Below are 72,089 nucleotides of genomic sequence, written 5' to 3'. Positions count from 1 at the left end.
GTGGTACAGCGCCCGTACGTCTTCCAACCTCAATGGCCTGTACCTGGGTGCAAGTCAGACCAGTGAAACCGGAATAACGTGGTATTATTGGAGGAGGACATGGCGCTCTATGAAAAAAACGGAGATGAAGATTCGTCCGAACCAGTTTTAAGATAAAAACACTTTCGCCAAGAACATGAGTATTTTGGATTCCAAGTTTCAAATTGGTTATGATGTGATTTAAATCCGAATTAATTCATGTAGCACAATTTTAAATGAAAATTTAAGTTAATATTAAAGAGGTGTTATACAGGTGTTATACTGGTTGTTAAAATTGCGTGTATCATTTCACAAAACTGTTCTCCTAGGACTTATAAGATAATTAGAAGAGGTAAGACGTCCATATTTAAACATTTTAAAGGATTTCGACTTGTTTTAATAGCGTCATTCAAAATCGCGCTGTTTGAGATCTTGTATTTTTTTAATCATTCCCAATGTTATATTGTCTACTTTTAGAAAGTTCCCATTTACCTTCAGATGAAATCGTATCAAGTCATACTATTAAATCTGGGGCTGTCGTGATAGAATGTTACAAGTTCTGCAAAAACGAACCGAAATGTGTTGGATTCAACTACAGAAACACGAAAGACGTCCTGAACTGTCAGCTGACCAACATCACTGGAAAAAGAGATCACGCGACGTTGAAAGGAGAATGGATACTAATGGAAGATGTTGAAGCGGTATGTATGTGTGAATAAAATTTTTACAGCTGCAAAATTATTGCTCAAACCAGACGGAGATTAAACGATTACCAATTGACCTATTCACAATATGGCGCTGTACAATACGTCATTCACAGTCGCGGCTGATAAACAAAAGTTAATTTGCGAACTGTTTATAACGAGTGATCCATAGCTTAATAAATAAAATGCTATCGCCCTGAGATTTTCCGTTTTTCGGTATAACCTAGATTAAACCTTATTATTATATGACTAGTGTTTGTTTTTGTAAATCCTGCAATTTGATTGGCTGCTGACGAGGCGGGATTTTCCCATATTGCCCACGGGCAATACGCTCAATTTTTATTGCCTTCGGGAAAAACAACAGCAATTCGAAATGAATTATTATTCGTGTTTATGGTTTTCCCAAATTAAGTCATATAATAACTAACTTACTGACTTCGATTGTTCGGTCTGTACGGTAAAATATCAAACCTCGGTCGTGCCGTATTGACCTCGCTATCGCTCGGTCAATACGGCACGACCTCGGTTTGATATTTTACCGTACAGACCTCACTCTCAGTCAGTAAGTTCTTAGTATTCTTAAGTTGGGAGATCTCTTTCATAACTGTTGGCTCCAAATCGGTAATTTCATTGCTTTTCAGGCATGTTTTAAACCGTCAAAAAGATCACTATCCGGTGGATAACGCTATATCCGATTTTCGTTCATTCAGATAATTCGTCTCTATAGTATAATATATAAATCAGGCGATTATTGCACATTCGGCCCATACCGTAGCCACAGAGCAAATAGCGAGGTTACGATTATGCTATTACCACCGCTACTTTTCCAGTAACCTAAACAAAACAAATCAAACGAGAATTTTATCAGATTAACCAATCACGAGCATAATAGGTCAATCTTTGGTGAGCGGTAGTGGTCTTGGATAATAATAATTAGGAGAATCCGAAAACATTTGGCAACAAAATCACAACTCAGCTGATGCACTTGAAGCCCACACGTCGGTTAGTTCTTGTCATGCGTACTCATTTTGCGCATACTTCATCTAAACATTTCTGAAATCATTTTTATCAGGCGAAGAATGATAAGGAAGAGAGGCGAAAAAATGTGGATTCAGGTATGCCGCATCATCAATTGATACATTCATAGAGATGAATTCAAACACAAAAAGCCATTTTCGCAACCTGTATAAACTGACTGTTAGGAACATATACTGACAATAAAATCAAAATATGAACGCGTGATTATTACTTAAGACGTTATTATTCGGAGTTCGCTAGGTCAAATAACCATATTTTCAGAAATTGTTGGTTGGCACTGGTTTCTGTTCCATGTAACCACGTATGAACAAGATGAATGAAGTGACATTTAAAAGTAATTGTTATTTTTAAATATTCCACTATATTTTTCTTTAATATTTATAGCTACCAGCTGCGCCCAGCATTATAATCTGGGGGCGAGGAAAGATGGTGTTTATACCATTCATCCTGATGGCCTGGGATCGTTCCAAGTCTTGTGTAATATGAGCATGGACGGGGGAGGCTGGACCGTGTTTCAAAGAAGACAAGATGGAAGTCAAAATTTCTACTTTGGATGGTCAGACTATGAAAAAGGCTTTGGTAATTTGAGTGGCGAGTTCTGGTTGGGCCTTGACAAAATACATCGTTTGTCCAAATTTGCCCAAAATGTTCTAAGAATTGATTTGATGGATTTCAAAGGCACTGAACGTTACGCTAAATATGGGACGTTTAGTGTGGCCGATAAATCAGACAAATACAGATTGAATATTGGCAGTTATTCAGGTAATTCACTCTTTAGGATTTTCCGCAGTTGAAACATAGCCACGCGTGAATTAAAAGGTGGCTGTACTGAAGTTTTTTTCTGCGTTGAACAATCATTTGACGAATGTTTTGTTTCTAAAAACTCTTTCTTTATTCTGTCGCTCAATTACATCGTCATTTCCTTTTTCTACCTGCCTAATGTTTGGACGCCACGGGTTTATCTGGTGTGTCACACTTCCCCACAGCCATCTCACTTGCCTGTCTAAGGCGAGAACACCTGAGTTTTTTATTTGAAAGCTTGTCCAAGATAAATATTAATTTTTTTTAAATGTCACGCATTGAGTCATGCATGTTCTTACCGCCAACGTCTTGTTTACTCTTCACGTTATGTATACGACTTTCAGAGTGTATACCTATTATTTCCCTGAAATTTTAACCTGTTTTCAGAGCTTTGCTAAAACATGCAATGTTCTCGCAAGATACTTAAGAAAAGATATTAGATATCTAGTCTTCTTTCCAAAAAAGTCAATTGGGAAAAAATATTGAACTGAACATATAAATTTTTGTTTATTTTCATAAAAGGTGACGCAGGCGATTCTCTTGCTTATCACAATGAAATGCATTTCACTACCAAGGATAGGGACAATGATGTTTGGGAGAATAAAAATTGCGCCACAAGGCGCAAAGGAGCTTGGTGGTACAAAGGTTGTCAGCGTGCCAACCTCAATGGCCTGTACCTGGGTGCAGGTGAAAAAAACAAAACCGGAATATTATGGAGGGAGTGGCAGTACTACTCGTTGAAAAAAGCGGAGATGAAAATTTGTCCTAAGATTTTTGCACCATAATTGAGACACGATGAAACGTTTCTTTCGTGCATTGATATTTGAGTGAAAGAAAATATTTTGACCTGGATTTAGTTCTGTGCAACAGTTAGAAGCAAAATTTAAAATGAGCTGGGAACGGCGAAGTCAATTGAATTAGTTTCGCAGTTAATAAAACGTTACAATGATGTCCGTTTGTCTATAATCAATCGGTTTCACATATTTTTTTTTCATTAAAAATTGTCACTATAGGATGCATGTGTGGTTTAGACGAATTGTTTTCTAGACTAAAATCTAAGATTGGGGCTTTTTAGCAGAGTTTCAGTGAAAAAATAGTTTTGCTGTATACTTAGCGCTCAGTAATTTACACTATGTAATATCATAATATAACATTTATAGTACACGCATGCTGATTGGTCGAAAAGCGTGTTTTTAAAAAAAAGAAGGGAAATTGCATATTCCACGCAGTGGAAAATATACGGCCTTGATATTGGGTATAGGATGCAAAAATCTGTTTATGGTAGTTCTGTGTCTTAATTCGAAAAAGCTGCAAAGATATATTAAAGATACCATGCAGCATAGATATAAGATGTAAGCCTGACTTCAGAGGTCGTATTCCTCATTTCATAAATAGCTCTCGGGACCCAGATTAATACGTATACGATTTTTGAAAGTCCAGATTATCATTTAATAATATTTTCTTCTTATCGTTTTTCACTACGCTAACAACTTGCTGTTTTAGCGCGCTGAACATGTCAGTTTGCTTTAAACTGCTGACAATCGCAGGCCTGATCTCACGAATCTCATTTGTTTCACCTGAAATTAAGGTCAGGTGATTTCAATGACAATTCTTGCTATTGCATCATTGTTAACATTTATTTAGTTTACTAAGTCTTAACTATGACATTAATTCAGTTATTCAGGTAAAACACACCCTGCTTGGTGTGTTATTTACCATACACATAATTATGAAAGTTCAAAATTATACCATATTTCATCAACATGCGCCTTTTTATAGCTAATAACACCAGCACTAGGGGCCAGTTGTGTAAAAGACTATAGTTAACTTTTAACAGTAGTTGAAGAGAGAATTGACCAACCAGAGTCGTGTATTTCTGGGTTAACTAGGATTTAACTATGCAAATGCATTTAAAGAGTTTGATACAACCGGCCAAGTTTTGATTTTACCATATTTATGCCTGGTTTTCGTTTTAATTGTTGTTTTGATAAAACTGTCAGGTTGCAAGAACCATGTAGGCAAAAACAACTGAGCGCCTGTGTGGTATTTTCAGGGCACAAAAAATACATGATTGAATTTTTCAAATTTAACAAGGTAATTACACCTGAAAGTTATTCCACCTTTTGTCAGTAACGATGTTGAACTTCATTTGTTAATTAAACGACTCGCAGGCGACTCCCTCGCTTATCAGAGCCAGATGCAGTTCACTACCAAGGATAGTGACAATGATATTGATAGTGATAATTGTGCTACGAAGTACGAAGGAGCTTAGTGGTACAAGACCTGTTATTCTTCCAACCTCAATGGCCTGTACCTGGGTGCAGGTCAGACTGACGGACCGGAATAAACTCTGGTTGTGTTGGTCAAGTTGGCACTATTTTTCAATGAAAAAAACGAAGATGAAAATTCGTCCAAGCCAGTTTTGAACTTAAGAGCCAGTTTTGACATAATTATACTTACTGGCATGAACATAAGTTTGAAGATTTTTTCTGCATCCTAATGAACATAACAAAATAAAGTTATTTTCGGTTGGTTATTATGCGATTTTAGTCCGTCAAAAATATGCCCCAATGCCCGAACTAATTAATATTGTTAGACTATTATAATTAATGCAATTAGGATATAAAGCAGTAATTAATGTTGAAGACATATCGGACGTTTGCACGAAACAGTTGAACAACTTGTTTTTTGAATCCAAATTATAGTAAGGTAATTTATCCCCGATTGGTTATTCTGTGATTTATGTAAAATATGCTCCAATGCCGGAATTCATTCATTAATGGTACGCTTTTTATTTAATTAATTAATGTATAAGTTTATTTATACTAATTAATAAATATTGCATATGATATGTTACACGTTTGAAATTGCAAAAATTTTCAGCGGATTGCAATTAAGCACGTTGAAATAGTTTGTCTTACTTTCCCGTCACAAATCTGACAAACAAGGTTAGTTTAAAAGTTTCAATCCATATATAGTTTGCACTATAACCCCATTTGTGGCATGCCACGCAACGTCTAATTCACGAACGAAACCCGAAAATCGCTGTGTGGATATACCTTCTCGAGAATCTCGAGAATAAATTAGCTCAAAAAATGTAGAAAATCAGAGAAAACGTATTATATTCTACCACTGAATGTACGATCCAAAATTTCACTTTCTTATACTAACGCAGTTCAAAACAGCAAGTACTCTCAGCAGAAACGGGGAATAAGTTAAAGGCAAGCTGCGATAAGGTGCGTATAAAGAAGCAACGTTTCTAAGACAGTTTAAATTTGAATAAAGCAAACTCGCTAGGTACAGCAGCATGCAATCGATCTCGTATGTTACTTGTGTTTATACTTGATTATCGTTTTTACTGTATAGCAAAATGTATGGATGTAAATACTGATGAGATTGCTTTACAGAACGGTTTTTAGAAACATCCCAATTAAACTGTTCATGAGTCTAATTTTTTTTTTATATAAATATGTTTATATAAAAAAAAAAAAAATGTATGGATGTAAATACTGATGAGATTGCTTTACAGAACGGTTTTTAGAAACATTCCAATTAAACTGTTCATGAGTCTACTGCATGTCATCACTCCAAACCATGAATTGAAATGCAATTTAACGAAACTTTATATCGCGAGTCATGCAGAGATCGATTCGTAAACATCAAGAATCAATTTAATCGGCTTCAAACAATCGTTTAGTTCGCATACGAGTCGCTTAGCTGATCGCGTTCATTTTTATCTGGAAACTTAATTGTCATTCTTTAGTTTGATATCAGGTAAGATTATATATTACTGATATTAACATGGCATGGAAATTAAAAACTGCTATACAGCGTTGCAGTGTTAGGGTTTTCTGTACAACAAAGAACATCTGTGTATTTATATAACGCAAAAGGTTTGTTCTAGAGCGTTCTTGCTTTATTCAGATATACGGTAAAATCTGGTCATAAAACGTCAAAAATTAATCTATAAAAATGCTGTTCGTGCTTATACAAAGCATAAAAAGCAGGTTGAAACGTTTCCAACTTTCATTAAGTATATGTATTTACTTTTCGCACTTAAATCAACTTGCAACTGCTAGACCAGTTATAAGAACGATAAGTATGCATTCTCCAACAGCCCCACTTAGTTGACTCTAAGTCCCAACTCGGCCATTGAATCCGTATTCGATATGCATTTTTCATTCCAATTTCCCGTTCCCGCGAATTTGCATGATACAGTATATTATTAGTTTTGAGTCATATAGCCATAATTTCAGCCGGAAATATAAGATAGCCTTTAGATAGGGTTTATTTCAGAAATGCCATTATGATTGTGCAATGGCGGAGTGTCGAAAAATATAATACATGATCTGTCCTACTCATATAAACAAAACAAAGCGACAATTCCAAGTGCATTGCGAAATCCTGTACAGCGTTATGTATCTTGTGGCTCTTGCACAGAGTTGAAAAAACGAAGGCTCTTGCCACTCTTCTAATATTGAGTCGGGCGCAAAAAATATATATTCTAAAGCTTATGGTAATATTGCGTCTAATCTCAGCTATACCCGCGAACCTTCAGAGTCAGACATTTCAATCATTCCATAAATACGAGATCCAGGCTAATAAACGGGACCGATTTTAATAAGTTAGTAAGCCTCGATCATCATATTTCTTTCCAGTCATGTATTTCACATAGGCAAACAACTCTCTGTTTTAACGCGCTGAACATGTTTCGCTTCAAACTGCTGGTAATCAATGTCCTGATCACGTGGAACTCATTTGTCTCTCCTGAAATTAAGGTCGGATGATTTCAATGTTAATTCTTGTTATGATTCACTTTATCGTATTCTCAATTTCATTGGTTAATTTACCTGCAGTTAACCGTGCAAATAATACTCTGAGAATGAGCATTTGTTAAAAACGTTCCTCAACTCCAAATAATACTCTGAACATGCGCATTGGCTTCAATTTTGTAAACAGCAATAGCGACTCGCTTTGCTGGACTTTTGGAAAATGAGTTCTATTGCTTACTTGAAAAAAACGTGGACAATACCAAAAGATAAGTGAATGATAAAACAATTATTGAACTCCGTTCTCGCAAAATTCGTGATTTGTCGGTGGCTCGGAGAATATTTGGATCTGCTCGCCGCCGAGAAATCACGATATTTTGCTCGACCTCGTCCAATGATTAATTATTATCGCCTCATTATAGATTATCTCTAGTATCGTTCAAGCTAAATTAAAATGAATTTGTTGATGTATCTTGACAGATTGTGGACATTCAAACAGGTTATGATCCTGGCTCGTGTAGCAAGAAAGAACGTGGTTTGTTAAAATTGATCAAAGATCGTTCTAACAATGATAAACTGCTAATTTGCGTCGAACAAAATGAAGTTTATGCCTGGAAAACAACGGACGGTAACGTTTCGAGTGTAAAGTATTATAAAAGTTCGGGAATATCCTCTCAAATAATCTCTCTTTTGTGCCGTGTCTTTTTTGATCAGCCACAGAGAACATTTATTTTCATTCTAGGTTCCAGTCCATCAGGAGAATATTTCAACCCCGGCTATAACTGCACGGACATTCTGAATAAGAATTTCGAGTCTCGCGATGGTTTTTATTGGATAAATTTGAATCAAGGCGCTCCTAAAAGGGTTGGTAAATTAGTCATCTTTGAAACACCTGGAATGTTATATATATGTTATTTACCAGATTGGAGGTCCGTATAGGAAATATACGGACCGACTAAACTGGTAAATAATAGATTTATATTTTTCTTGCTGTCCGAATTTATATTCTATACGGACCGCTCGCGTAGCGAATCAGATTGCAGGAAAGGCTAAAATATGAATTCGGACCGCAAGAAAAAAAATAAAATCAATTATTTTCAAGCCTCTTCAGTCTCCTCTTAATTGCTAATTTTTACCGCAGGTTTATTGTGACATGACAACAGATGGAGGAGGATTTGCGCTGATTGGTAAACTCAACAGTTCTGTAACATTGAAAGTTCCATCCAAAAACACAACAGTTGACCCATTTGGTGAATCTCAGTGGTCCAGTGATCTCGGTGACGCTCAAGTTCTTGATTTCAGAATACAAATATCAACAACAGAGAACTTAGCCAAGACAAATGCTCACTGGTAATAAGAGCAGTAACGTATTTTCTGTCGAAAATCTAACATCAGTTTCCCTATTATTTTTGGTCACTATTCTAGCAAGAAAAAAGCGTCAAAAATATATCTTATGTTTAAAATCTGGCATTCTATATATAAGATCTCCTTCACATATTTTTATCTTGCATTCTAAATGCGCTGTTACACTATGCAACTTCTTCGCAACTTGGAATGCAATTATAATTTCGAGGAATGTTAATTTTTAAAGAGTGCATGTTCGAAACAACTTTAGATGCCTCAGGAGTTGTTGCATGGTGTAACACCTCCTTGAATGCGTGCAGTGCATGTTGTTTCCTTTTTCCCTTTAAATCATCATTCTTTTTGATTTTCAGGTCCTACAGACTGCGAAATATACGTCCTCTCAAGAATATCATGATTGTTAATCAGGGGGGGGTGTGATGCGTCATCACCAGGCATTGGTGACATCGCTTATGTCAAAGATCTCCGGACTGAGAAAATTGTAACAACAAAATTCCGTTGCTCGCAATTTGGAACACATCAACATTCTTTTCTGAAAATCGGATGGGTTGGTTTTTGAGTCAAAGTTTCTTAACTGCATGCTATAGACGTTTTAATGCATGGTTCGTTTTAATGCTTTAATGTTTCCGTGGGAAATAGAAACGAGCAAGATATTATCAAATGTACAGTATATATAGTGCTATATTGTAATTGCTATATTGCTATAAACTATATTGTAGTCTAGCTTAGTTTAAAATTGATTACGTTTTTCGTTTTTTTAATTCAAGGCGATGATGAACGAGTGCTTCAAAAAACAATGTCCTCAAGGTTTTGCCTTTCACCAAAAATTTCTAATTCAAACAGACTCGTCCGGGTCGTTCAGGTAAAATAATCTACTAAACGCTATCGCCAAAGCGTATTAACGATATCTTATAAATATCTTAAATATGAACTACTAAGCGTGCAACCAGCCAGTTTGCTTTAATTTTCATTGTATTATCTATTTATAAGTTTTGAATGGTTGGTGTAGTTAGTCGCTATTTTTAATAGGTGGAATGGTTTATGCAGTCAGGATTTGGTATCAGTCGTTCGATTAAATTATTTTTTGTTTTTCTGTTTTACTAGCTACAGTGTGGTTGGTGATACGTCTGGGATCCGTCACAATTCAACAGCATTTATTGGCTGTGACAAAGGAGTGGTAGGTCAATTTAAGTCTTGTCAGTCAAGACTCTTAGACCTAAAAAACAGCTGAAATTAACTGGACAACAACAATCCACTGGCATAGATTGATTTTATACGACAAGCGATCTCGTTTTAAATGGAATAAGGATAGTTTCGATTCCCATATTAGTGCTGCAGTTGTTTTAGTCCACCAGAAAGCACAAAAGATCTCTGCGGCACCGACTGTAAGGCAAGACCCGGCGCTAATGTGGTAAAAAATGTTTATTCATGGTTCTGGGTAAGGATATCTTCTCCAAAGAAAGTTTGGAACAAATGCATGGATTATAAAGTTTCTGAAGCGAACGGAGACGAAGTCTGGTACAAGTTGGTTAGTCAAAACGTTGTTCCTGAGAGAGTAAGCCCGACTTCTTTTGTCGTGTTTAAAAACCGCACAGTAATCTTCTCGTTAGACTTAAAGTACTCAATGTTGACCTTCTCTTTTATTATAATTATTGTTTACTTCCTTTTAGGGACGTTGCTCTACAGCCAAGCCGCATATTTACGATGGAGTAAGTAATATTATATATAAGAACTATTATTCAGTGAAGTTTTGTAAAGCCTTCCTGTGCATAGGACTTATAGAAAAGGTCTTAATAAAGGTTTTTTTCACTCTGGTTATTGAAACGATTATCATGCAAATGCTCTACCCTGGGCAAAAAATGTGGTTATAAAACAATCACAAAAATGTAAGTAAATTAGCTTGTAGGTACACTACGCAAGTATTTATTAATGCAAAGTTTTCGGTCCGTTAACCCAGGCCTTCATCAGTGCAATAAGAAAAGCATTACAGTAATAAATACTTATACGTGGTGTACCTACAAGCTAATTTACTTATTGATGTCACCATGCACTTATTTTCCATTAATGAAAGAATTTTTGATGTCACATTTTCTTTCAATTTTTTTCTTAGATTGTAGTTGTTCCTGACAATGCAACCATCAATAAAATTCCAGCGGCTCCAGGAATCTTAACGTTCCGAAAGGACAATCAAAAACTTTATCTACGATCAAGGAAAAGCTGGAATGTCATTGCAGAAGAGAAAAAGGTGCAATTATAACTCGTAGGATCAATTTTTATATTTTTAATTCCAATAATTTTAATACTTGATCAATATATACTCCGAAATTACGGCCTAGTCGTTAAGACCTTATCTGAAACAGCAATCCTATCCATTATAAAGTTTTAGTTCGTATTTTTCGTTATTCCACAATTGAGTTATCAAGGTTTCATTCTTAGCTTAACCAACTTAACGCCGCCGTTGCGAATCTTACGGATCATTTGGTCGCATTGAATCAGATTCTTGGAATTAAAGGTTCGACTTATACTAAATTTTATATGTTCCTTTCCGTCGTTCCCATAGATAAATAATATATTATATTGGCATACTGTTAATTAATTCTCTAGAAGCTTGTATTCAAACTCACGCAGCCAGTTGTACCCATTATTATAAATGTGGCATGAGACAGGATGGTGTTTATACAATAAATCCTGATGGTCTGGGATCGTTCCGAGTCTATTGTGATATGAACACAGACAGAGGAGGCTGGACCGTGTTTCAAAGAAGACAAGATGGAAGTAAAGATTTCTACCTTAAATGGTCAGACTATAAAGCAGGCTTTGGTGATCATTACGGCGAGTTCTGGTTGGGCCTTGATAAAATACGTCGTTTATCCAAATCTGGCCAAAATGTTCTAAGAGTTGATTTGATGGATTTCAATGGCGCTGAACGTCACGCTAAATATGGAACGTTTAGTGTTGCTGATGAATCAGACAAATACAGATTGAATATTGGCAGTTACTCAGGTAAATTAAACCCTGGGTTAGATTGTAACTTTTCGAAACTTGCGGTATTCGTATATACCAAAAGGTACGCAGCGACAATTTAATTTCAACAAAAATATTTGTTTATGTCAAGTTGGGTAAAAAATATAAACCACGCAGTTTATATAACGCATGTAGGAAGATTTTAAACATATTTCATAGTTGTACTCTGGTTTTCACAGCTAATATAACACCACCACTAGTTTTTGCATTGAGCATATTAATTTCTATGCATTTTAATTTTTTTTAATAATTCATTTTAATCATTTTCGTGCAGGTAATCAAGCGATTCATAAAAATCAATTATCTTGCATTCTATACCATAAGATCGATAAGTCTCTGTGCTACTTTTGGGGCACAGTGCAAGATTATTACACATTTTGTCATTACGATTTGTTAAAGTTGAACTTTATAATTATTTGTTAATGAAACGAAGGATAACTAAGAATGGCTTAAAAAAATTCTCTATTTCATATAAATATGTCTAGCAATTTGACAAAACGCTTTAACCACCAAAAAAAACATGGCCAGAAAATTGACCTAACGGTTGATAAAATTACAGACCTTCAAGATGATTTAGAGCTCCCCCGATTGACAAATGCAGCAGGTTTTCATACGCGTGAATGAACGCAATCCAATCGATACCGTGCAGATTAGCGGTTTAGAGATAAAGTAAACCAAACTGGTAAAATTGCAGGAAATGCAGGCAATTTTGGTTTGCCTCGTCGAATTCAACCTACGTCGATGAGATTTAACGGCAATGACTCAACCGCTACTGCCTACTTTGCATTTCATCATGCAAAATTTAAAAAAGTAATATTACCTTTTGATTCTTTTTTTCTATTGAGGAGTTTTATCGTATTTCTTAAAAGGTGACGCCGGTGATTCCCTTGCTTATCACAATCAAATGCAGTTCACTACCAAGGATAGCGACAATGATGCTCGAAGTTATGAGAATTGTGCTACGAGATTCAAAGGAGTTTGGTGGCACCACAGCTGTTATTATTTTAACCTCAATGGCTTGTACCTGGGTGCAGGTCAGACCAGTAACAGCGGAATAAGATGGAAGAGTTGGCACTCTTATCCCAGGAAAAAGACAGAGATGAAAATTCGTCCAAACCAGTTCTAAGAAAAGGACGAGCTTTAGCAGGGACATCATAAACATATTTACTGCCAAGAACATACAGTGTGCTGATTTTTCTATAATTGTGAACAGAAAAATGCATGCAAATAAATTTGTGATTGTTTAGTATCATTCTAGTCGCAAAAAATACTCAATTGGTATAATAACAGTATAAAAGCAGAACTAAGCCAGTGATAGTTACTAAGGAATAAGGATGCAAAAATTCAGACCTGTTTACTTGTGCTAATTTTGAGTAAGTATAGTGCTTATAAAAGCAGTAACATTCTAATTTCGGGAAGTTTAAGTGACTGCCAGGGATCATGTTATTTACTTATTTCAATACCTCAAAGTCATTTCACGCCGGCTTTTAACTCGAGTATCCGGGATCATAAAACCTTAACCAAATGAATACGTTTGAAACTTTTGACTAAAATAAAGTTTTGTAGTAGCTGAACCTTCAAAAGATGTGCTTGAAAAACAAGTCGGAGGTCTTTCTTCTCACAGTCAAAAATATTACCATACGGGCATGTACGAAATCTAAGGGGCTGCTTACATAAGCTCGTTTAACCGAGATTCAAAGAAGCGAGTGATGATTTTGACGTATTGAAATAAGTATACATATCACATGACCCTGTGATGTAATCATCTTGACAATAGCTTGCGCTTGTTTGATTTAATATAGACTTATTCCAATACCTTAATAATTATCATCATCTTACGCTTCGCTAACCGGACACATGTAAACAGGCCCTCAGTAACGTATTTCAAAATATCAATTGATGAATATTATGATCATAGACCATAGCGAGACGATTCACTCCCGCGAGGAATCTTTGTAAAACAATAAATATTATAGATAGTTTTTAAGCTTTTTATTATGCTAATATTATAGCTGTGGTTATAACATTTCTTACTAGTGACATTAAGTTCACGTATAAACAGGAGATTCTATCGTATTTAGAATAATAAGCAATAATTATAGTGACCTCATCATTAACCAGGAGGGTTAAGCCGAGTACAAATAATCCTGGACACCGTTAACAGCTAGGGTACCGGGTTACTATCGAAACCATCCTCGTCCCCAGGGCTGGGACGAGGATGTATCGAAACAGGTGAAATTTTGTAGTTGTGACGGTAGAGATTTTTAATGTCTGAGCTCTCAATAAATTTATTTAATATTCATTATTTGTAAACTTACGTTTTTATTGATCGATTTCTTTACCACGTGAGGGTATAGAATCGCCTCAATCTTTTTGTACAAACTGCGCTCTTCGAGCTCGGTCTGTTCAAAAAGACTTCGAACCGATATTTCTCGGTAAAGACCTCGCGCTCGATTAATAGGATTTTATAAATCACACGATCTTATTCAGCGTTATCGACCTTAGGCTCATTGGCATTGCTTGTTAGAAAAAAGGGAAATGCAGTTTACTTGTTCTTATCAACAACAGCATTTTGTTGAACAATTCAATGTTTTCACTATGCAGAATTCTCGTATTGACGTATTTTATACTATCATGCACTGAGTGATTTGATATTTAGCCCCCTCTTAAAATGACAGCTATTTTGATACAGGCCTACGATTCCATATAAGAATTAAAAAAGCGGTATAATCCATGACTGTAGGCCGTTTTTGTGACATCACTAGGCATTTTAAGACACTGGTCCTGACGGATTACGACCAGTGTAAAATGTTTGCCTAATAAATAAACGTTTGTCGAGCTTACGTGAAGTTTTAGACAACACGAACGGCATGAGCAATGTCAAAAGACTGGGTCAAGGATTGTGATTGGTGAAAAACAAAAACTTTACTTCCGGTCAACGTACGTGTTGTCAAAAACGTTACTTGCTTGAGTTCATTAATGTTTTATTAGATTTATTATGATAATAGAGAGGTTAAGATACCCGTAAAAGAGAGAAAAACTGATGGAAATTCATTGAACAAAATAAGGCTATCCGTACCCGTACACCGGAACCGGGGTATCTTAACCTCTCTATTTATTGACATCATAATTACCAAAAAGCTAATGCATAGAAGTACCGATTATCCATTCAGGACGACGTTTTACTCGGTCTAATTAAACTAAGAGGGGTTTAAAACGGCGCTTTCTAACTTGGAAAGTTATTTGAAGATGTGCATAGTTCATAAACAAGCAAGATAATGGTGTTTTTCCAATGGTCGACATGTCATGCATAACAGGGTTCGGCAGCGGATTGTGCTTATATGCGTCTAAAATGCTAGTAAAGCCCATCGCATAGGAGAGCTATCAGCTGAGCTAACGACCTCGCGAGGCAGTCAGCTCAGCCCGTCCGCACACGAGAGAACCTTGCCTCTCGAGACGAATTCCTCACGAAAACTATCCGCACACGAGAGAAACTTGCTGAGCTAATAGACTTGTGAGGTATTTATTTAGCTCAGTTGATAGCTCTCGTGTTTGGCGGGCTTTTAAGAGTTTGCCTGATTGCTATCAGCCAGCGCTGTTCGAAAACGCACATGTATTGCACAAGATTTGACAGCGCTTAAACACACAAGAAATCATTTGTTTGTGTCCATATTGTAGAATGAAAAATAGTGCACGGAACTTGTTCTCGCTGTCATGAAGTAATGAAATATACCTGCGAGCCTAATTTTGAGAAACGTCATAGGCAGGACTCGCAATAACAGCCACTGGCAAATCCCTCGCGGAAAGGAACGCTTTTTGTCCGTTTCAACCTAATCAAAATAACTTTCGGCTTCGCTTTTGTGAAACTAAACTATTTTTATGATATATATTTTACAAACAACTATACGCTTTAATTACTCAATTAAGTATTTATGAGTTATGACCATTTATCGCAAGAGAGAAATAATATATTAGCTTCGTTTTTATTTTATTGAAAGTGTAGGGGTACGTGGTGTAGTGAGACTATTATGTGGACTACAGAGAAAGGCGGTTGAGAAGGAGGATTTAAGATCAAAATGGTTTGTCCCATATTTTTGCTTCAGATATTTTTATGTACCTTACAACAGGTATGGTTTAAACCCGCCGCACACGAGAGCTATTAGCTGAGCTAAAGACCTTGTGTAGCTGTTAACTCATGGATTTCAGGCTGAGCTAACTGCTAACTGTGCTACGCGAAATCGTTAGCACAGTTGATAGCTCTTGTTTGCTGCGGGCTTAATGTCAAAAGTGCATTAGTCGATAAGTGCATTATTCAACAACGAGTATGACATCGCAATAAAAATAATAAAATATTCAACGTCTAGTCGTTGATATATAAAAGTAACAGAATAAAATTTTCCCCACGTCATGTGTACTGCAGTAATGCACAGCGGACGCTACAGCTTTCAGAAGACAAAAATGTTGCGGCCTTCTCCTGCTACTCGTGCGTGATTTTGTCTTTTTTTTCTTTACCGCGCAAGACATCAAACCAGAAATTATTACTGCACACATGCGCTTGCTCATTACAATGAATAGAGTATAAACATATTCATAAGTAGCATAATTACGCCCAAGACCTGCTGACTTATAACCTGCTTTGTTGATTGCATCTAAGCGTCATTTAAGCGACTGCTTGTCGAAGAAAGCACAGTTGACGACCTCGTGAAATCATGTTTAAAGAAATAACCTTGATCTTACTGACAATCAAAATTTCACGTATCTCTTCACAGAAATGTTCTTCCGAGATTTTTACTACTATTAGAAACGGTAATATCTCGGTTGCTTTTTCCTAGTTAAAACGAATCGGGTTACTAGGGTTGATGAACTTTTTCCTTTGATTATTTCCTTTCCCTTACCTTAACATTTTTGCTACTTTTAGGAGGTCCGTCTTTACGTCCAGAAGATATCATATCAAATCATACCGTCAACTACGGAATTCTCCCGATAGAATGTTACGAGCTCTGCCAAAAGGAACCGAAATGTATTGGATTCAACTACAGAGACAAGATCGATGTTGTGAACTGCCAACTGACTAACATCACTGGAAAGGGAAATCACTTTGAAACAACGGAAGAAGGGGAATGGATACTAATGAACGATAATAAAGCCGTATGTATTTGCAAAGTTACTGTTTATAAAGAGCTTGTGTGGAGAGAAAATATATAGCGGATAAGTCGTAAATTAAACCTTTAACTTAGGCAACAACAAAAAACTCATCCAGACGACGAACGTCTAGCTAAACTTTCATGTTTTACTCGTCATACGTACTCCAGCGTACTTCATGCAATAATTTCCAAAGGTCTCTTCACACCAATCGAATTTTGTTGGATCATTTTCCCTTCTGATGGATGTTTTACAGTCTGGTAATTGTCTTGCATATGGGCAGCAAAGCACTGAAGCTAACGCAGTTCTGCTTTATGAATTACTCACTATATTCCATACCTCAGAGGTTAATTGGATACAAAATAATTGGATTATGCGAACAGACCCTAAAATCATTCTCTTTTAGGAAAGAAACGAGGACGAGAAGAGCAAAAATGACACTTCAGGTATTCTCAAGGAAGGACAATTGCAGTAAAACTTTCCTTAACTTCCTCCCCTTAGCCTCTTACGCACGCATTATCATACGTTATTATTTATTTAAACTAATTCACAGCCTTTTAATCCCTAACAGCCCATGCATGTGTGGAACCGTCATGTCTAACGAACGACGTCATAGCATCAAATAAGCGATGCTTTACGCTGTCGCGTTCTTTGTACATTCGTACACGCACGTAAAACTTAAAATCATTAATTTTTTAAGTGATACTTATGACATCAACGATTGAATCTATAAATGCATATAATAGGGTTGGATTCTGTTGAAGATTTGGCGTGTTTTTTCTGCAATAAAAATAATTATATAACAACTTAGACGGTTCTTTTTATTCCAACTGTCTTACGATTTTCTACTGATTCCTTCGTAAACCGATTGTTACGTTTATAAAATATGCTGAAGTATACTGTGTTGCTCACTGTGCTGAGAATTTTCAATTTTTTATTCATATACATGCAAATTTAACTCTCTCTAAAGACTGGAACAGTCAAATAGTTTCAATTTTTCAATTGCCAACAACGTCAGTTTCCAGGAGGATATCGCATATGGATCATATTCTTTGATATTCTACAATTCTTTAGCTAGAAGCTGCGCCCATCTGTACGGTTTAGGAGTGAGAAAAGATGGTGTTTATACCATCAATCCTGACGGCCTGGGACCGTTCCAAGTCAGATGTAATATGAGCATAGACGGTGGAGGCTGGACCGTGTTTCAAAGAAGACAAGATGGAAGTCAAGATTTCTACCTTGGATGGTCAGACTATAAAGCAGGCTTTGGTGATCTTGATGGCGAGTTCTGGTTGGGCCTTGATAAAATACATCGTTTGTGGAAATCTGGCCAAAATGTTTTAAGAGTTGATTTGATGGATTTCAATGGCGCTGAACGTCACGCTAAATATGGAACGTTTAGTGTGGCTGATGAATCAGACAAATACAGATTGAATATTGGCAGTTATTCAGGTAAATCAAACTTTGGGATAGATTTTGACATTTTTATTTAATCGTACATAATAGCAGGTTACACGAATCACGTAAATTTCAACAAAAATATTTGTTTATATCAAGTCATTTAAGAACTATATATCACGCAGTTTATATAACGCATAGGAAGATTTAAACATCATATTTCATGGTTGTACGCTGGTTTTCACAGCTAATAACACCACCACTAAATTTTGCATTGACCATATTAATTTTTTTGCATTTTGATTATTCTTAATAATTCGTTTGATTATTTTCGTCAGCAAAAAACGAGGAGGTAATCAAGCGATTCATAAAAATTAATTATCTTGCATTCTCTCTCTGTGCTACTTTTGGGGCGCGATGCGAGATTATTACACATTTTTCATTACGATTTGTTGAAGTTGAACTTTATATTTGTAATGAAACGAAGGATAACTAAGAATGGCTTAAAATGATTCTCTATTTCATATGAATATTTCTAGCAATTTCACAAAACGCTTGACAACTAAAAACAGCATAGTCAGAAAATTGACCGAGCGGTTGATAAGATTACAGACCTTCAAGATGATTTAGAGCTCCCCAGATTGACAAATGCAGCTGGTTTTCACACGCGTGAATGAACGCAATCTAATCGATACCGTGCAGATTAGCCGGTTAGAGATAAAGTAAACCAAACTGGTAAAATTGCAGGAAAGGAAGGCAATTTTGGTTTGCCTCGTCGAATTGAACCTACGCCGATGCGATTTAACGGCAATATCTTCACCCCTACTACCCTACTTTGCATTTCATCATGCAAAATTTAAAAAATAATATTATATACGTTTTGGTTTAAATTCTTTTTCGATTGGGGATTTTTTTTGTATTTCTTAAAAGGTACCACAGGTGATTCTCTTACTTATCACAATCAAATGCAGTTTACTACCAAGGATAGTGACAATGATGTTGATAGTAGTAATTGTGCTACGGCCTGGAAAGGTGCTTGGTGGTACAGGAGCTGTCATCGTTCTAACCTCAATGGCCTGTACCTGGGTGCAGGTCAAAATGATGCCAGTGGAATAAGATGGTACTATTGGCATATTTATTCATTGAAAATGACGGAGATGAAAATTCGTCCAAACCAGTTCTAAGAAAAGAACGAGTTTTAGCAGGGAAGAAACATATGCCAAGAACATATAGTGTGTTGATATTTAATTGTAAATAGAACAATGCATACAAATCAATTTGTGATTGTTTACTATCATTCTAGTCGCAAAAAATACTCTATTTATATTATAACGGTCTAATAACAGACCTAAGTTAGTGATAGTTACTAAGGATGCAAAAATTCAAACCTGTTTACATTAACTCGGTTATCCGATATTCAAAGAATTGTAGAATAACTTTGAGTAAGTAGTCTTTATAAAACCAAGTTGCAAGAATATCGTAATGTTTAGGGATGTTTAATTAAAGCGACTGCCAGAGATCATATTTTTTACTTATTTCAATGCCCTCAAAGTCATTTCACGCTAATGGTTTGATCTCGAGTATCCGGGATCATAAAACCCTAACCAAATGAATACGTTTGAAACTTTTGACTCCAATAAAGTTTTATAGTACCTGACCAATCAAAAGATGTGATTGAAAAACAACTCGGAGGTCTTCCTTTTCACAGTCAAAAATGTTACTATGCAGGCATTTACGAAATCTAAGGGGCTGCTTACATAAGCTCGGTTAACTGAGATTCAAAGAAGTTAAAATCGAAAAAGGTGAAATTTTGTAGTTGTGACGGTAGAAATTTTTAATGTCTGAGCCCTGAATAAATACATTTAATATTCATTTTTTGTAAACTTACGTTTTGATTGATCGATTTGTATACCACGCTAGGGTATAACATCGCGTCAATCTTTTTGTACAAACTACGCTCTTCGAGCTCAGTCTGTTTAAAAAGACCTATGTTTCTCGGTAAAGACCTAGCGCTTGGTTAATAAGAAGTTATTCATATAAATCATACGATCTTATTCAGTGTTTTCGACGTCAGCCGGCTCATTGGCAGTGCTTGTCAAAAAAAGAGAAAATGCAGTATACTTGCTCTTATCAACAACTGCACTTCAACAATTCAATGTTTTCACTATGTAAAATTCTCGTATTGATGCATTTTATACTATCATGCACTGAGTGATTTGATATTTAGCCCCCTCCTTAAAATGACAGCTATTTTGATACAAGCCTGTGATTCCATATAAGAATTAGCTAGGAAAGCGGTATAATCCATGAATGTAGGCCGTTTTTGTGACATCGCTGGGCATTTTAAGACACTGGTCTTGACGGATTACGACCAGTGTAAAACGTTTGCCTAATAAATAAACGTTTATCGAGCTTACATGAAGCATCAGCAATGTCAAAAGACTGGGTCAAGGATTGTGATTGGTGAAAAACAAAAACTTCACTTCCGGTTAACATACGTGTTGTCAAAAACTTTACTTGCTTCAGTTCATTAATGTTTTATTAGGTTTATTATGATAATAGAGAGGTTAAGATACCCGTAAAAGAGAGAAACACTGATGGAAATTCATTGAACAAAATAAGTCTATTCGTAACCGTACACCGGAACCGGGGTATCTTAACCTCTCTATTTATTAACATCATAATTACCAAAAAGCTAATGCATAGAAGTACCGATTATCCATTCAGGACGACGTTTTACTTACACTAATTAAACTAAGAGGGGTTTAAAACGGCGCTTTCTAACTTCGAAAGTTATTTGATGATGTGCATAGTTCATAAACAAGCACGATAATGGTGTTTTTCCAATGGTCGACATGTCATGCATAACAGGGTTCGCCAGTGGATTGTGCTTATATGCGTCTAAAATGCTAGTAAAGCCCATCTCACACGAGAGCTATCAGCTGAGCTAACGACCTCGCGAGGCAGTTAGCTCAGCCCGTCCGCACACGAGAGAACCTTGCCTCTCGAGACGAATTCCTCACAAAAACTATCGCACACGAGAGAAACTTGCTGAGCTAACAGACTTGTGAGGTATTTATTTAGCTCAGTTGATAGCTCTCGTGTTTGGCGGGCTTAAGAGCTTGCCTGATTGCTGTCAACCAGCGCTCTTCGAAAACGCATACGTATTGCGCGAGATTTGACAGCGCTTAAACACATAATATAAGAAATCATTTGCTTGTGTCCATATTGATGAATGAAAAATAATGCACGGAACTTGTTCTCGGTTGTCATGAAGTAATGAAATATACCTGCGAGCCTAATTTTGAGAAACGTCATAGGCAAGACTCGCAATAACAGCCACTGACAAATCCATCGCGGAAAGGAACGCTTTTTGTCCGTTTCAACCTAGTCAAAATAAATTTCCGCTTCGCTTTTTACAAACTAAACTATTTTTATCTTCTATATTTTACCAACAGCTATAAGCTTAATTACTCAATTAAGTATTTATGAGTTATCATTACTTTATCGCAAGAGAGAAATAATATATTAGCTTCGTTTTTATTTTATTAAAAGTGTAAAAGTACGTGGTGTAGTGAGACTATTATGTGGACTACAGAGAAAGGCGGTTCAGAAGGAGGATTTAAGATCAAAATGGTTTGTCCCATATTTTTGCTTTAGATATTTTTATGTACGTTACAACAGGTACGGTTTAAACGCGCCGCACACGAGAGCTATTAGCTGAGCTAAAGACCACGTGTGGCTGTTAGCTCATGGTTTTCGGGCTGAGCTAACTGCCTCGCGAAATCGTTAGCACAGCTGATAGCTCTTGTTTACGGCGGGCTTAATGTCAAAAGTGCATTAGTCGATAAGTGCATTATTCAACAAGAGTATGACATCGCAATAAAAATGATAAAATATTCAACGTTTAGTCGTTGATATATAAAAGTAACAGAATAAAATTTTCCGCACGTCGTGTGTTCTGCAGTAATGCACAGCGGACGCTCCAGCGTTCAGAAGACAAAAATGTTGCGGCCTTCTCCTGCTACTCGTGCATGATTTTGTCTTTTTTTTCTTTTCCCGAAAGACATCAAGCCAGAAATGATTACTGCACACATGCGCTTGCTCATTACAATAAATAGTGTATAAATATATTCATAACTAGCATAATTACGCCCAGACCTGCTGACTTATAACCTGCTTTGTTGATTGCATGTAAGCGTCATTTCAGCGAGTGCTTGTCAAAGTAAGCACAGTTGACGACCTCGTGCAATCATGTTTAAAAAAATAACCTTGATCGTACTGATAATCAAAATTGCACGTATTTCTTCACAGAAATGTTCATCAGCGATTTTTATTACTATTAGAAAAGGTACTACCTCGGTTGCTTTTTCTTAGTTAAAAAGAATCGCGTTCGTAGTGGTCGAGAACTTTTTCCTTTGAAAATTTCCTTTCTCTAACAATTTTCGCTACTTTTAGGAGGTCCGTCTTTACCTCAAGAAGAAATCATATCAAATCACCGTCAACTTAAGAACTCTACCGAAAGAATGTCTCGAGCTCTGCCAAAAGGAACCGAAATGTGTTGGATTCAACTACAGAGACAAGATCAGTGTTGTGAACTGCCAACTGACTAACATCACTGGAAAGAGAAATCACGTTGAAACAACAGAAGAAGGGGAATGGATACTAATGAACGATAATAAAACGGTATGTAAAATATATTTTAGATTCGCAAAATTACTGTTTGTTTTTAAAGAGTTTGTGTGCATTTCCAAAGACTGTTCGCACAAATTTTGTTAGATCCAAATCCCTTTCTGATGGATGTTTTTATAGTCCGTTAATTTTCTTGTATGTGGGCAGCAAATGAACTGAAGCTAAAGCAGTATACTGCTTTATCAATTACCCACTATATTGCACACGTCAGAGGTTAATTGGATACAAGAAAATTAGATCGTTTGAAGAGACGCTAAAATCATTCTCTTTCAGGAAAGAAACGAAAACAAGAAGAGCAAAAATGACACTTCAGGTATTCTCAAGGAAGGACAATTGAAGTAAAACTTTCTCTCACTTCCTCCCCTTAGTCTCTTACACACGCATTATCATATGTTATTATTTATTTAAAACTAATTCACAGCCTTTTAATCCCTAACAGCCAATGTGTGGAACAGTCATGTCTAACGAACTGTCATTTCTGCTTTCCGCTGTCGCGTTCTTTCTACATTTGTACATGCACGTAAAACTTAAAATCATTTTTAAACGATACTTATGAAATCAACGATTGAATCTATAAATGCATATATAGGGTTGGATTCTGTTGAAGATTTGGTGTGTTTTTTCTGCAATAAAAATAATTATATAACAACTTAGACGGTTCTTTTTATTCCAACTATCTCACGATTTTCTACTGATTCCTTCGTAAACCAATTGTTTATAATTTATCATGAATGTATGAATGTGCACCCTCTTACGTTTATAGAATATGCTGAAGTACACTGCTGCTCAGTTTGCCTAAGAATTTTCTATTCATATTCATGCAAATTTAACTCTCTCTAAAGACTGGGACGACAGTCAAATAGTTTCAATTGCCAACAACGTCAGTTTTCAGGGGGGTATCGCACATCGATCTTATCTCAATATTTTTACAATTCTTTAGCTAGAAGCTGCGCCCATCTGTACGGATTAGGAGTGAGGAAAGATGGTGTTTATACAATCAATCCTGATGGCCTAGGATCGTTTCAAGTCAGATGTAATATGAGCACAGACGGTGGAGGCTGGACCGTGTTTCAAGGAAGACAAGATGGAAGTCAAGATTTCTACCTTGGATGGTCAGACTATAAAGCAGGCTTTGGTGATCTTGACGGCGAGTTCTGGTTGGGCCTTGATAAAATACATCGTTTGTGGAAATCTGGCCAAAATGTTTTAAGAGTTGATTTGGTGGATTTCAATGACGCTGAACGTTACGCTAAATTAATATGGAACGTTTAGTGTGGCTGATGAATCAGACAAATACAGATTGAATATTGGCAGTTACTCAGGTAAATCAAACCTTGGGATAGATTTTGACATCTTTATTTAATCGTACATAATAGCAGGTATGCAGCGATTACACGAATCACGCTAATTTCAACAAGAATATTTGTTTATATCAACTCATTTAAGAACTATAAATCACGCAGTTTATATAACGCATAGGAAGATTTTAAACATCATATTTCATGGTTGTACGCTGGTTTTCACAGATAATAACACCACCATGCACTAGTTTTTGCATTGACCATATTAATTTTTATGCATTTGGATTATTCTTAATAATTCGTTTGACTATTTTCGTCAGCAAAAATCGAGGAGGTAATCAAGCGATTCATAAAAATTAATTATTTTGGATTTCTCTCTGTGCTACTTTTGGGGCACAATGCAAGATTATTACACAAGTCATTTTGTCATTACGATTTGTTAAAGTTTAACTTAATATTTGTTAATGAAACGAAGGATAACTAAGCATGGCTTAAAAAGATTCTCTATTTCATATGAATATGTCTAGCAACTTGACAAAACGCTTTGACCACTAAAAACAGCATGGTCAGAAAATTGACCGAGCGGTTGATAAAATTACAGACCTTCAAGATGATTATTTTAGAGCTCCACCGATTGACAAATGCAGCAGGTTTTCATACGCGGTAATGAACGCACTCCAATCAATAGAATCGATACCATGCAGATTAGCCGTTTAGAGATGGAGTAAACTAAACTGGTAAAATTGCAGGAAAGGCAGGCAATTTTGGTTTGCCTCGTCGAATTGAACCTACGTCGATGCGATTTAACGGCAATGTCTTCACCGCTACAATACCCTACTTTTCATTTCATCATGCAAGATTTAAAAAAATAATATTACCTTTTGGTTTAAACTTTTTTCCATTGAGGAGTTTTATTGTATTTCTTAAAAGGAACCGCAGGTGATTCCCTTTATGTTCACAATCAAATGCAGTTCACTACCAAGGATAGCGACAATGATGCTCGAAGTTATGAGAATTGTGCTAGGAGATACAAAGGTGCTTGGTGGTACAACCGCTGTTATATTTCTAACCTCAATGGCCTGTACCTGGGTGCAGGTCAGAATGATTTCAGCGGAATAAGATGGATCAGGTGGCACTATCATTCTATGAAAAAGACAGAGATGAAAATTCGTCCAAACCAGTTCTAAGAAAAGGACGAGCTTTAGCAGGGACATAAATATATTTACTTCCAAGAACATACAATACAGTAGGTTGATTTTTTTAACTGTAAACAGAATAATGCATGCAAATCAATTTGTGACTCTAGTCGCAAAAAATACTCTATTGATATAATAACGGTATAATAACAGACCTAAGTCAGTAATAATCACTAAGGATGTAAAAATTGAGAATTGTTTCCATTAACTCGGTTATCCGATGTTCAAAGAATTGTAAAATAAATTTGATGTATTAAAAGTAGTTTTTACCGAAGACAGTAGCTGAACCAAATGAATAGTGTTCAATTGAATAATTCAATGACAATGTTCTCATTATGCAATATTCTCGTATTGACGCATTTGATACTAGGGAGGTTAAGATCATCTTCCACTACCAGTACCGATACGAAAATACATGACGTATTACAGTTTGGCAGCGCGGAAATTTTAAAGCGTTAAGATTGTGACTTCCGTAAGAAGTAAATGAACATGGCTGAGTATAGCGGCTGTATTCACATCAAAAACTCTAATCACAATCCTTAAGTCTCACGAAACAAAGTAGAAATATTATACAACTAAAACCTAAATAATATTATTTGAAAACTACTGCAGAAAATGACAATAATACAGTTAATATATTTCGGTACTTCGCCTACCTATCCACTTCCATTTTCAGCCCCAAAACGGTACTCGCGACTTCCAGTGTTGTCACATTTTGGACGATTGTTACATCTGCGCATGCGCGTGACTGATTATTGGTATCGGTACTCGTAGCGAAAGCCGATCTTAACCTCCCTACTATCATACACTGAGTGACTTGATATTTAGCCTGCTTCTAAAACGGAAAACATTTTAATACAAGCCTGCGATTCCACATAGGAATTAGAAAAGCGGTATACTCCATGAATGTAGGCCGTTTTTGTGACATCGCTCAGTGCGCCTAAGAATTTTCTATTCATATACATGCAAATTTAACTCTCTCTCTAAAGACTGGAACAGTCAAATAGTTTCAATTCCCAACAACGTCAGTTTTCATCGTTCCAAGTCAGATGTAATATGAGCATCGACGGTGGAGGCTGGACCGTGTTTCAAAGACGAGAAGATGGATATCAAGATTTCTACCTTGGATGGTCAGACTATAAAGCAGGATTTGGTGATCTTAACGGCGAGTTTCGGCTGGGTTTTGATAAAATACATCGTTTGTCCAAATCTGGCCAAAATTTTTTAAGAGTTGATTTGATGGATTTCAAGGGCGCTAAACGTTACGCTAAATATGGAACATTTAGTGTGGCTGATGAATCAGACAAATACAGATTAGATATTGGCAGTTATTCAGGTAAAGTAAGATCTATAGATTCTCAGTGTAAATTATGTGGGTAATGAATGTTTTAAAAACTAAAAATCTACACTATTTATAAGCATACATAATCATCGTCATATATCAGAATTAAACGGCGAACTGAAAAAAACTTAGCCATTTTTTACTGTTTTTCATTGAGGTGTTTTATTAAATATTCTTAAAAGGTGACGCAGGTGACACTCTTACTATCCATAATCAAATGCAGTTCTCAACCAAGGATGGTGACAATGACCTTCGGAGTGGTGATTGTGTTGAGACATGGAGGGGAGCTTGGTGGTACAAGGACTGTAATTCTTCCAACTTCAATGGTCTGTACCTAGATGCGGGTCTGATGCATGGCCCTGGGATAGTATGGAGTTATTCAGTGGCACGATTATTCACTGAAAAAGACGTAGATGAAAATTCGTCCGAACCAGTTTTAAGATTAAGGTCAGCTTTAGGAAAGTTAAACATATTGGCTTCCAAGAACGTTACGTTTGTAGGGGTTTTGAATCGTAAACAGAACAATGCATGAAAACCCCGGTATAATAACTTATTTAGTGATAGTTAACGAGAACACCATAATTATATTATAGATATATATATTTATCAATTCTTTAAAACTGTTGATTAAAACCATTGTTTGAACAATCATAAGAAGTGTTCAGCACTACAAGAGCTAGTGATGGTGGACAACTGATGTGGTAATGCACTCGCGATACAACAAATGCTCAAATTTGCGCTTTTTTGCAAAGCAGTAAATATACATGATTATCAATTTCGTATTATTTCAAAGTAAAACCTATAGTTAGTTGTACCTATAGTTATATCTATATATCTATATAACCTATAGTTACCTATAGTTAGCATCATTTAGTTATATGCACCATCTTTATAAACTGATCATTTTACTGCGTTTAAATAAATTTTGATTTATCGATTGATTCCTCTTGCCTTCTCTGTCTGACTATGAATAGAGATAAAATTGGTACTGGTACTATAAATTTAGCCCGTTAGTGTGCCAAGAGATTGAGTATGATGCCGTAAACGAGACTTTACTCTATAGCCATAGCCGGTAGATCGTAGTGGAATTTTAGAATAATTATTCACATGATCAATTAAAGGACGGGCTTTGGATTGCTTGTTAAATTGCAATTTAAGTGTTTTATCATAAATGATTGGAAACCAAAAAAATGTCATGGCAATTTTTTCCCAAATTTGTAGAAATGTCAGTTATAGTAGGACTCCAGATAGTGCAACACGCTGCTATTTAGTTTTAGAATTGTTTCTATACTGGACTAAAATTCTACAATAGTTAACCTAAATTAAATACAAAGTAAACTACTTTATGGCAAGTAGCCCATACGCTTAGTCAATGCATAGTTACCATCAGGAGTGATTTCCGGTACTAAACGTTTTCCGGCGTTAAGTACATGAACACGCATATTTGTTTTAATCGTTGACTTGTGTGAAAGCTGATATAGGATTAGTATTGTTTGTACGAGGCTTAAACTACCAGGAAAGTGATGATGTCACTATTGCCTATATTACTGCTCGGTCGTTGTATTGGTAGTCTGGGCACGAATAAGATTAACGCATTGAAAATTAATGAAATATTTATTCAATGAAAAAGACAGAGATGAAAATTGGTCCAAACCAGTTTGAAGAAAAGGACGAGCTTTAGCAGGGATATAGACATATTTACTGCCAAAAACATCAAGTTTGTTGATTGTTTTAATTGTTATAGATATAATCATTATACAGAATAATGTATGCAAATCAATTTGTGATTTGTTTACATCTATCATTCTAGTCGGTCGTAATAACTACGGGCTGTTTTCATCTGCTGAGTCCCGTTATCCAAGATTCATGGGATAATTTTTTGATTTTTAAGTCTTTATGAAACCTAGAAAGCACATGCTATGCGATTGTTCGGGTGACAACACGACTGCCAGGATTATTTTGCAACAACCCCCCCCCTTTCAACACTCCAAAATCATTCCACGCTTCTTTAAATCTCGGCTAAACGGGATCATGTAGACAGCCCCAAACTAAAAGGTATATTACATGTTTGAAACTGCTGATTAGAATGGTTTCTGAACCATCAGACGAGGTCAGAATGGCAAGCATGACTGCGGCCTCCTTATTTTTACGTGGGGGGCCGTAATTGACATTTGGTGATTACTATGCGGTTGCTTTCTTTCCAAGAAAGTAAAGGTTAATTTTTAACACCACTCTTCAACTGATTTTACAGCAAGTTGCGAACAGCAAAAAATGCATATTGTTTGTCTTCCTTTCCAATATAAATCTAACGAAAAAGTTGGAGGTCATGAGCATCATTTCAATCCATAAGCATTTTGCAAATAGTACGACCCGTTTTCGGCATCTTACAACGTATAATTCACGAGCGAACGAAGCTCGCCTGAAAATCACTTTGTGGAGATTTGTTCCTCGACAACAAATTAATGAATCTAGAAAATCACGTTTTACACAATTTTTACTCAGTGATATTCAATGAGACTGAGGCGAATAATTATTTCAGCATAATTGTAGACGTCATCGTAAGGTGATCCAGTGCAACAAAATTACAATTACTGAAAAATTGAAGGGAAACAAGACTTAGTCTTCCTAATCGATTCTGGATATTTTTTCTCTGAGAATATCTAATAAACGCGAGAATGTTATTAATTGAACCCAGAAAGAGACATACGAGGTAAAAAACGAAAGAGGCCTAGCCACCGATTAACAACTAGATGTCTCTCTATTGACGAAAAAACGCAAGTAATCCGTCACTGCTCATCGCTTGCTGCGCATGTTTAGCAAGTAACTAGAGCCTCCCATTTCGGCATTTCGCTTATTTCAAAATGGATTTACAAGAGATTAATGATGTTATCAGCACTGAAATACCTCATATCAATTAAATTTATTTATATTCATCACTCAATTTCACCACACGACGTCTAACAGCCATCCTATTGTCTAAAATGAAATTACATGAAACTTTATATCGAGAGTACTGTTGAGAGAACAATCATATAACATCCGATGAACTTTAATACCGGATATGACGTTTCATTAAATTAGCGAATCATAAGATACTTGAACTATTACGTCATGAACGCATGTTGAACGTTTTTACACAGATACATATATTTTTTTTTACTCGTTGTTGTTACCAATATATTGATATTATTCCTTGGTGTAATAAATGTGAAAAGAGAAACGATGTCTCTCCCTTCAATACACTCAACAGGTTATGGGCCCAGGAGGCTTTACTTTAATGGAGATCCAAACAACTATACAATTTGGGAGACACGATTCATCAACTATTTATATACACTAGACAAAGGCGTACACAAAGCCATTTTACCCCAAGTTGAGGAGGAAGAAAACGACCGAGATTTCGACGAAAAGAATAGACGAGCCTATGCCGAGTTGGTACAAACACTGGATGAACGTTCGCTACAACTAATAATGCACGATGCTACTAATAATGGACGAGAAGCGTTGAAAATCCTACGCAGCCACTACGCCAGCGCCGAGAAACCACGAGTACTCACGCTATATGAAGAGTTGACAACACTCCGTATGTCTGTACATGAAGACATCACTGATTACATTGTCAGAGCTGAAAAAGCAGCTACAGGATTAAAATCAGCAGGTGAGACAATTAGTGACAATCTTATTATCGCCATGCTTTTGAAAGGTTTACCCGAAGCATACACGTCATTTGTTGTGGTACACACACAGTTAGACAAAGTAAAAACACTGACTGAATTCAAAGCCGCACTACACAACTATTCCAACACCGAAGCCAGCCGCTCTGCTTCAGCCCAAGCGCCATCATCTGCTATGTTCTCATCCAATGATAATAAATCCGGTCCAACTAAATCATCGAAAAACCAGCAAACTTGTAATTCGTGTGGAAAAACAAATCACACATCACGAAACTGCAGAGTAAAATCCAAATTGAAATGTACTTTTTGTGACAAACCAGGGCACGTAGAAAGTGTCTGTTTTCAAAAGAAAAGAGACGGTGCAAACAAACAAAACACGGCCAGCAACGTATCATTCTCTTTCTCGTTGAGTGATAAAATCATGTTCAGCAGCGCACACAGACCTCATTCCCTACTTGTTGATTGTGGCGCAACGTGTCATATTGTGAACGACCCAAATAGCATGATAGCATACGACGATTCTTTCGATCCAAGTCAACACTACATCGAGCTCGCTAATGGTCATCGTAGCAACACCATCGTTACAGCGAAAGGTACAGCCAAGTTCACTATCCTTAGTTCCACCGGCCAACATATCGACATTATGCTCAAGAACGCATTGCTCGCACCAACCTTTCCAGTGAGTCTGTTCTCAGTACGAGCAGCAACTGATGCGAACGCAACGGTCGTCTTCACCAAAGATACAGCTAAACTCATCACCAACCATACTCGATTCGACATCCACAAACGAGGTCGCCTGTACTACCTACCCACAATTACGAATGACACAGCTAGCACAACCAGATCCCTTGCTGACTGGCACAAAACTCTTGGCCACATGAATCATGAGGACATTCTCAAACTAGAGTCTGCCACCCGAGGAATGAAGATCACAGACCCAAAAGGCAAACAACCGTGCAACACATGCAATGAGCATAAGATGACAAAGCTACCAAAGTCCCATGATGATCCTCCCGTGCACGCTACGCGAACACTTGAACGAGTGCACACTGACGTTTGTGGACCAATCACTCCAGTTTCACGAGAAGGCTACAAGTATCATCAACTTCATTGACGAATTCTCAAGCATGTTCTTCGTCTACTTCCTACGTTCTAAAGATGAAGCATTCCAAGCATTGAAAAAATTCCTTGCTGACGTGGCCACGATTGGGCGACCACAGGAAATCCACAGTGATAACGGCGGAGAATACATGGGTCAAGCCTTCCAACAAGTCCTACTCGATAACGGTATCAAACACACTACCACAGCACCACACTCGCCGTACCAAAACGGCAAGTCAGAGCGAACCTGGCGCAGCCTGCTAGAGATGGCACGATGCCTGATAGCTGATGCATCTCTCATGAAGCCACTATGGTCGTACGCTGTACGCCACGCACAATATCTAAGGAACAGAAGCTTTCAGAGAAGAACCCAAAAGACCGCCTACGAACTGTTCACGAATTCCAAACCAGACATGCGAAAAGTACACCCCTTTGGATCACACTGCACCTTCTACCTAGAGGGAAATAAATCCAAATTACAACAGAGAGGATATCCTGGGATCTACCTTGGTGTCAACCCGATAAGCCAAGGTTATTTCATCCTGAACATAAAGAACCAGGGAGTGATCACAACAAGAAATGCTCACATTGAAGAAACCATCACTGAAGAACCAGATAGAGAAGTGCCACCGATGCAGCCAGACCATCTCGAATCACCTGACACCCCCACGATCAATGACGAGCCGAATACAAGTGACAACGAACCACGTTCTGATGAACCCGAGGGAAATTCATCCGAGGCAAGTGAAGAACACCCTTGACGTGACATACATCCACCAAAACGCTTCGCGGACTATTATCTAACAGCCAACGTCGACTATGCCTATGCTGCTGTGCCCATTATACCCACTTCTTATGAAGAAGCAGTTAACTCAGAAGACGCCGAATTATGGAAAGCTGCCATGGACGCCGAAATCCAGACTCTCGAGCAAAATCAGACATGGGCCCTCTCTCCTTTGCCACAAGGTAGAACCGAAACAAAAGGGCGATGGGTATACACAATCAAACAAGGAAAGTCCGAAAGTGAAGTGCAATACAAGGCTCGATACGTCGCAAAAGGGTACTCACAAACCCAAGGCGTCGACTACGATGAAACATACTCACCAACAACTCGTTTCACGTCAATTCGAGCATTACTACAAAAAGCTGCTAACGAAGGTCTACATTTACATCAAATGGATGTGAAAGCTGCCTATTTGAACGCCCCGATCGACAAGGAGATATACGTGGAGCAACCGCCGGGCTACGAACAAACCGATAGTACTGGCTTAAAGCTCAGTTGCCACCTCAAGAAGTCCCTCTACGGCCTCAAACAGAGTGGCAAAAATTGGCATACCACACTGACCGCCTTCCTGAGGTCTGAGGGATTCATCCCCAATAGCAACGACCCTTGTGTTTACACTCGCTCCGACAGTAATGGTGAAAAGATCATCATCCTGTTTTGGGTGGACGATATCATAATCGGCAGCACCAACCTCGATACAATCGAAGCCGTGAAAGAGATGCTCAACAGCAACTTTAAGATGGACGATCGCGGCGAACTGAAATGGTTCCTAGGCATTGACTTTAAACGTCTCGAAGATGGAAGCTATCAGATGAGCCAAGAACGATATGCACAAGCAAAACTACGACGCTTCAACATGTCCGAATGTAAACCGGCTCCTACTCCTGTGACAAAAGGGGCCACGCAATCGAGCACAGCTGATGATCAACAAAACCACAACTTTCCATACCGACAAGCAATTGGAAGCCTCATGTACCTCATGACTGCGACACGACCAGACATTAGCTGGACAGTATCTTGGCTATCTCAATTCCTAGAAAACCCAACTATGCAACATATTACAGTCCTCAAGCGAGTTCTCCGCTACATACAAGGCACCAAATCATACAAGCTAAACTTCACGCAAACCGACGTACAGCTAACAGCTTACTCCGACTCAGACTGGGCGAACGATCCGAAAGACCGACGTTCCGTGACTGGTTATATTATCACACTGGGTGGAGCACCAATTAGCTGGAGAACCCGAAAACAACCTACTGTCGCGCTCTCATCATGTGAAGCTGAATACATGGCGATAACAGAAGCAGTAAAAGAGCTCTTGTACCTCCGATCATTTTGCTCGTCGCTTGGCATCACCATTCCGCAGCCTGTTATCCTATTCTGCGACAATCAGTCAGCTATCGCCTTGACGCAAGGGAGTGCTCTATCACATAATCGTACGAAGCACATTGATGTCCGATATCATTTCGTACGTGAACAACAAGGTATCGACTACCGGCACGTCCCGTCAGAGAATAATCTTGCAGACATTCTTACGAAGCCCGTGACCACAACTTTACACGACCGCATGGTCCGGATGCTCCAGATTGCGGGGGCATGTTGAGAGAACAATCATATAACATCCGGTGAACTTTAATACCGGATATGACGTTTCATTAAATTAGCGACACATAAGATACTTGAACTATTACGTCATGAACGCATGTTGAACGTTTTTACACAGATACATATATTTTTTTTTACTCGTTGTTGTTACCAATATATTGATATTATTCCTTGGTGTAATAAATGTGAAAAGAGAAACGATGTCTCTCTCTTCAATACACTCAACAAGTACGTCAGCGATCGGAGATGAACGTTTCCAAAACATCAAGGATCAATTTGATTCTTTAGAAGATTTCTGATTACTCAGTGGTACAAGTCATAGTTATAACACACAGTTTTAACACCGCGTTCATTCAAGAGGCTTATCTTGGACGTTCTCATTGTTCCATTTGATATCAGCGATCAGGTAAAATTATTTCATTGCTTTGATGTTAATAAAATATAGCATGGAAAAGAGTAGAAAACTGCTAGTGCTGCACTACATGCTAGGAGTTAGGCAACAAAGAACTAAAGTATTTGTACTTCAATAACGCAGTAGATTTGCTTTAGACCGCCCCTGATTCATTCAGATACCAGGGATTCATAGAAAATCTCAACTGTATCATCATGAGGAGCCGAAACACGTCATTACTATAGATGTCGTTCGCGCCTACTCATGTATAATGATATTTCGGGTTGGAACGTAACTATATTAGGTTCTGAAATCCCACAATCCCGACCATGCAACATGGATTACCTCATCTTCTTTAAGGGTCTTGAAATTGCTGCTCTCGTATATCTCAAAAGGCTAAAATCTATCATGCATGTAGATGTGTTATAAAATTTAGTGGAAACAAAAGACGGTCATGTCACGACCATAAATTATGTTATGAAAACTATGGCTGTATTCCTGATGACCTAATCTCATTAAAATAATTATTGGACATATAATCAAAGAATACCGAGAGATATGCATGTCACTTAAGAATATAGAAGGATGATCATCGATACGAACAGCAGCTTTTAAAATTTCAGCACTGCAGGCTACTCATAAAACATACGATAGCATGCAATTAGTAAACGTCGGATGAAATTGTACCAAGCTATTAGTTTAAACCATTAATAAATATTTACTGCATGTAATGTGTGAAAACGATTAAAACTAAGAAAATCGCATATTTTTGGCACATTCTAATAGAATGTGTGAGACGTAAAATGATATGTCTGAAAAGGAATTAAGATCTTTTGCCGGACAAAAATGAACAGTTGTTTATTTATATAACCTTGCCCGGCTTAAGATTCACGACATGTAATGTGTAAGTCATATCAGGTTGTAATCGTGGACCGGCTTAAAATTTCAGGCCTAAAAATTTGACGACAATCGCTTCAGTGAAGTCTCGTGACAGTTTGTTTCGGAAATGCCATAAAAATTCAACAGTGCTTTTAAATTATTGCAATAACATGTGTCCCATACATTGTGTTTGTATCCATTTAAATTATACTAGGGCAGTAGGCCTGTATAAACAAAGTCCCGCGTCCATACGATGCCAGAAGAATTTGAAAACGCAAGAATATTTTTTCGATCACCTGTACCGTCAACACGTATCCGGCGTTATCGACCACTGAAAAGGGAAGAATCTAAAAACGCTCTCAAGAGTAAAGGAAGTTAAAAGCGACGGCTGAGCGGATACGTGTGGACGGCTTTGCCGGATAAATAGGGACTTTACGATTCACGACGCGGCCATGCAGCTTGACGACGTGCTTGGAAAAGACACATCACACGCGAGACAATAGGTATGCATAAATTGTGGTCCCACGACAGCGTTGTCATTCTCACGACGCGCCTTAAAATCAGGCATTTTCACAGCCTCTCCAGGACATGAAAGCAACGGTTTCATAGCTTGTAGGAAGCTGCGATAACAGCTAGACATCGGAGGTTCTTAGCACAATTGAGACGTTTGTATGAATATTTAAAAGTCCTGGCAGCATAATAATTTGTCGTAGCTTATTTCTAGCAAAATAATTGACAAGCGTCGTCGAGCTAACTGCGTCGTAGATCGTAAACTCCCAAATTTGAAAACGATGACTTCACGTATCAAAAAGCTTCCATATTAACCAGGCTTGTTTCAAGTCTTAGTGGCTTTTGCTCAAGTTTGCATTCCTACATTAGTGTCAAATGAGTCTTCTTTAGCTTATTTTCATCTTGAGTGAAATCTTCGGCAATCCTTTTAGAATTTGCGGAGAATTATGCCCAAATTGTCGGAGTATGGTTACACACATTTTTTATACACGACATGAATTTAATTAATAGATACTCGACAACAATAATATTTAGGAGCGAATTGAAGTTAATGAATTCACGGCAACCAGGTATATAATCCATCGTAATTATCGCGACTCTGGTTTTATTAAATGAAAGTGATTAATCAGATCACCCCTGATGAAGACACTAGACCGGAGTGTTGAAACGTTGGGTCGTGAAAGTTAATCTTTGTGTGGTGATCACTATCATTTAAAAAAAACAGGGTCGCAATAATTACGAATGAATATTTAGGAGCTCAAGCTTGTTGTGTGTCGAAACTAAGTTCTCATTCTTTTTTTGCTTCGGTTTTGGTAGATGTTTGTTTTTAATTTAACATCCCACATGTGACACGCAGGCGGAAAACATGAAGGTGTCTTCCGAGATCAAATAACCTATTTTAACGAAGAAATATTTTTTGCGTTTTCAAATTCTACTGGATCGTGCAGACGTAGCCAAAGGCGCTGCCTAATATAAAATGTGCTTATATAGTTTGACTAATGGTCGTGTTTCTTGGTTGAGAAGGCGGCGTCGTGGGTGAAGTGACAAATAAAACGCTTTCGTCTTTTTATTTTTGATATAAGGAACACTATCCTGCTAAATTTTTAGCTTTAAGTCTTCTATTTAAGTCACGTTTGATAAGTTCGCCGGAATCTTGCATTGCGAGAACGAAATACATTATTTTCAATAACCGATAGTCTGCGCCATAGAAAGTATCAATCTTCTTCTGCGCATACATTCTACACTTCTTTTGCACCCAATTACTACAATGGTCCTCCTAATAGGATATTATTAGGACATTATTAGGACATTATAATCAGTATTATATAATTAGGACAGGGCATTATTAGGACATATTATTAGCATTTTATTAGCATAATATACATTATACTCTAAATGCATCAATATATTCCTTAGTGAGAAAAACATGCGTGTGAAACATGTGCATGTTTATACCTAATACAACTCTAAAACCAGACCACGATTGAACCTTATACGATATATAGACTTCAGTTAAGACTACTTTCCCTCACCCGAAAGACGCTTTCAAGATAAAAAATATCATTTCGCGAGAAAAATATCGTGCGTAATCATGAAAAACCAGTTTTGGAACTCTTTTGAAAACATATTCCTGACTAACATCATATATTCTACTAACGGTTATCATCATCTATGAATTTTCAACAATTAATTTTAATAATTTATCGCGTTTTAACCATCTAAGAAGACAAAAGATAGATATATGCTCATGCGCGAAGTGAGTATGATTAGCGAGTGATAAGTATACCGTCTCTCTTAAAATGGGAGAATTTATTGAAATCTATAATTGCACTGATGAAGGCCCGGGTTAAGGGACCGAAAGCTTTACAGCATTAAACATTTACGTGGTGTACCTACAAGCTAATTTAGAGTATAATTCAATACCAAATTACAAGAATATTCACTGCTGTTATTATAAATAGTATGTGTACACATGTCGTGTTAAATATTTGGACCCACAGTAATAAGCTTTCAGCATACATCATTAAGATTATTATTCGTAGCATTTCGGCCAATCACCCGGTCATTCTCGTCCCCAGGGCCGGGCTCCGTGTGCGGAGAGTAACGGGAGTCCAGGGTGGCCAGATTTTGGCAGTTTTATGCTAGATTCGTGATTCGGTCGGATGTACATAAATCAGACCCACTTGATTTTAATAATTACAAAATTTATTCCAGGAGGGGGCAACCTTACATGATATGAGCAGTTTTGCTTATAAAATATTCATATATGGTCACACTACTTGGGACGAGGATGTCTCCTGGTCTAACTTAATTTCGTCAAGGTCAGCAGTCAATTATTTCAAGACTTTCAAGTAAACAACCGAAAAATAGTGGGTTAAATAAATGATTATACAAATATAGTTAATTGCTTTGTTTAGAATTTTTTCTAAACGCATGCAGTAAGCTATATTTTAAAAATAACTTCAAGCCACAAAAACATTCAATCAGACTTCGATGACTTCAAGCAACCAAATATGATCACATGTATAAGTGACTCACTTTAAATTTATGTTCCTACCGTCATTGAACACAAGTCTGTGTCCAAATTTACAAATTCTCCAGATTTAACGCCAAAGGATTGTTCTCACACACGACTGCTTTATTTTCTCGCCCACTTTGCCAGTCTTCAAATATGCGAACTCCCCAACGATTTTAAAGCGCGTTGTTTGTGGAATGGAATTTATCACGTTCTATATCGTAGTTTTCCGGCACGCTTTAAAGATCTCGAAATCTCCTCTTCCTGCTGCTAAAAGCCACCTTTCGCTCACACGGAGGCAAACGAATACTAAATCTAGTCCGAACAACAACGGCTCTATTTCCTTTCTTTGTCATTCACGCATTCGCTTGATTGAAAACCCTAAATCCCTACTCATTGCCTCAATAATATGAATATCTTCTAATAATGGCTGATAAGCTATTTCAAATCCTCGTTAGGCCTGTGTTAGACGTCGCATTTTAGCCGCGTCGAATGCAATTCAAACAATAGATAATGAGATGATAAAACTCATTAAACTTCATTATCATCTTATTATCTATTGTTTGAATTGCATTCGACGCGACGGCCTTAGCGTTTTAGACTCGGCTTCGAAATTCTAAAGTGCCACGAGCAATGGTTGACTGCGCCTATTCATTGATAATAGCACTTGGATTTAGAAATGATTTAATTTGCGAGCGTAAATTTGAAATACAGGGTGTCCCAAAAAAAAAGCAACCACTTAAATATGCAGAACATTAATACAGCTCTAAAGCGCAATAGATAAGCACCTCTGGGAATTGAAAATGGCTCTTAATCCTTCATTTACAATGCTAAAAGTCATTTTAGCTGAACTATGGTGCAAACCCGAACAATATTAATATTCTTGCATATTCTTGCATTGTTCTCGTTTTGTAATATTGTTTGCGTTTTCTTTTGGACACCCTGTACACAGCAAAAAATGAATTTCTTAAGAAATTGAATTTTCTTGTTTTAAGAAAATATTTACTTGGTTCAAGAAATAATTTTCTTATTTTGAGAAAATATTTTCTTAAGATTTTTTTCTTCTCAATTTGAGAAAACATTTTCTTGAAACAAGAAAATTTTTTCTCGAGAAAATATCAGAGATGTCACTTTCTCATCATAAGAAAATGTTTTTTTGAAATGAGAAATTGTTTTCTTAAGAAAATATTGAGATATCAATTTCTTGTTATAAGAAATATATATTCTTAAACTAAGAAAATGCCCTTCGCATTAAATTTGAAGAGTTTCAGCTGAGAGTAAACTTCAAAATTACTTGTGTTTCAAATGTTCCTTATTGTTGAAGTTTGTTGATTTCAAAAAGTTATATGGTTCATATTTTATTGTTTTTCTTTCTGATCATTAGATGATTTTATCAATTTAGCTAATTATCAGTATAAGTAAAGTGCCCTAGTCAACAATGAAGCTTTTCTTACTTGCACTTTACAAGCATGGCGTGACATATTCGGTCAAGAACCGTTAAAATAGAACAAAGTCATAATATAATGTTTGCAAAATGTTGTTTTCATTTACAGAAATCCAGCGTGAGTTAATTAAAGCATTCAAAAGTTTAAAACTTATTATATTGCCTGACGCAGAACCAGTTTATTCCATTTATCCCATTATGCCTTTCGAGCGTAGACCACGAGGGAAATTTGAATACTTAACGAAACAACCTATAACGCTATTAACGCATATTAAAGAAATATTGTTTTTATGGCGAATATGGCATATGTATCTTGTTATTAACTTTATATATTACCGATAAAGATATGGACGTTTAGGATGTGAGAAAATATATACTATATCGGCGCAAATTTGTGGTATTTCATAAGGTGAGTTGATGTTTCATTATGTCATATGCCAACATGCTGATCGAGTGTGTTATTATATACAACGTATAAGCCTTTATTTGTTAGCCTTTGTTAGCCTTTATTCCACCCTATTATAGATCAAGGATTGTATTTAGGTCTTTCTTTATCGTTTAATGATTGGCGCTATGATTTTCCATGTTATTATCTGTTTATATAGTCAAATAGTTGGCTATAGCAGGGATAGCTAAAACAATACATTAGAATTCCTCAGCAATTATGGCCTAGTAGAATACCTCAGAGGAGCAACATAGAATAGTCCAATGTTGTGATAGATATATATATATATAACTAAGGAGCAGCATATGGCAGTGTTTCTAATGTCTTTGTTTGAAATGTAGGATTAGAGTTGAGTTGTATTTTCAGATTGATACTAAATCCAGAGGGTTTATTAGATGTAACAGTGCTTCTCCACAGTAGGGTTGCGACTGCTCCAAAGGGTATAAATTGTGCATCAGAGTCTGCCTATATCATTAAAATTATCACAAAGCTCTCTATTTTGGCTTCAGATAAATTTATCCATGCATATTTTGTTAGGGACAATTTTTGGATTTAACACCATTTGATTTCATTGGATAAGGCCTCTATCTATATATTGTTTGAATTTATTACATGCATTTTCATGGTGAATTGATTGGAATTTAAACTATCATAGGGAGGTAGAAAAGCAGTGTAGAATGGGTTGAAGGATGGGTGTATTTGATAATGGTCTTAAAGTAGTTTTCTTAAAGATGCCGGTATTGCAAGCGATAGCTAAAGAATAGTTTAAAGTTCCCCAGAGTAGTTGAATTATCATTTTCCGGTATTTTTTGTTTGATGTACTCAATTCCTAACATGATTGCAAAGTTTTATTTAAAGTTAAGTGTGAACTTAGGAATTACTTCACACCAATTTTTAAATTATTTACTCTCAAATTTATCTGATGATGTCTCATTTGATTTTAACCATCACAAAAATCCTTTTGCAATAATTGATCTTTACTGCAATAATTGATATTTAAAAACATGTCAAATAAACACTGGACAAATACAAAACCTTCAAAGCCGTGGTGCAATATTATATATAATCATTTCTCTGTATTTCTATATAATCATGTAGGGCCTATAATTCTCATGTAATAATGTCTGCTGTGTATTCTATATTATGATTTATGACTCATGAATATTTTAGTAAATTTATATTACATTCTTACTTATAACAAAATATCATGTCAGAGCTTCTAGGGTTTCTTGAGAATTAACTTTTCTTATTATAAGAAAATATTTTCTTGGAAATATTTCTTATATTAAGAAAAATTTCTTAAGAAAATTTTTCTCATTATGAACATTCTATAAGAAATTTTGGACTAATTTCAAGAAAATTTTCTTAAACTGAGAAATTATTTGTGTGCAACTTTTCTTATTTTGAGAAAATTTTCTTAAGAAAAAAATTCTTAAGAAAAAAAGTAAGAAAATTTTCTTATTATTCTCCCAAGAAAATTTGAACTCATTTTAAGAAAATTTTCTTAAAATGAGTTTTTTTTTTCTTGAAATAAGAAAATGATTTTTTGCTGTGTACAGGGTGTCCCAAAAAAAACGAAAACTATTGAAATCACTCATTGTTAAAATTTGAATACTGTGTTCACGAATTTCAGCCCGTGGGGATTTAATGCAACTTATAAAATGCTAAATGCTTTGTGTTGCTAGAGAAAGGGGACATGTCGAAGGACATGGTCCTTGAGATGCACATTTAAATAATGTTATCCATATTTGTAAATTGTAAATATTGTTAATAAATATCATTTTTGCGAACTAGCAAATTTGACTGCATCATATGCATGCATAAAAATTCTTATGGCAACCCCGATTTATACACTTGTGGGTCCAACAGGGTGCTTAGGCATTCAAACTCTAACAATGGTATTGTTATGGATAATTTCAATAGTTTTCGTTTTTTTTGGGACACCCTGTATAATGTTTCCCCCAAAAAGCCTCCCCCCACCTATTGAAATGAAGCTTTTGTTAGAATTTTAACGCATGATCAACGCAGTAGTGTGTAAATAGTAATCTATTTCATAACACGCATCACTCAAGCTCAGTTAAATTTAAGATTGGGAATAATTTTCGATAGGTGCGGCACTAGCCAAGCCGATGGAGCTTGGCTAGTGTGTGCTAGGCGGGTATGACCCACGCAAATTTTGGGGTGGGTGGGTGGGTCGTTTCTCCGTCAAGCACTCCGCGTATAAACTGAGCATGAATGGCGTAATCTGTGTTACACGCCCTTCTTTTATGTTCCGCATGTCTAACACACGTGGCTATTTCCTTCCAATCACAAGCAGGGCATTGTTATGGTAAATTTTAACTTTGCATATCATTATACGTGTTGTGAATAGTAATCTATTTCATAACACGCATCACTCAAGCTCAGTTAAATTTAAGATTGGGAATAATTTTCGATAGGTACCTGCCTATCATTCGCTCTCTTCCACATTCTTTCCTGTGATATACATACTCTCCCCTACACTCCCCCTCTTCTACACTCATTTCCCATCTCTTATCCCCACATCTTACAACCTCGTTTACCTCCAGTATAACCCCAATTCTTACTAATCCCTGCAGTTATGAATACCCCAAATGGTTACAAATTGTTTGAACTACGGACCCAGTGTGTATAATATTCTTTAATAAATAGGTAATATATTCGCTGAAGGTGAATCCCTAGCCCTTATACATGTATTCCCACATTCCCACACTCCCTGCCCCTGTCTCCGGAATAAGTACACTTCGTTTGGACGTCAATAATACGCCACCAATATGTGCGATACAGTTCGCTCCATGTTTATTGTTCCATGTTTATTGCTCTATTGCTTCCATGTTTAGTTCGCTCCTTTACACTTGACAATACAACAAATGCAACTTACGTCGGACGTTGTCGCTTTTGGTTAGGCAGAGGTGGTGGGAAGGCACACACAAAGCGTTTTAACTGGTTAATATCTTGCCAGGGTTGGTCGACCGTGCTAGCAGTCGGTGATGACAGCTTTGCGGAAGCTCCGTCGGGATTGAGAACCTTGGCGAGTTGTAGATAATAAATAGCAGTATGACGACGTGTCCACCCTACATGATCCATAATCTCTGAAAGGGTGGCTCCGGTTAGAGCCAACGTGATCGCACAACCCGATCGGAAACCGTGTAAAGTTTCCCCATCATCGGCATTCATCTGTTGTAGGTAAACTTTCAAACGGGCTTCAGCCGCAGACGAGGTGAAGGGTGAATCCTGGATGCCCTTTTTAGAAGTTGTCGGTCGAAACAGGTAACCTTGAGTGAGATCAACACCAATTTGTCTAGCAATTTCGATGTATTTCTCGATAGCGCGGACCGGACAAATGACTGTGTGGGGGTTACGGCGAATACCAAAGACATTTTGGTCACCATCTCTCAGGGTTTTTCCCCAGACATGATTCAGTAGCAGTCCATCGTCATTTGGGAAACGCAGGATACCGGCAACTTTAATCTGACCCAGGTCCGCTGGGCGATCGCCACTAAAGAAGGTGGTCATAAAATAAGCGTGATCTCGTGCCAGGATAAAACGTTCAAGATTGGAAGTCGCTGCCGCCAGTGATGTTTGTAAATGGTCTGCCAGTTGTGTAAGTTTGGTGACAAAAAACGGTGTGGCTTGTTTAGGTGTGACGCGAGCCTGTAACTGTTCTGCAGTAACCAACTTAAGATAATGCTTGACTAACTGCGCAGCAGCGGGATTGCCAAGTCCCAGGCGCTTGTCCCATTCTCCGTCCCGTCCAATAGATTGAAAGATAGAGCGCATTTTTCCTATATAAGAATCCACTGTATTATACGCTAGGCGTACAGGACAACCACACGGATGCGTTCCTCGTTGCCCAAGGAAATTACAACTATGAAGGTGTATTTGCGTTTTACCAAAGCGATCCTTGTATGCTAGAAAGCGGCAGAGATCGCGAGGTGTGGCAGAGATTAAGGAAACATGTCCTGGCAAGGAGTTGAAAAAGCTTTCTAGTTCTTTTTTGAGAGCATCCTTCTGCTTAGAGTAACTTGTCATTTTGCCGTAGTCAAATAACTGGGTAAGGCGAGCGTCGATAGCATGTAAATCGAAAACACGATTAGAATTAGAGACGGGTGTTAATGACTTGCGAGAATATCCGCATTTCTGGCAAAAACGAAAGTCCCAGTCGTTAGCGTGAGCACACACAGGACATTGGACTGACTGGATGAACAGTTTAGCAACAATTGGCAGTTCCTGTAGGACAAAACAACAACGTCGTAAAATAAATAAATAAATAATCGAGTAACTAAAGACTAGAAGGTAATGGCCAATGCCCAAAGGTCGCCGGGGAGGCCTGGATGCGGGCTCCAACCTCTTGTTGTAGGTACACGAAGGGCAGTGGTATCCCCGCGCGCTGCCAGCTTCAACACTTTGCCAGATGACGCCTGTAAGAGTGGCCACCAATATTTGCGGGGAAAAACATCAAGCACGAGGAACGTACAGTTCTGTTGGTACGAACGAAGGAAACTAAAGACTGGCCCAACTAGAACGGATGGGGGAAAGACATAAGGTCGACGCATTAGGCTCTGATGTTGTAGTAGATCTTGCGCAAATAAGTTTATCCCTGCCGACGCTGGAGATGGCGCAGGTGTAAAATGGGGTAATGCGTTCCCGAATATGTCCGGCTGTGCATTAGAATCTAGTGCCATGAGGTCCACTGAATGTCCATGGGTACCTCCAAACTCGGTTTGCACGAGATGCCAGAGCTTAGCAGTTAAAGAACTATCCATCAATGACGTTCTCCGGGAAGGTCTATCTGCCGGGTTGGAATGGGTCGGGATATACATAAGGTGGAGTGATAGATTAAATTGGACAGTGGTATGGAACAAGGTTTTGAGAGCATCATTAAGTGATGGGCTTCGAGAGCCTTGATTATTCCAGGCATGAATGACTGCTTGATTGTCGACAAGCAGATCAACATGTGCATTTTCAATGGATCGGCGAAAGGAAGTCAAGACCTTAACAATTGCAACTGCTTCCTTTGTTGCGATGTCCCAGTTGTTTTCGTCGGCAGTCCAGTAATCAGAAGCTTCCTGCGGGGTCGCGGAAAGAAGCTTTCCTCCCCAACCAGAATTAGATGCATCCGTGGCAATAGAGATGCGCACATGGCGTTCATCACGCCAAGGTAGGGGGTTATCGAAGTTTTCCAGAAATAACCAATGGCTGATCTCTTGTTTTAGCCGCTCAGAAAGAAAAATAGGCTTGTTGTTATGTAAGATGGAAGAGGAGATAGCTAGATTCATTTCACGTGTGTACAACCGAGCTGCTGGAACAGCCAGGGAAAAGGCGACACACTTTCCAGCAAGGCGTTGCAAAACCTTAAGTGGTATATGGGACATGCCAAGAATCTCATGGAGTAACGTAAGGAATTTGTCCTTTTTTTCTGGCATTAAATGAAAGACCTGCCTCTCCGAATCAGCAAGAAAGCCCAAATAGGGCACAACTTTGCGGGGTTGAAGAATAGACTTTTTCAGACCCAAGAAATATCCAAGGAGCACCAGATAATATGTGGCAAGGAAGATCGCTGAGTTCGCGGCCGCGAGGTATTTATCATCCTTTGTAGCCAGGGTAGCATACTGTCCCTTTTGTAAAGACACTTGCAACTGGCCATTATGCCTGTCGTCGATGTAAAGCAGACATGGTATCCCAATCGAACGAAAGAATGTTGTTGGTAAAAGGCCAGTTGTGTGGTAGATATAGGGGATATTTTCCAACCAAATGGTAATGTATTGTAAACGAAATACCAACCGCCAAACTGGATGCCAAAATACGTACGACTTTCTTCAGTTAGGAGAATGTGGTCGTAACCTGACTTATCGTCTAACACTGTTTGGTAGTGGCCGGCGTCGACGTAACGGGGCAAATCGGTAAGCCGATCTAGAGAGAACGGCATATCTCGCATCCATAGATTAAGGTATCTTGCATCGTGGCATAAACGGGGTTTTGTCGGCTCTACCGTAAGTGGTAACACGAGATGTGGTGGTTGTACAGTACCGACTTTGCCAAGCATTAAAATAGCTCCCGTTTGTAAACGCTCCAGAAGGGTTTTACGCACAAATGATGCGAAAGGACGACAAGATTGATTATTCGGAAAAATCCGGTGGGGTGGTCGATCGGAATTGTACTCCTCTGCTTTGAACCTTCCTTGGTATGGTTGAAAATATGGTTCAACCGAAACCTTATTTTTTACCCAACCCAATATTTCAGATTGTTTATCAGGAGGGAGGACATGGGAAATGTCCTGCCAAGCGGAGTAATGGTTATGGAGTTCGCCTGCTTTAAAATGATTTGGATCACGGAAATATACTTCCTCAACATGACCAATGATATCGCCCGCCTGGACTTGATGAACACGATTGAAAAGTTGCTGATTTGCCGCTGTCTCCCCACTGACCTTGACGGGGCGTCCCCGAAAGTTTACCCATTGTTGGTCCGTAAAAGGTGTATCGATTTGTTGTAGATGAAAATCAAAGTCAGAATCCTTTTCCCAGTGCCAATTAGCCTAAAAGGGGAACAAGGAAAACCATAGGAGACCCCGCCAAGTCAACAGGAAGACAACAGCTTTGACCCGAAAATCGGGGGGGTTGATTTAGGTACCCTTTTTCGAAACTGCTATATTCCCAATGACTCAGATATAGACATACAAACCACGGACGTGCTTGTTTGTTATTTTCATTCATTCATTTATTGTTTCATTTTTTTTTTATTTTTTTTTTTTTTTTTTTTTTTTTTAACTGCTTATTTTATTGCGGTTTATAACCAAAACATGTTCACAATTCTTTACACTGAAGTCCACATATAAAGGAGAGTTATTAGACAGACTATAAGTTATTGAGCCTTTCGCGTTTCACCAGAAGGGTGCTTGGCTTGGCGAGCCTGGGTCGACCGACGGAACTCATTACAGTCAGCCTTGAAATGCCCCGGTTTATGGCAAAAATAACAGCGCGGAGCTGGTGATGCTCGTGTCGACCGACCGCGTTCGCGATAAGAGAACCATGTTGGCGTTGGACGACGTGACTGTTCTTTACGGAGAGTCTTTTCCACTTTTGCAACAATGTCGAGTACTTTGTCATGGTCTTTGTCACCCAATAATCGACGGATTAGCATTTGAAATTGAGGTGCTGGCAGGTTAACCTTCTCTCTAGCTGTCTGGTATGCCACTCTATAATAATCTCTTTTCTCGTGTGCTTTATCCTTGGCCGTGCTTTGAAGAGAATCCAACATCTCCAAAGCTTCATAGTTATTGAAATCTGTGAGTGGACGAGCTGTATACAGCAACATTCGTCTCCTTAAACTCTCCACAGAAGCCTGGGATACCTCATCTACTGACTGGCGTAATTGACGTAATTCTTCGCGTAGTTGCTAAAGGAAAGAGGGAACACTGTCACTAAGATTATAACCATTAACACGTGCGCCGTGATGATAGGCATATGTTCAGCCACTGGTGCTCTATGAGAATAATTCCATGCTAAGTATCTGTCGTATAATCACTAACTTACACCCAGAAGATTAGAGCATGAAAATCAATCTCGTACAATTTCAGCATAACCATTATATTCAGAGCTCATTTCTGCGATACATTATCAACTGAAACGATAGTTGATTACAACATACTTTACTACAGCGTAACTTCCTTGTACAACAACTACACCAAGAGTTTGTTTGATTGTTGATGTATTTGTATGAACTGCATCACGTAAACAGTGACAATATCTATTATAATATGTATCTGCTTATATCCAAATTTAAGCTTGTTCATTTACAGTCTAACTTCAGCCACCACGGCACAGTGGAGGAAATTTATACAAAGCAAACGAATCGATACCCCGCGAAATTGATCGTGTAAATGCTCTTTAGTGGACTGACAATCTACGCTGAGCCCCGACTATTGCAGTGAAGAAACTACAACCAAACAAATCCCGCGAGACCCATCGCGTAAAGAGCTATAACAATAGCTTATATTTTATTGTCGTTTATTCATTTGCAATTCACCCTTGACCATACAGTCAAGAAATTACAAACCCAAGCAAATCCCGTGAAATCCATCACGTAAACAGCTAAAACAATAGCTTGTATTTTATTCCTGCTTGTTCCATTTGCAACCACCCTTGACCTTCACCGTCAAGAAATTACAAACCAAGCAAATCGCGCGAAATCCATCGCGTAAACAGCTAAAACAATAGCTTGTGTTTTATTGTCGTTTATTCATTTGCAACCACCCTTGACCATCAAAGTCAAGAAATTACAAACCAAGCAAATCCCACGAGATCCATCGCGTAAACAACTATAACAATAGCTTGTATTTTATTCTTGCTTGTTCCATTTGCAACCACCCTTGACCATCACAGTCAAGAAATTACAAACCAAGCAAATCCCGCGAAATCCATCGCGTAAACAACTATAACAATAGCTTGTATTTTATTCCTGCTTGTTCCATTTGCAACCACCCTTGACCATCACAGTCAAGAAATTACAAACCAAGCAAATCCCGCGAAATCCATCGCGTAAACAACTATAACAATAGCTTGTATTTTATTCCTGCTTGTTCCATTTGCAACCACCCTTGACCATCACAGTCAAGAAATTACAAACCAAGCAAATCCCGCGAAATCCATCGCGTAAACAACTATAACAATAACTTGTGTTTTATTCCCGCTTGAAGCGAATGAAAAAACTCTATTTGATATGTAAATTTCAAGACAGTAGCTCAAAGGGTCACAGATACTAGTGTAATTTGTATTACAATTACACACACATAAGTAGGTCCGCTCAAACATCTCAAGTGACAAATAACAATATAAAAGAGTCGCGCGAAATCGATTATCGCAATGCCTAAGGACCCAACAAGGACTATGATCGGTCATATCTAGATATGTATATCACAGACAGTACGTTGATAGAACGGACGACAAAATAATATGTCGACAAGCATCACACTGGTACCGTAAATTATAGAACTAATAAAATTACGATAAATACGGAATTTTGACGAGACAAGATTTAATACCAACCTCAAGGTCTGGTCCATTAGGATCGCCTTGTGCGGCGCCAGCTTCAACAGCGGCCGGTGGCTGTACAGGTTCATTAATTGGAGGCTGTGGGGCTGCTTGTTGATCATCAGCAATAGGGTATTGAACTTCTGGTTCATCGGCCATAGTGCTATCCTGTTAGAGCTTGGTAACAAAATTTTCGTGGGTCATACACTCGTCTCGTTTCTCCGTCAAGCACTCCGCGTATAAACTGAGCATGAATGGCGTTCTCTGTTACACGCCCTTCTTTTATGTTCCACTGTCTAACACACGTGGCTATTTCTTCCAATCACAAGCGGCATTGTTATGGTAAATTTTAACTTTGCATATCATTTACGTGTTGTGAATAGCGTAGTTATTAGGTCGAGCATTCAAATAAAAGCGTCTTGCTTTCAATTGGGGGTTTCAATCATATACAGGGTGAGTAAAAAAACTGACACCTTTGAAATTCAAATTAGCTGCGAACTTATGGCTGGAATATGACAATTAACTCCCATGACTGACCCATGTGTTCAATCAACAAAAACGATTTGATAAAACTGTTCTTTTGTATTTACAGAGCTTAGAATGCATTTTAACTCCCAAAGGGAACAAACTTATGTTTTAGGTTAAATATAAAATATATGTAATATGCTTCGTATACCCATGAGATATTTTAGGGAACTTCTGTCACATTACAGCCGCTATGCGGCTAATTTAAATTTCAAAGGTGTCAGTTTTTTTTACTCACCCTGTATAATATCCAGGCAATCAGATATAACAAAGGCTTGACTACATGTCATGCTACACTAAAGGCTGACTTCATGTCATGTCCGCGTCGTAGATTTTGTGTATCTTAAGGTCCTTCAGTAACATTGGTCGGAAAGAAGTATGATAATGTTTAGCGTAGGGAATGTTTAGCTACTTTTTAGCTTACTCTCGGCACGTAATTTAGTCTTTGTTACTGCAGGTTTACGAAAATATTAAACTATCTGTATCTATCTAATGGCATGAATAATAATGATCGAAGTTTCTGGTAATGGTGGAATTAATTAAATGAAACATTATATCGAGATGACAGATCGGAATGTCATAGATTTTTGAATTATTTTTCAGATCTTTTATCACTCACTGGTGAGGTCGGAAACAGTTTAGTTAGCCGCGTCTATTTCAGAAGCGTTTTGTGGGAATTAACGTCGTTGAATGTGATATGAGGTAAGTTAACATTCTACTTTGATTTTCACGGAAAAGACTACGACAGCTAAGACGGCAAATGAATGCACGTGTAACGAATGTTTGTGATATTTATATGACAGTCGAAATGCCAAATGGACTTGTAATTGCTTTAGAGCGTTTTTGTTGTTCATCGTCGAAAATCTACGTTGCAATCCCATTACTAACAAAACGTTTCAGAAAAATAAAAATTGTGCGTTGTATAGCATAGTTTGCTTATTTAGCGACATCCGTTTGAGCCATAAATATAACACAGAACTTGCTTCGGAATTAATTCAACACATATTAATTTAACAACATAGATATTTGGTATTATAGTGTAATTGATGAGAAATCATAACGCATATTGTGTTGTGTTAGATTTAAAACCATGCAGCCGCCATTATAACCATAAATTCATTCATTTCATTGTGAAAACCTAATGTTATAAGAAAAAAAGTATTTTTAAGTCTTGTATGCATGCTCTAGCATATCCTGACCCGAGTGACCTCGGCTCTAAGGTTTGACTATCTATATAGTAAACAGTGGAATACCATTTAGTGTATGGTAAAGATAAGACATAACACTACTGCAGTAATGTTTGTACTGATTTTCCTATCAAAACAGGTAAACCCATAAGTATTCAGTATTTTTTCTTGTTTTTTATCGTACGAAAATAACTTTCTTTTATAGCGCAATAAACATGCTTCGTTTTAAACTGCTGGTAATTAATGTCCTGATCTCATGGATCTCATTTGTCTCTCCTGAAAAAAAGGTCAGATAAGTCTCGAGGTTAATTATTTTATTATTTGTTATTTCTTATCTCATCATTTTTCTTTCAATTTTATTCACTAAACAAAGTTGTTTCTCTCGAATCGACCAAGCGGAATCAAAATCAAATTTGTTGATGTATCTTGACAGATTGTGGACATTCAAACAGGTTATGATCCTGGCTCGTGTAGCAAGAAGGAACGTGGTTTGTTAAAATTGATCAAAGATCGTTCAAACAATGATAAACTGTTAGTTTGTGCTGAACAAAATGGAGTTTATGTCTGGAAAACAACGGACGGTAAAGTTCCGAGTGTGACGTGTTCTGAAAGTTCCAGAATTCTCTGTCGATTCCCGACCATTTTGTGCAGTTTTTCGAACCGCAATGAACAATCATTTCCATTCTAGGTTCCAGTCCATCTGGCGAATTTTTCAACCCCGGCTACGACTGCACGGATATTCTGAATAAGAATTTTGAGTCTCGAGATGGATTTTATTGGATAAATTTGAATCGAGGTGCTCCCAAGAGGGTTGGTAAATTTATTATTGGTCCTTTTTATGATTCGATCTCGGAGTTTTTATATATTCAGTCGGTTTTGCCCGATGCATTTCTTTTGTAAGTGGAATAGCTGGCAAATGATAATAGAAATCCGACGGGCAGAACTGGATATATAAATACCCCCCTCAATCATCGTTCTATTTTCTGCCCATTCTTAATTGCTCATTTTTACCGCAGGTTTATTGTGACATGACAACAGATGGAGGAGGATTTGCACTGATTGGTAAACTCAACAGTTCTGTAACATGGAAAGTTCCATCCAAAAACACAACAGTTGATCCATTTGGTGAGTCTCAGTGGTCCAGTGATCTTGGTGACGCTCAAGTTCTTGATTTCAGAATACAAATATCCACAACGGAAAACCTAGCCAAAGCAAATGCTCACTGGTAATAATGAATTAAATTTATTGTCTGTTGAAAATCTAATATCAAATCTCCAAACTGCTTTGAGTCACATACGACCACGGTAAATCAAGACAAGGCCTTCATAAGAAATCTGTCAATCTAAGACCAAATTATTCAATCGCTTGAATCTTCATATTCCAGCAACTAAATATTTATGCACTCAAACCATCTTTCTAAACCAAAACATCTTCCCTAAAATTATTCCTTATCTTGGCAGGTCCTACAGACTGCGAAATACCCGTCCTCTTAAAAATATCATGATTGTTAATCAGGGGGGTTGTGGAGCAACATCACCAGGCATTGGTGACATCGCTTATGTCAAAGATCTCCGGACTGAGAAAATTGTCGCGACAAAATTCCGCTGTTCACAGTTTGGACTACATCAACACTTTTTTCTAAAAATTGGATGGGTTGGTATTTAGCGTTGTTGTTCATCGTCCTGTTTAGAATTTTAGTGATAGTTCAACGAACCTTTTTTTGGTGTACTTCATTGCTTTTATATTAAAAGAAACGAGCATTTATCAGTTGCTTAGTTCCAGAAACACACAAATCAAATACATTTTCCATTTATTTTCAGGCAATGATGAACGAATGCTTCGAAAAACAATGTCCTCAAGGTTTTGCTTTTCACCCAAAGTTTCCCATTCAAACTGACTCGTCAGGATCTTTCAGGTATAACTTAGCAACGACATTGGGATGCACTTACCGCATCTTATTTCTATACGGGTCCCGGTTTTTGATCAAGAGGCAAAAGGTGATGCTGATTTGGAATTAATTTTAGCAACTATACCCTGTCAAAAGGGAAATTGCACCTACCCTCCCCCTTCCTTACCCAACGGTCCAAAAACATTTTTTTTAGATTAAACGGAATGATGTATTCCGGGTATATTGTTTTTAAAAAAACTTGGTATGAAGGCTTTGTTTTATTGTAACATTATTTACAAATTCGAAATAGCAACGGTAGTCAATATCGGTTTTCAGTGTCTTCATTGAATAGAATAGATTGTGAAAAGGAGATGTTTACTAAAGTTGAAATCACATGATTCACAAAATAACAAAAAAATGATTTTTTGATGATTTCTGTATATCACAGCTACAGTGTGGTTAGCGAAACATCTGGAATCAGTCGCAATTCAACCGCATTTATCGGCTGTGATAAAGGAGTGGTACGTCAACAGAACTGTTGTTATTTCAGACTTTGTAGACTTTAAATTCTCTGAACCATGCCTATATCTTGCCCGGAGTGCCAGGAGATTTTGCGCTCTTCGATTAACTCGAATGCCAACAGTAATTCCCAACCATCGGATGGAGATATCGATTCTACACAATCAAACAACGATAACAACGTCATTTGTGGTGAACTAAACTCCCACTTGAAACTCTCCTGGTCAGGAGATTTCGAATCTCTCAAACGATTTGTAGATTTGAATATTGATCTTAACGGTACTTGGAAATCACCGGGAGACGAGCGAAAATCCTACAGCAATGGCCAAACGACAATAATGTGGTGGAGAAAACAGAAGAAGCTCCAACTCAGTGGCAGAGAAGCCAATAGAATCAAAAAGCAGTTTTGTAACATCCTAATGGGCGAAGCAACGCTTGGCCTTGGCCTACCACGCTTGAATGACGAGAGCGGAGCAAGTAGCGAGCCACCCAAAAAACTTTCTGATCAGTGTTCATGTACTCAAATCACAACTGATCTCGACGGTATTAGACTCGATATCGAGATATTACAATCAAAAACCGATGCCCTACAATCTTTAGCAAACGTACAAGAAGGTCGTTCATTCCCTGGCCACAACATTAACAAATTTGAATTGCAAATGCAAGAATTCTCAAAGGAAACAGGAAAAATAAAACAGATGGAAAGAGACCTAATTGAAATCAAACGTATGGTCAATAAAGGAACAGGCGAACGACAGCTAAATCCGGATAAAGATCAAATTCCTAACATCATATTACTCGAAGATACGATACCCTCAACTTGCAAGCCTAACGAGGCCGAGGAAAATCCGGCAATTACCGCCCCCACAAATCCAAATGTCAAACAGGCTAATGATAACGACCATATGCACAAAGAACCCACCCCTCTTTCATATAAAAACAAAGGCAATACTCGAGCGATTAAAGATCAAAAGATGCAAATCAGGTCATATAGACAACAACAAAGCAAAGAATACACCCACTACCATCTGAACGAACAGCTACGTTCATATAAAGCGAAACACAGAGATATACATAAGAACACATATCCAAAAGAAACCAAAGTATCCAGTAACTACACTCAAACCAATCGGCCCCACATTTCTACAAAAAACCCAAAATCCCAAAAGTCCTCCTTTGGCTCGAGTAGACAGGACAACCGGCGGACTTTCCACCAAAAGCCAACACTAATAACAGCGCTAACCGCCGGAAATCTGATCGCAGAAACAGGCCTCCTTTTCACCGGAGATTGACAAACCATACACCGGCCAAATATCGGACACGTGTAAACAGCCCACCACCATATCAGGTAAAACACCTAAGGAAGTTACCATCGTACCAATCACATTGCCTAAACAAACCACTTACCTACCAGTCATTGGGCCAGAACCAATTCCCGCCTTTCCATGTACACCACCCACAGCAGTCAACTCTGAGCCAACGTCCCCAATCACCCATTTACAAACAATACTTCCGCCAAGCCTACCAACCCATCAATCGTACTGTAGACCAGAATGGAACATGGGTCTAGATAACGATGCATGCCACGTCGATCCCTCACGAAATCCTGATAAAGTCTATCCGATACCTGTGAGGATTACGAATCACAATGTTAAATTAATTAACAAACGAAATACCAAGCAAAACAAGCTTTTACGAAATCCCAATATGATCGACATTCCTACCACTGAAGGCAGGTCTTGGAATGAACACTCGACCCTGAAAGACCTTAGTATAGAACGGGACACTCCGCAAAATTATAACATTTCAAAGTCCCCCCATTTCCGTCTGGTACACTTAAATATAAGGTCTCTACGAAATACCTCCCATTGGATCCAATTCGCCGAATTTGTTTCAAAGACAAGGATTGAGGCAATAACATTATCAGAGACTTGGTTAAACACAACCATACCAAATGCCGAGATCAACTTGGAGGGCTATAAAATTTACCGCCAAGACCGCCTCCACAAAAGAGGAGGAGGGGTAGCTGCGTACATTCGGAGTGATATTAAGGTCACCGTACTGAAGGAAATATCATCAGTTTCCACCGATTACTTCCAGCAGCTTTGGCTCAAACTTCAGACTAAAAAGTTAAGATCTATCCTGCTCTGTGTATCATATAGACCACCAGACTGCCCGCCGTCCTGCCTAGAAAACAACCTAAAAGCAAGTTATATGCAAGCCGCCATGCAGGACAAACCCATATTTATTTTGGGAGACCTCAATTGCAACACCATGAAGGTCACCGCTGAGACCACAGCATTGGAAAACTTCATGTACGAGATGAACTTAAAGCAATTGATCACTTCACCAACCAGGATCACAAACACTTGTGAATCACTAATCGACGTAATCATAACTTCATCACCCAACCTTGTCCATCAAAGTGGTGTTATGGACACACTCATAAGCGACCACCTACCAGTATACACCGCGTTAAACATGAAACTTCCTAAGCCATCAGTACAGAGCATCCTGACGCGAAGCTATAAAAGCTATGATAGTTCAAAGTTCATTACCCATCTTGGTACAAGATCACAAGAACTCATTTCTATCTTTTTCGATTCCAATGTCAATTCAAAACTCAGAAAACTTAATGATGTCCTCTCTACTACTTTGGCTGTCCATGCTCCAATTAAAGAGGTCAAGATTCGACGTCGATCTGTCCATTTGTTACTGCTGACATCAAAAACAAATGATCTACAGAGACCAGCTACATCGTCGATACAAACAGACACGAGAAATGGAGGACTGGAAGAACTTTAAAACAGTCCAAAAATCAATCAAATCCACCTTAAAAGTCGCAGAGAAAGACTACGTCCGCACTGAAGTTAATACACATAAAGACAAACCTGGGTCACTTTGGAAAGTAATTCATAGCCGCATTCCGTCTAGAGACAAAACAACCCCAATATACAGCAAAAACCAGGAAGAGGTTGCCAACGATTTTAACAGTTTTTTCCAGTCAGTAGGGATAACAGCCGCCGAAACAGCTACGCAACTGGCCTTAGATAATAACATCAATATATCTTCCATGTCTGCCTGTGAAATCAAGAACCTACAATGTCCGATCGAAGAGTCATTCCACTTCATACCTGTTACCTGTGCGGAAATTGAACGCATACTAACATCTATGCCATCAAATAAATCACCAGGTCCCGACAAAATCAGTATGAGAACTATTAAAGACTGCCTCCAAGTAATCTTAGCCCCTGACGGATATCATCAACAGTTCATTTACAACTAATACGTTTCCAGAAGCCTGGAAAATAGCAGAAATCATACCAATATTAAAAGAAGGGGATCACGAAATAGCCTCCAACAACCGTCCCCTCTCAATGCTCAATGTAATCTCGAAGGTATGTGAGAAAGCGGCCTTAAATCAATTCACGAGTTTTTTAAACCGGACCGGCCACCTTACGGCACACCAGAGTGGAAACAGAAAGTACCATTCAACGGAAACCCTCAATATATTAGTAAACGATTTTTTCCTGAACGCAATGGATAACAAAGAGCTATCTGCCCTTATTCTGTTAGATCTGTCCAAAGCCTTCGATAGCATCGACCACACAATATTGCTTCAAAAACTAAGCATATTGGAGTATCTCGTAAGGCTCTAAATTGGTTTAGAAGCTACCTTTCAGACAGAAAGCAATACGTACGCATTGGCTCTTCAGTATCAGAAACTCTTCAATCACTCATGGCGTCCCACAAGGGGCAATATTGTCACCTCTGTTATTTTGCATCTATATAAACGACCTTCCAACAGCACCAAAAACAGCTAAGTTAGAATCATTTGTGGATGATTCGAAAATATTCATGTCCTTTCCAATCACGAATATAATCGATGCAAAAAGTAACATAGAAGAGGATCTTAAGAGGATTGCAACATGGTGTTTCACAAATAAGCTGTTAATTAACCCTGAAAAGACAAAATTAATGCTAATAGGCACTCGACAGTTAATCGGAAACCTTACTGAAGGACTGGTTATCTCGTTCCTAGGAAAAGAGATCACACCTTCCTCTTACGCCAAGACCTAGGGCTATTCATGGACAGTTTATTTAAGTTAATATGATGAATATACGACACGTCATATCAAATCTTCAAATGGCAAAACTGTACCAAATAAATAGAAGTAAGAAGACAGCTTCGATAGCGAAACCCTCCACACGATTGTCAATGCCCTAGTGATGAGCAGATTGTATTACTGCTCTACGGTGGGTCGAATACATACGGCAAACAACATAAAAAAACTCGAAAAAGTACAAAATTTTGCTTGTAGGATTATAAACAAATACAAGGAAATACGACCACATAACACCAGTACTACAGGCGATCGGTTGGCTCCCAGTCAAGGAACATTTACAGTACAGAGATACACTAATGTTATAAATGCATGAACGAACTTGCACCGCCGTACTTATGTGACCAGTTTTTAAAACGAAATGCAGTTCACAACAAGAACACCCGGAATAAAGACGACCTTGACATTCCCCCATGCAAAACAACATCAGGTCAAAGAAGTTTTTGCTATAGAGCAATAAAAATCTGGAACATTTTAGATAAAGATTTTAAAAAACTACCTTTTAAAACATTTAAGAAGCACTTAAAGAAAAATATGTTAACAAATAACGTTAACGGAAACCTATCTTAGTTAAAGTATTAAAATCTTAGTATAACTATATAACTAGGATTTCTCTTAATTGTAAACATATTTTATAAACATAGCATAGTCAATAACGTAATTGTAGATAGAAATATACCTATTTTTAGCCTTGTTAGTACATACTGAAAAGCCCTATTGGGAGTATGTTTTATGTATAATAATAATAATAATAATAATAATATCACGTATTAGCATTTTTAAACAAGGCTTCGAACTAGCTTTGATGCCTTATAGGCGTAAAAACCGTGACTTCTATAGTTATGATAAAGTGTTTAGTCCATGTATGCACAAATATTTAATCCAAGGTGTCAATCTCAATTTTAGTGCTGCAGTTGTTTTAGTCCACCAGATAGCACAGACGATCTTTGTGGCACCGATTGTAAGGCAAAACCTGGCGCAAATGTGGTAAAGAATGTAGTCGTAATATTCATAATTAATTTTATAACCTCGAGCACGTGCGAAGCGCCGCGGGAGGGCACTAATTCCGCCCGGAGATTTACAATTACACCCGGGAATTTTGACAGAACATAGCGGAATCCAAAGTTCTCTAAATTCTATGTCGTGGCCGTTGGATGATATTGTTAGTTATGTGCATGCGCGAAATTTGAATGGAAAAACACTTTACAAAATAATTGAGTAATGCCTATGTGCGATGAAAGAGAGAAAGATATGTAATCGATAAGCCTCCAAGTGTTTTAAAAAATAAAGTGTCTTCCGTATTTGCTGTCATTAAACTATACAGCTGTTTACAGTTATAGTATATGAACTTGGTATGTCGTTTTACAAAGACATAACCGATCAACTGGAAAAGTCGGCTGCAAAACTCCGATATATTCGCTGCATAAATATTCGAAGAATAAGTACTAATATTATACATCAAATTCAAATTAACCAATCAAAAAACATTATTTCTACCATGTGACGAGGAGATTTTTTGTGGTATCGCATCCCAGTCCCCTATTTCCGAGCCAGGCGTGTGATTTTTTGTGCTAGGCGTGTGACATTAAATTAATCACACTTTGATATTAGATTTAGCTGACGCGACGTCTCGCGAGGACTACACGCACCCACTGAAAATAATGCATATGATATTTTCCTCGGGCGAAGTCCTCGGGTAATATCATCACTTTGGGAAATATTTCGCGGAATCTCCCTAACATCAGGTCTATAAAATAATGATAAATAACATGTGACATTTAGTCCTGGAAGATTTTGCACTGTTTTGATGTTTTCAAGGTGGAACACTCATCGAACTTTATCATTTGAATAACCTGCACTCAAAAATCACGTAAATTGTTTTGAACCAAATTCATGTTTGTCGTTTATAGCTTAACTACGCCATGGCCAAACTTACTCAACAAGTCAATGCTGCCGTCGCTAAACTTACATCACGTTTGGATAAGTTGAATCGGACAGTGGGAATAAAAGGTTCTAACGACTACATGTTATAACGTGACCTTAAATAGATACGATACGATACGATACGGTGCTGTTGTGCATTCTTCAATTAAAACTTAGGAGAATGTTTCCTAAATATTTTGACAGCGAGTTGCGCCAATTTCTATAAAACCGGAGCAAGAAAAGATGGTGTTTACACAATAGATCCTGATGGTCTGGGATCGTTTCAAGTCAGATGTGATATGAGCACAGACAGGGGGGGCTGGACCATGTTTCAAAGAAGACAAGATGGAAGTCAAGATTTCTACCTGGGATGGTCAAACTATAAAGCAGGCTTTGGTGATCTTAACGGCGACTTCTGGCTGGGTCTTGATAAAATACATCGTTTGTCCAAATCTGGTCAAAATGTTCTAAGAGTTGATTTGATGGATTTCAATGGCGCTGAACGTCACGCTAAATATGGAACGTTTAGTGTTGCTGATGAATCAGACAAATACAGATTGAATATCGGCAGTTATTCAGGTAAAACACACCCTGCCTGGTGTGTTATTTACCATACACATGATTATGAAAGTTCAAAATGATACTATATTTCATCGATATACGTTTTTTTATTCCTAATAACACCACCACCAGGGGCCATGCAGTTGTATAACAGACTAGTTAACTTTTAACTGTAGTTAAAGAGAGAATTGGCCAATCAGAGTCGTGTATTTCTGGGTTAACTAGGATTTAACTATGCAAAATGTATTTAAAGAGTTTGATACAACCGGCCCAATTTTGATTTTACCATATTTATGCCTGTCTTTCGTTTTAATTAATGTTTTGATAAAACTGTCAGGTTGCAAGAACCATGTTGGCAAAAACAACTGAGCTCTTCTGTGGTATTTTCAGGGCACAAAAAATACATGATTGAATTTTTCAAATTTAACAAGTTTATTACACCTCAAAGTTATTCTACCTTTTGGCATTAACCATGTTGAACTTCATTTGTTAATTAAACAAAGGTTAAGGGACGTTACTCACAGATAAGTCAGTTTAATTATATTCGTAATAGGTGACGCAGGCAACTCCCTCGCTTTTTACAATCAAATGTAGTTCACTACCAAGGATAGTGACAATGATGTTGATAGTGATAATTGTGCTACGAAGTACAAAGGAACTTGGTGGTACAAGACCTGTTATTTTTCCAACCTCAATAGCATGTACCTGGGTGCAGGTCTGACTGACGGCATCGCAATAAACTGGTCTAGTTGGCACTATTTTTCAATGAAAAAAACGGAGATAAAAATTCGTCGAAGCTAGTTTTGAGGTTAAGACAGAGATACAGGGACATAATTATACTTACTTGCAAAAATATAAGTTTGAGGATTTTTTCTATAACAATTAGATAAACTTATTTTCGATTGCTTATTATGTGATTTTAGTCCGTCGAAAATATGCTCCAATGCCCGAAACAATTAATATTGTTACACTATTTTAATCAAATAATTAATGTCAAGTAGGATATAAAACAGTAATTAATGTTCAAGACATATCGGACGTTTGCACGAAACAGTTGAACATATTGCATCTTGTTTTTGAATCCAAATATGGTAAGGTAAATTGATCCCTGATTGGTTATTCAGTGATTTGTGCAAAATATGCTCCAATGCCGGAATGAATTCATTAATGGTACGCTTTTTATTTAATTAATTAATGTATAAGTTTATTTATTTTTATTTGAAATTGCCAAAATTTTCAGCGGATTGCAATTAAGCACGTTGAAATAGTTTGTCTTACTTTCCCGTCACACATCTGAAACACAAGGTCAGTTTAAAAGTTTCAATCCATACATATTTTGCACTATAACCCCATTTGTGGCATGCTATGCAACGTCTAATTCACGAACGAAACCCGAAAATCGCTGTGTGGATATACCTTTTCGAGAATCTCCAGAATAGATTAGCTCAACAAATGTAGAAAATCAGAGAAAACGTTTTATATTCTCCTACTGCATGAATGTACGATCCAAAAAAAAATCCGAAAAATATAATACATGATCTGTCCTACTATATAAACAAGACGCCAATTCTGGCGCGGTAACTGCGTCGCGCCAATCGTTGCATGCAACTGTGCCCCATTTCCTGTCAATATTTATTCCTTTAGAAAAATGTTTCTTTCTTAGGGTTTCTAGTAAATAGAGCACTTCGTACAGAATATACGGGTAAAACTGCATTATTGGTGCTAGGCATATGTAGCTAACAATATACGTGAATAAGGCTGAGTTTGGAATCATAGGATCGGTCTGGCCGTTTTTACCCTTGAAAGGAAGGTGCGGTTTGATTGAAAAATGGCATAGAATGGCATACAAGGCTTTCACAGCATATAAGGCTTTCATGGCATACAAGGCTTTCATAATTCATGTGATCGTTGTCTGTAAACCCGTTTTAGTGTAGGTTTACCATGATCAGTTTGTGCTAGTGTATGCCGAGTGAGCATATCAAACAAGACAAGACGAGAATCCAGCATTATGATTACCTGTACGTATTTTCTCGAACGACAGACGTCTAGATTTCCTGCGCTATTGGCCATGCACAGCGACTCGTGTACGTGTTATTTTATATGACGTTCGTGCATGCAGTTTCCTGCTTTTGGTTCGCACGACCAGAGTTCGAATCCCGGCGACAACAAACTTTTTCAATCTTTGTTTCAGTAAAATATCTCTTTTGTGGGGGTTACTAGGCTTAGATTACTATTTGAAGTGTGTTTAGCACGAAAATATTTCGATACGAAATCAGACGAGTTCAAAATACGCCGGAGTATCTTATTTGGCCTGCGCGGCCAGGAAGACCGGGTCGAAAACGTAAAAAAAACACGAAAAAAACAAACAAACAAAACACCGACGGCAATTTTAGACTGCGTTCGTGCAATGCGCGACGCAGTAACAAGACAAAGCGACAATTCCAAGTGCATTGCGAAATCCTGAACATGCAGCGCTATGTATCTTGTGGCTCTCGTACAGAGTTGAAAAAACGAAGGCTCTTGCCCCTCTTCTAATATTGAGTCGCCAGAGTCGGGCGTAAAAAAGATATATTCTAGAGCTTATGGTGGTATTGCGTCTAATCTCAGCTATACCAGCGAACCTTCAGAGTCAGACATTTCAATCATTTAATAAATACGAGATCCAGGCTAATAAGTGGACCGATTTCAATAAGTTAGTAAGCCCCGATTATCATATTTCTGGTCATGTATTTCACATAGGCAAACAACTCTCTGTTTCAGTATGCTGAATATGTTTCGTTTCAAACTGCTGGTAATTAATGTCCTGATCACGTGGAACTCATTTGTCTCTCCTGAAATTAAGGTCAGATGTTTCAATGTTAATTCGTGTTATGATTCACTTTATCGTATTCTCAATTTTGATTGGTTAATTTACCTGCAGTTAACCGTGCAAAAAATACTCTGAGCATGCGCATTTGTTAAAAACGTTGCTCAGCTGCAAATAATACTCTGAGCTGATACTCTTTTGTAAATAATAATGGCGACTCGCTTTGGTGTACTTTCGGAAAATGAGTTGTATTGCTTACTCGAAGAAAAAACGCAGAAAATACCAAAAAAATAATAAGTGAATGATAAAACCATTACTCGGTTCTCGCAAAATATCGTGATTTGTCGGTGGCTCGCAGAATAATTGGAAATTCGACCTCGTCCAATAATTGATTATTAAAATTAAAAAAAAATTTCTTGCTGTATTTTACCAGAGTGTGGACATTCAAACAGGTTATGATCCTGGCTCGTGTAGCAAGAAGGAACGTGGTTTGTTAAAATTGATCAAGGATCGTTCAAACAATGATAAACTGTTAATTTGCGCTGAACAAAATGGAGTTTATGCCTGGAAAACTACGGACGGTAAAGTTCTATGCGTAACGTGCAAAAGTTCCAGATATTCTGTCAATTCCCGACACTTTTGTTTAGTTTTTCGAAACGCCCAAATGAACAATCATTTCCATTCTAGGTTCCAGTCCGTCTGGCGAATATTTCAACCCCGGCTACGACTGCACGGATATTCTGAATAAGAATTTTGAGTCTCGAGATGGATTTTATTGGATAAATTTGAATCGAGGTGCTCCCAAGAGGGTTGGTAAATTTATTATTGGTCCTTTTTATAATTCGATCTCGGAGTTTCGATACTAATTTAGCTGGTTCTAGCCGATGCATTTCTTTTGTAAGTGGAATAGTTCACATTAGAAATCCGACGGGCAGAATTGAATATATAAATATTCCTCACCCACTCAATTATCGTTCCAGTTACGCCCTAGATCACGCAGTGCTATCTTCTGCCCATTCTTAATTGCTCATTTTTACCGCAGGTCTATTGTGACATGACAACAGATGGAGGAGGATTTGCGCTGATTGGTAAACTCAACAATTCTGTAACATGGAAAGTTCCATCCAAAAACACAACAGTTGATCCATTTGGTGAATCTCAGTGGTCCAGTGATCTCGGTGACGCTCCAGTTCTTGATTTCAGAATACAAATATCCACAAGGGAAAACTTGGCTAAGACAAATGCTCACTGGTAATAAGAATAAGTCGTTGTCTGTTAAAAATTTGAGAACAAATTCCCAAGTATTTGAGTTATTGATCAAGGAACACCTGCACTCAGGGGATCAAAAAATCATCCTCATGGCTTTATCTTGAGTCAATAATTCAGTAACTCAACATTTGCATATTTAAAATTATTTATGGTAGTCTAAGATCAGTTATTTCTATTTTTCTTGTGTCAATTGTAAAATATATTCACACTTCAAATAATTTTTATCTTTGCAGGTCGTACAGACTGCGAAATATTCGTCCTCTCAAAAACATCATGATTGCTAATCAAGGGGGTTGTGGAGCAACATCACCAGGCATTGGTGACATCGCTTATGTCAAAGATCTTCAGACTGAGAAAATTGTCGCGACAAAATTTCGCTGCTCACAATTTGGAACATTTCGCCATTTTTTTCTAAAATCTGGATGGGTTAGTTTTTTAAGTTGTTGCTCATTTTCCTGTTTATAGTTTTAAGATTGTTGGACATTTTGTTGGCATGCCTTGATGCCTAATCGCATGCCTTGACGAAACGAACAAAGCATATTTTGCTTGCTTAATTCCTGAAAGACGCTAAATAAATACATTTTCCATTTATTTTCAGGCAATGATGAACGAATGCTTCGAAAAACAATGTCCCCAAGGTTTTGCTTTCCACCGCGTATATCCTATTCAAACTGACTCGTCAGGATCTTTCAGGTATAAACTAAGCAGCAACACTAGGGATGTACCTGGCGTATCTTATTTTAATTTGGGCCCGAGATGTAGGGAGAGAAATGAGGAAACTTATGAAACTTTAAATTTCTAAACTTTATCCATTCAAAAGGAAAAATTCACAATTGGTCCCCCCCCCCTTCTCTCCTCAACGATCCTTACACATTTTTGTTAAATTAAAGCGATGATGTATTCATTTTATATTGTCTTTTTAAGAAACGTGATATCAAGAGGTTTGTTTGACTGACATCGCAACATCGTTTAAAATTTTAAAATTGCTGGTGTAGTCAATGACGGTGAATAAGTGCCTCCATAGAATACAATAGAATATGCAGGGGAGAAGTTAACTAGAGTTGAAATCGCATAAAAAAGTAATCAACAAAACGGAGATTTGTGATTGGTGATTTCAACTTATATATTACAGCTACAGTGTGGTGAGCGAAACATCTGGAATCAGTCACAATTCATCTGCATTTATCGGCTGTGATAAAGGAGTGGTAGGTCAATAGAGCTATTGTCATTCCAGACTTTGTAGACTTTAAATTCCCGGGATCATACATATATCAAGGATAAGTTTGCATTTTTGAACAAGCATTCGAACTTCGTGTAGGCGTATAATCCCAGACTTCTAGTGATGGAAAACATTTTGAGACCGTATGTGCCTGTATTGAACTGATTTCAAGGAATTAATCTGAATTTTAGTGCTGCAGTTGTTTTAGTCCACCAGATAGCACAGAAGATCTCTGTGGCACAGATTGTAAGGCAAAACCTGGCGCAACTTTGATAAAGAATGTTTATTCATGGTTCTGGGTGAGGACATCTTCTCCAAAGAAAGTTTGGAACAAATGCATGGATTATAAAGTTTCTGAAACTAACGGAGACGAGGTCTGGTACAAGTTGGTTGGTCAAAATGTTGTCCCTAAGAGAGTAAGTCAGCACGAATATTGCTTGCTTGTCCGTGGCAGAGATAACTGACTTATAATTATATTCATTGCAATTAGAATGTGTATTTTTTGGAGGCACTTAAATGTGGGCGTTGCAAGTGATTATGCATTACTTCTTTTTAGGGTCGTTGTTCCAGAAACGATCCGCTTTTAAATGGCGGAGTAAGTAATAACATGATATAATAGTAATAATTCCATGCTCTGGTCCATTCCAATCTAATTTTAAATCATCAAATATAGTTGTGCTTTCTATTGAACCTTACTTTCCTCTTATAAAAGAATTTTTGAATATTCCATTTTTGTCTTAGATTATAGTTGTTCCTGATAATGGAAGTGTTAGTAAAATTCCAGCCGTCTCAGGAATATTAAAATTTCGAAAGGACAATCAAAAACTTTATGTAAGATCAAATGAAAGATGGAATGTGATTGCGGAAGGGAAAAAGGTAGTTATAATATTGATAATTTATAACCTAGAGCACGTGCGAAGCGCCGGGCGAGCCGGGTACTAATTCCACCCGGGTATTGTGACAGAACATAGCGGAATCCAAAGTTGTCCAAATTCTATGTCGTGGCCGTTGGATGGTATTGCTGGTTATGTGCATGCGCGAAATTTAGAGAAAGATATACAGTGTGTATCAAAAAAATTCGAATGCAACTTTGACAGGCTGCTATGTATAAAATACTAAAGTAAATGATATAATTTTTATATGGCAACAAAGATTAGCTTATTTAGTTTGCGTTCATACCATTCTTATATCGACACGGCCAAAACTGGCCGAGTTATCGACTTTTAAAAATTGTTGCTCGAAATCAAATTTTTCCGCCGATGGGAATTCGAAGTGAGACCTCCAGACAAAAGAAAATGCAAATTTAATCAGTAAATGTTCGTTGTTCCGTGCTTAATTGAGGCATTGTGTTCTTCAAAGCTATCGTTGAACATTGAATAAGCAGAATTTTTGGCGATAAATTTGCATTTTAGTCTTCGTAATAATTAGATTTTAAAGCCCTTTGGGACTAATTTTCAATAAAACAAACGTCCAATTCCCATCGACGGAAAATTGTGATTTTTATGAACTTTTTTTGTCGAACCAGTACTCTTTCACTTTTAAACTAAATGGCACGTACGTGTCATTTGAAAGAGAAATAAATGAACTTCACAATGGTGTAAAAATCAACCAAATTTGTCAAATATATTTTGCATTATTACACGCTAAATTTAGATTCGAATTTTTTTTATACACCCTGTATAATCGACAAGCCTCTAAGTGTTTTAAACAATTAAGTGGCTTTGTTTATTCCGTATTTGCTGTCATTAAAATATACAGTTTACAGTTATAGTATATGAGCTTGGTATGTTGTTTTGGAAAGACGTAACTGATCAACTTAAAAAGTCGGCTGCAAAACTCCGATATATTCGCTGCATAAATATTCGAAGGATAAGTACTAATATTATATCTCAAATTCGAATTGGCTAATCAAAAAACATTATTTCTACCATGTGACGAGCAGATTTTTCGTGGTATTGCATCCCAGTCCCCTATTTCCGAGCCAGCCGTTTGATTTTTCGTGCTAGGCGTGTGACATTAAATTTATCACACTGTGATATTAGATTTATCTCACGCGACGTCTCGCGAGGACTACACGCACCCACTGAAAATAATGCATATTGATATTTTCCCTCGGGAAATATCATCACTTCGGGAAATATTTCGCCGAGTCCCCCTCACCTCAGGTCTATAAAATAATGATAAATAACATGTGACATTTAGTCCTTGATTTTGCACTGTTTTGATGTTTTCAGGGCAACTTTATTATTCGAATAACCTGCACTCAAAAATCACGCAAATTGTTTTGAACCAAATTCACTTTTGTCGTTTCTAGCTTAACTCCGCCATTGCCAAACTTACTCAACAAGTCAATGCTGCCGTCGCTAAACTTACATCACGTTTGGATAAGTTGAATCGGATAATGGGAATAAAAGGTTCTAACGACTAAATGTTATAACGTGATCTTAAATAGATACGATACGATACGGTGCTGTTGGGCATTTTTCAATTAAAACTTAGGAGAGCTTTTGCTAATATTTTGACAGCGAGTTGCGCCAATTTCTATCAAACCGGAAGAAGAATGGACGGAGTCTACATAATAGATCCTGATGGCCAGGGACCGTTTCAAGTCAGATGTGATATGAACACAGACGGGGGTGGCTGGACCGTGTTTCAAAGAAGACAAGATGGAAGTCAAGATTTCTACCTTGGATGGTCAGACTATAAAGCAGGCTTTGGTGATCTTAACGGCGAGTTCTGGTTGGGCCTTGATAAAATACATCGTTTGTCCAAATCTGGTCAAAATGTTCTAAGAGTTGATTTGATGGATTTCAATGGCGCGGAAGGTTACGCTAAATATGGAACGTTTAGTGTGGCTGATGAATCAGACAAATACAGATTGAATATCGGCAATTTTTCAGGTAAATCACACTCTTGGTAAAAATAATACAGCGAACAAAAATATCAAGTACTTGTTTATAATCAACTAAAGACTAAATATAGGAGCCGTAATAACACCAAATTTTTGCATTGAGCATATTTTTCCACGGCTTTTGTTTCAATCATTTTCTTGACCAAAATACGAGCAGGTTGTAGGTATTCATACTGGCATAAATAACCGAGCGATTCATAAAATAAATTTCACTTATTGCATTCTATTTTAAAAGATCGTGCAAAGTTTTTACACCTTTCGTCATTAACGATGAGGAGAAACGGTGGCAAACGCACTCCTATTAAAACTGGAAATTCGGCGGTTGCAGAAAAGGCAGTAAAGATTTTTTCATCCATTTCAATCTTCCATCTTAATCTTATTATTTGCTTAAGATACAGATTCGGTAATATACGATTTTAGAACGAGGTCTAATAGCAGACGGATTACTTTCCAGAAGGATCGCATCGGAATTTAAATAGTGTTATAGAAAATTTCAAGACATCACTTTCTGTTTTTAAATGTTATATTCATTGATATTTTTTAATATATTTTTAAAAGGTGACGCAGGTGATTCTCTTGGTTATCACAATCAAATGCAGTTCACTACCAAAGATAGTGACAATGATGCTTGGAGTAGTAATTGCGCTACGAGATGGAAAGGAGGTTGGTGGTTCAACAACTGTCACTATTCCAACCTCAACGGCCTGTACCTGGGCGAAGGTCGGTTTAGTCCCACTGGAATAAACTGGTACGATTGGAAAAGATGGCATTCATTAAAAAAGGCAGAGATGAAAATTCGTCCAAGTCAGTTTTAAGATAAAACTCTTTAATCGCCAAGAACGTGAGTTTGAGGATGTTTTTTGAATCCCAAGTTTCAAGTTGGTTATTATGTGATTTAATTCCGAATTAATTAATGTCGCAGTATTTTAAATGATTATTTAATTAATATTAAAGGCGGGTTAGGCCTGTTTTCCACCTCAACCGTATCGTAGTGAAACGTAGCGTATCTCATTAATCATTGACATTGCTTAAGTCATTACGTTACGCTACGATACGGTTGAAGTGGAAAACAGGCTTTGCAGTCGCTCAAACAGTTGCTCATGAAAATGAGTAGTCTACTTGTTTCAAAATTGCTCAAATTTCTCATTTTTTGTAATAAACTCTCTCTCATATTCATTTAAAAGTTCAGCGAACTAAAAGCGTGTCAAATATTCTGAAAGTTTTTGATATTTTAGGAAATATATACGGATTGGAAATGTGAACAAAGCGTTTGTTAACATTACGGCAAGACTTCGCCCTACCTTTAAGTGATGGTAATTAATGAATAAGTTATAGCGTGCAATAATACGTTTGGCCATTTGGACATCAACAGTCCACCACCGCGCACTGCCATTCACAAAGGCTTCAGAAACATTTTATATATTTGACCACTTCCCGTATAATGTCATCATCAGTCAACGTAAGAGATCGGGAGTGTACATTTTCAAAACATCATGCATGCAAAGTTAATCTGAATTAAGATCTCTTACAAGTCAGGGCACAAAACACAGTTTGGCCGCTAACCGCGTTATTTCAGAAGGCAGAAGCTTTGTATATCTTGTAAGTTGAATGTCGTTGTTATATGTATATTTATCCGTAATTGCGTCTGAAACTTCACCATATACTACATTTACCAGTGTCGTGATTTTCTTATTCAATCATAAAAATTCCGACGACATTCGTTTAAGCAACCAAATAATATAAAATTTTATTTCTATAATATCTTTAGTTATAAGAATTATTAAGAGTTTATTTCAGAAATCGTGGGTATGTCGACAGGTATTGATAACATAATTCATTGGGCTAATAATGAAGTGTATTTTTCAGTATTTTTTTCATGTTCTAACATGTTCTGACCTTCTGAAGGGTTCAACTATTGTTATAACAAATCGTATTGCAATTCAACGCAGGTTGCTAGTTTAATTCACCGGATGTTATTTATTACGTTAGCTGAAAGATGAGGCAAAATGAGCGGGCCTGTATCTGCTAAAATCTAGACGAAAGCTGCTCTTTCCGCTGAAAGAGTTTTTTCCGGCCACCAAGTCTGTGAAAACGACACATTGTCATCGAATGATTATGACAATTCATAATACGCGGGTAAGCGCGTCCAATCATCCAGCGATCTATGTTGCAGATCTATACGTGGTGAAAAAATTCTACTCTTTACCTTAAATAGTTTTTGACCCGGAAAGGATTTGAAAAAAAGAAGGGAAATTGCATATTCCACGCAGTGGAAAATATACGGCTTTTATGTAATCATATTGGGTAGGACGCATATAAGATACAAGCCTGACATTAGAGGTCACTCGTATCCATCATTTCATAAATAGCTCCAGGGACCCAGATTAATACGTATTATACGATTTTTGTAAGTCCGGATTATCATTTAATTATATTTTTTTTACGTTTTTCACTACGCAAACAACTTTCTGTTTTAGCGCGCTGAACATGTCAGTTTGCTTTAAACTGCTGACAATTGCAGGCCTAATCTCACGGATCTCGTTTGTTTCACCTGAAATTAAGGTCAGATGATTTCAATGTTAACATTATACTTTGCTTAACTATGACATTAACTGAACAAGAGAACTTGAAAGTATTTACCGATACTCTCCTCCGCGTTAAACCAATTTTAATTCTTGCTGTATTTTACCAGAGTGTGGACATTCAAACAGGTTATGATCCTGGCTCGTGTAGCAAGAAGGAACGTGGTTTGTTAAAATTGATCAAAGATCGTTCAAACAGTGACAAACTGTTAATTTGCAAGGAAGAAAATGGAGTTTATGCTTGGATGACAACGGACGGTAAAGTTCTATGTGAAATGTGTTCTAAAAGTCCCAGAATTTTCTGTCAATTCTCGATACTTTTTTGTTTTGTGTAGTTGTTCAAACCACCAATATAAACATACGTTTCCATTGTAGGTTCCAGTCCGTCTGGCGAATATTTTAACCCCGGCTACGACTGCACGGATATTTTGAAAAAGAATTGGGAACCTCGAGACGGATTTTATTACATAAATTTCAATCGGGGTGCTCCCAAGAGGTTTGGTGAATTTATCATTAGTCTTATATTTATAATTCGATCCTAATTGCTTTTCTAGTCCCATTCCTAATTGCTTTCTTTACCGCAGGTGTATTGTGACATGACAACAGATGGAGGAGGATTTGCGCTGATTAATTGGTAAACTCAACAGTTCTGTAACATGGAAAGTTCCATCCAAAAACACAACAGTTGATCCATTTGGTGAATCTCAGTGGTCCAGTGATCTCGGTGACGCTCCAGTTCTTGATTTCAGAATACAAATATCAACCACGGAAAACTTAGCAAAGACAAATGCTCACTGGTAATAAGGGCAATAATTTTTTGTTTGGAAAATTTAAGAATAAAGGAAACTCTTCGGTTTACATGCCACACCAGTTACATAAAAAAATCACTAAACAGCTGACGCAAATGCTCACTGGTAAAATTAATTTTATTGTGTGTTCGGAAAATCTAAAACCAAATCTCAAAATCTTTGACTCACATACCACCCCAATATATCAAGCAATCACCCTCATAAGGAATCTGGCAATCTAAGAGGCTAAGACTAGCTTGTCCCATCGCTTGACTTAATAACACCCGGTGTTAGGTACAGGGTGTATACTAAAACAATTAGAAAACTCGAACTTGTTGTCTAATTGTTAATTATACTTTAAGAGCTAATTTACTTGAAATTTGATGTCACCATGCATGCAAAGTTATAGGAATATTATGAAAACAGGTCCTTATGAATGATTCATATTGAACAAAAAGTTGAACTCATTAGCTACTTTTTTTCAACAATTTTCACTTATTTTAAGACTCGTCGCCATTCAGAAACTCATTTAAGATTGTTTTCTATTGCAACCTTCCGCCTTAATATTACTTGCCTCAGATAAAGAATATAATTATTCGAAA

At 37.5% G+C, this 72,089-nt stretch overlaps 5 protein-coding genes, 1 long non-coding RNA gene and 1 pseudogene across 8 annotated transcripts; 6 read left to right on the top strand and 1 right to left on the bottom strand.

The window, feature by feature from the left end:
• The first annotated feature begins 6,263 nt into the window (after window positions 1-6,263).
• Window positions 6,264-12,874, top strand: LOC114515839 (ryncolin-1-like). The gene is made up of 12 exons (XM_028535163.1): window positions 6,264-6,335; window positions 7,811-8,194; window positions 8,472-8,680; window positions 9,046-9,239; window positions 9,460-9,554; window positions 9,797-9,869; window positions 10,363-10,401; window positions 10,803-10,937; window positions 11,129-11,204; window positions 11,297-11,695; window positions 12,586-12,692; window positions 12,803-12,874. The coding sequence occupies exons 5-12, from the start codon at window positions 9,463-9,465 to the stop codon at window positions 12,872-12,874; spliced, it is 993 nt and encodes a 330-aa protein (XP_028390964.1). The 5' UTR covers window positions 6,264-6,335; window positions 7,811-8,194; window positions 8,472-8,680; window positions 9,046-9,239; window positions 9,460-9,462.
• A 2,433-nt stretch (window positions 12,875-15,307) lies between these two features.
• On the top strand, window positions 15,308-19,851 carry LOC114516317 (ryncolin-2-like). 2 transcript variants are annotated; one of them, XM_028535756.1, is made up of 6 exons: window positions 15,308-15,795; window positions 16,486-16,522; window positions 16,635-16,864; window positions 17,265-17,304; window positions 17,933-18,310; window positions 19,187-19,851. In XM_028535756.1, exons 1-6 carry the CDS (start codon window positions 15,793-15,795, stop codon window positions 19,438-19,440), a joined length of 942 nt encoding a protein of 313 aa, XP_028391557.1. In that variant the 5' UTR covers window positions 15,308-15,792; the 3' UTR covers window positions 19,441-19,851. The 2 variants fall into 2 exon arrangements, with proteins under 2 accessions (XP_028391557.1, XP_028391556.1); XM_028535755.1 differs by lacking the exon at window positions 15,308-15,795 and having other exon boundaries at window positions 16,402-16,522.
• A 2,931-nt stretch (window positions 19,852-22,782) lies between these two features.
• On the top strand, window positions 22,783-25,436 carry LOC114515838 (annotated as a pseudogene).
• Window positions 25,437-47,017: 21,581 nt separating this feature from the next.
• LOC114516368 lies at window positions 47,018-49,418 on the bottom strand. Its single transcript, XM_028535822.1, has 2 exons — window positions 49,201-49,418; window positions 47,018-47,551 (listed from the first exon to the last, which is right to left on the bottom strand). The coding sequence occupies exons 1-2, from the start codon at window positions 49,342-49,344 to the stop codon at window positions 47,018-47,020; spliced, it is 678 nt and encodes a 225-aa protein (XP_028391623.1). The 5' UTR covers window positions 49,345-49,418.
• Window positions 49,419-51,346: 1,928 nt separating this feature from the next.
• Window positions 51,347-52,015, top strand: LOC114516323. Of its 2 annotated transcripts, none has more exons than XR_003686287.1 (3): window positions 51,347-51,385; window positions 51,586-51,707; window positions 51,914-52,015. It is a non-coding gene; the product is annotated as an uncharacterized LOC114516323 (long non-coding RNA). The 2 variants fall into 2 exon arrangements; XR_003686288.1 differs by lacking the exon at window positions 51,347-51,385 and adding an exon at window positions 51,462-51,478.
• A 1,215-nt stretch (window positions 52,016-53,230) lies between these two features.
• On the top strand, window positions 53,231-69,364 carry LOC114516311. Its single transcript, XM_028535745.1, has 17 exons — window positions 53,231-53,306; window positions 58,335-58,415; window positions 59,339-59,438; window positions 59,556-59,930; window positions 62,673-62,754; window positions 63,152-63,299; window positions 63,406-63,527; window positions 63,761-63,969; window positions 64,221-64,413; window positions 64,586-64,680; window positions 65,120-65,192; window positions 65,398-65,622; window positions 65,763-65,801; window positions 65,948-66,082; window positions 67,521-67,620; window positions 67,732-68,106; window positions 68,676-69,364. Exons 5-17 carry the CDS (start codon window positions 62,674-62,676, stop codon window positions 68,930-68,932), a joined length of 2,052 nt encoding a protein of 683 aa, XP_028391546.1. The 5' UTR covers window positions 53,231-53,306; window positions 58,335-58,415; window positions 59,339-59,438; window positions 59,556-59,930; window position 62,673; the 3' UTR covers window positions 68,933-69,364.
• Window positions 69,365-70,506: 1,142 nt separating this feature from the next.
• Window positions 70,507-71,468, top strand: LOC114516378. The gene is made up of 4 exons (XM_028535835.1): window positions 70,507-70,679; window positions 70,810-70,957; window positions 71,075-71,195; window positions 71,284-71,468. Exons 1-4 carry the CDS (start codon window positions 70,605-70,607, stop codon window positions 71,297-71,299), a joined length of 360 nt encoding a protein of 119 aa, XP_028391636.1. The 5' UTR covers window positions 70,507-70,604; the 3' UTR covers window positions 71,300-71,468.
• The last annotated feature ends 621 nt before the right edge of the window (window positions 71,469-72,089 follow it).

This window comes from Dendronephthya gigantea, unplaced genomic scaffold, assembly GCF_004324835.1.
Source record: "Dendronephthya gigantea isolate DGI-Jeju-01 unplaced genomic scaffold, DenGig_1.0 000005F, whole genome shotgun sequence".
Taxonomy (NCBI): Eukaryota; Metazoa; Cnidaria; class Anthozoa; order Malacalcyonacea; family Nephtheidae; genus Dendronephthya; species Dendronephthya gigantea.
Note: the sequence above shows the minus strand (reverse complement) of the source record. Positions and strands in the feature narration are given on the sequence as shown.

Coding starts and splice junctions, on each gene's coding strand:
- LOC114515839 (XM_028535163.1), top strand. CDS start 9,463: ATGATGAACGAGTGCTTCAAAAAACAATGTCCTCAAGGTTTTGCCTTT. Junction 9,870..10,362: donor TTGGCTGTGACAAAGGAGTG/GTAGGTCAATTT, acceptor ACTTCCTTTTAG/GGACGTTGCTCTACAGCCAA. Junction 10,402..10,802: donor AGCCGCATATTTACGATGGA/GTAAGTAATATT, acceptor TTTTTTTCTTAG/ATTGTAGTTGTTCCTGACAA.
- LOC114516317 (XM_028535755.1), top strand. CDS start 16,426: ATGTTTAAAGAAATAACCTTGATCTTACTGACAATCAAAATTTCACGT. Junction 16,865..17,264: donor TAATGAACGATAATAAAGCC/GTATGTATTTGC, acceptor ATTCTCTTTTAG/GAAAGAAACGAGGACGAGAA. Junction 18,311..19,186: donor GAATATTGGCAGTTATTCAG/GTAAATCAAACT, acceptor ATTTCTTAAAAG/GTACCACAGGTGATTCTCTT.
- LOC114516368 (XM_028535822.1), bottom strand. CDS start 49,344: ATGGCCGATGAACCAGAAGTTCAATACCCTATTGCTGATGATCAACAA. Junction 47,552..49,200: donor CTAATGGACCAGACCTTGAG/GTTGGTATTAAA, acceptor TCTTTCCTTTAG/CAACTACGCGAAGAATTACG.
- LOC114516311 (XM_028535745.1), top strand. CDS start 62,674: ATGCTGAATATGTTTCGTTTCAAACTGCTGGTAATTAATGTCCTGATC. Junction 64,681..65,119: donor GACTCGTCAGGATCTTTCAG/GTATAAACTAAG, acceptor TATATATTACAG/CTACAGTGTGGTGAGCGAAA. Junction 65,193..65,397: donor TCGGCTGTGATAAAGGAGTG/GTAGGTCAATAG, acceptor TCTGAATTTTAG/TGCTGCAGTTGTTTTAGTCC.
- LOC114516378 (XM_028535835.1), top strand. CDS start 70,605: ATGTCAGTTTGCTTTAAACTGCTGACAATTGCAGGCCTAATCTCACGG. Junction 70,680..70,809: donor TTGTTTCACCTGAAATTAAG/GTCAGATGATTT, acceptor GTATTTTACCAG/AGTGTGGACATTCAAACAGG. Junction 70,958..71,074: donor TGCTTGGATGACAACGGACG/GTAAAGTTCTAT, acceptor TTTCCATTGTAG/GTTCCAGTCCGTCTGGCGAA.